The following is a 56,792-nucleotide window of genomic DNA, read 5'->3' as shown; positions in this document are numbered from 1 at the left end:
TATCTTTTCTTTTGTAATGTATAACAAAATATTGATCAATAAAGAGATATAAATGAAAGAGATTTGGCCCTTCTGAGCCCCTGATTTGAGGGGTCAGCCCCTTCTTCTTGATTTCATATGAAAGGTCTTGTAAATCTGTACAACTTTTCTTCTTTATGTTTTAACAAATTATGAATAGATACGGAGATATAAAACAAAAAATGTCAAATTTTCTGAGATGTTTCCGAGACATTTTTTGGGCTCTACCGTGCTTCGGCACCTTTTGCACTATGAAGATTTGGACGCCTGCCTGCAACTCACAAAACCTTCCCTTACTTTCACTGAAAATCTTGAGACAATATTTTAAGTCGTTCCGGAGGAGTTTCCAGGACAAGCCGACCCTCTAAAAATCAGAAAATCGTCCATATCTCATGACCGGAAGTGATGTCATCGACGACTAAAATTTCCGACAAGGTTCAGATAAATATCTATCAGATCTGAAAGTTTATTTTGAAGAGTCAGCCCCTTTTTCTTGATATCAAATGAAAGGGCTTTTAAATTCAAAGACTTATTTTTCAACGCTTATTCAGAGATTTCTTTCCGTTGTGGAGATATGCTGAATGGAAATATTTAGGGGCTACCCCTACACGTCCTTAATGGGGACGTTTTACAAAAATTCAAGGTATGCATATTGTTAAGAACATTATTCTGATCATCTTTTGTTCAATATTGCTTATCAAAATATTCCCTTTTTTTGAGATATAAAGCGTCAAAGATGACATTCTGGCCCCGTTAGACCCCTAATTACGTAACATATGATCAAAATTTTATTGTTGCAAATCGTTAAGATGAATATCTTTGCTTATGTAATGTATAACAAAATCTTGATCAATAAAGAGATATAAATGAAAGAGTTTTGGTCCTTCTGAGCCCCTGATTTGAGGGGTCGGCCCCTTTTTCTTGATTTCATATGAAAGGTCCCGTGAATCTGTACAATTTTTCTTCTTTATGTTTTAACAAGTTATGAAGAGATACGAAGATATAAAACAAAAGATGTCAAATTTTCTGAGATGTTTCCGAGACATTTTTTGGGCTCTACCGTGCTTCGGCACCTTTTGCACTATGAAGATTTGGACGCCTGCCTGCAACTCACAAAACCTTCCCTTACTTTCACTGAAAATCTTGAGACAATATTTTAAGTCGTTCCGGAGGAGTTTCCAGGACAAGCCGACCCTCTAAAAATCAGAAAATCGTCCATATCTCATGACCGGAAGTGATGTCATCGACGACTAAAATTTCCGACAAGGTTCAGATAAATATCTATCAGATCTGAAAGTTTGGTGAAAATCGGTCGAGCCATTCCCGAGAACTCGCGTGCACAAAATCGGTAAGAAAAAAAATGAATAATAATAGGGAAAAAGAAACCGAACGAAAACAATAAGGTCTTCCGTTGGAAACGGAAGACCTTAATAATAATAATAGGGAAAAAGAAACCGAAGAATAACAAGAGGGTCTTCCGTTGGAGACGGAAGACCCTAATAAAGGTAAAAAAGAAACCGAAGAATAATAGAAGGGTCTTCCGCTGAAGACGGAAGACCCTAATAATAACTAGATACGATCTCGTTGCGAGCAACGAGTGGGTCTTCCGTCCGATTCTTGATAAGATGAGATAAGATTTTGATTGAGATTTTCATTCTAAAATAATGATTTTCCATAATTTGTAAAAAGACATTGAAAATTAAAGACTTAAAGAATCAGCTGTTGGCCCCTCACAGCCCCTAGTTCTAGGAATCATACCTTTTTATTCATATCATCTTAAAGCTCTCATGATTTTGATGACTTTTTGTTCAACAATTATTTAGAGATTCTTTTTCGTTTTCGAGTTATTTGCAAAAGAAACATTTAGGGGCCAACCCCTTCACTCCTTAATGGGGACGTTTAGCGAAAAATAAAAGGTTTCATATTGTTCAGAACATTATTTTGAAAATCATTTGTTAAATGTTACTTATCAAAATAATTCCCACTTTTGAGATATAAAGCGTCAAAGATTTAGCATTTTGGCCCCTTTTGGCCCATAACTGTGTACCATACGACATGAAAATCATAATATATAGTTGTAAATGGTTGAGATAAACATATTTGCTTCAGTAATGTATTACAAAATTAACAACTAAAGAGTTATCGATTGAAGACTTTTGGCCCCTCTTGGCCCCTAATGTGAGCGCCAAGCCCCTTTTTCTTGATTTCATCTTAAAGCTCATAGGATTTTGAACACTTTTTGTTCAACAATTATTCAGAGCTTCTTTTTTGTTTTCGAGTTATTTGCAAAAGAAACATTTAGGGGTCAACCCCTCAATTCCTTAATGGGGACGTTTAGCGAAAAATGAAAGGTTGCATATTGTTCAGAACATGATTTTGAACATCTTTTGTTCAATGTTACTTATCAAAATATTTCTCATTTTCGAGATATAAAGCGTCAAAGATTGAGCATTCTGGTCCCTTGTGGCCCTTAATTATGTTTCATACGACATAAAAATTAAAATATGTAGTTGTAGATTGTTAGGATAAACATTTTTGCTTCACTAATGTATAACAAAATATTGATTGTTAAAGAGTTATCGAAAAAAAACTTTTGGCCCCTTTTGGCCCTTAATGTGATAAGTCAACACGTTTTTCTTGATATCATATTAAAGATCTTGTCATTCTGCACAAATTATGTTCAGTATGTTTTAACAAAATAATTATACTTTAAAAGATATGATGCAAAATGTCTCCAAAAATCAGTCATGTTTCGTGTCCTAAATTTCGACCCCTACCGTGCTCCCATACTAAGCACTTCCGGAAGATTCGAATGTATATGTGCAAAACTACAATATGTTGTCTATTAGCCCTGAAAATGACAGCATTCTAGCTTTTGTCGTTTTTGAGTTTTTGTGTCGACAAAATGGTCACTAAAAATCGATTAAAGGGCGATAACTTCCGACCGGAAGTGAATTTTCAGGATTTGAACAAAAAAGGATCATTTTCAGATCAAAACACATTATCAATGAAAATTTCATTAAAATAGATCAAATCGTTTTTGAGAAATCGTCTGTACAAAAATTGTAAAGAAAAAGTGGAATAATAATAATAATAAAAGTGAAAAAGAAACAATACAATAATAGAAGGGTCTTCTGTTGGAGACAGAAAAACCCTAACTAGATGCGTTCTTGTTGCTGGTTCAACAAGCAGGTCTTCCGACCGACTTTTCGTTAGAGTTCTATGCAGCGTCATCCATGGAATTGATTTCAGAATGCATTTCCTTCGTTTACGTTTATTTACAGCAGTCTTTCGACATAAATCATGAGTATTACAGTTATTCCACAAAATATCTTATAATATAGCTTTTAAAAATCGGCAAATTCTTCCATAAATGTTAAAGAAGGGAGAAAAGTCACACGCAACTGAGAAAAGACAGAAAGAAAGAAAAATTTTTGTAACGCCCACAGCGGGATGTGAACCCCCGACAGTGTGACAAAATTAAGATCGGTCATATCTTTTCAACAAATGCACGCATGGAAATATCGAAAACATATTTAGAATTCAAGAAAGATACTCTATCAACCCTATGAATCCTAAAGAAAAATATTGAAAAACAAAAAAGTTGAAAATTTGGACTTTTTGAATTCACTTCCGTTTACGACCAGAAGTCAAAACGACGAAAAATGAAGGTCGATCATCACATCTACAATCGATGTTTCATCACCTCAGCAAGTTTCAGTTTCATATCTTCTGCCGTTCTCGAGAATTTTTTGCGAGAAAATTCCATTTTAAAAATACAGATTTCCCCAAAAATCGCGAACAGAGAAAAATTTCAAAAAAGTGAGGGACACCCCTGGAGATGTTGACAAGATGCATCATCCCTGAAAAAATCGTTCAAATTCGTCCACGCACAGCTGAGATATGACCTGTACTATGAAAAGTGGAATAATAATAACTAGATGAGATCTCGTTGCGAGCAACGATTAGGTCTTCCGTTGAATTTCTCGATAAGATGAGATGTGATTTTGACTGAGATATTCGTTTAAAGAGAATGAAATTGAGTTTTCCCTCATTAAAGTTAAAGTTTTTCATTTTTATCACGTTATTCTGAACATCTTTTGTTTGATAAGGCTTATGAAAATACTCCCCCTTTTCGAGACATAAAGCATAAAAAATATAGCATTTTGGTCCCTTGCAACCCCTAATTACGTAACATATGATAAAAATATTATCATATATTGTTGCAAATCGTCAAGATGAATACTTTTGCCACATACAGTAATGTATAACAAAATATTGATCATTACAGAGTTATAGATAAAAGAATTTTGGCCCCTCTGAGCCCCTAATTTGAGGGGTCATCCCCAATTTCTTGATATCAAATGAAACGTCTTGTGATTTTGAAGATTTTTTGTTCAACAATTATTCAGAGATTTCTATTCGTTGTGGAAATATTTAGGGTCCACTCCTATATGTCCTTAATGGGGCCGTTTTATAAAAATTCAAAGTATGCATATTGTTTAGAACATTATTCTGACCATCTTTTGTTCAATATTGCTTATCAAAATATTCCCCCTTTTCGAGATATAAAGCGTCAAAAATGTGACATTCTGGCCCCTTGTGATCCCTAATTACGTAACATATTATCAAAATATTATCATATATTGTTGCAAATCGTTAAGATAAATACTTTTGCTTTTAGTAATGTATAACAAAATATTGATCATTAGAAGTTAAAGAAGAAAGGCTTTTGGCCCCTCTGAGCCCCTAATGTGAGGGGTCATCCCCAATTTCTTGATATCAAATGAAACGTCTTGTGATTTTGAAGATTTTTTAGTTCAACACTTATTCAGAGATTTCTATTCGTTGTGGAAATATTTAGGGTCCACTCCTATATGTCCTTAATGGGGCCGTTTTACAAAAATTCAAAGTATGCATATTGTTTAGAACATTATTCTGAGCATCCTTTGTTCAATATTACTTATCAAAATATTTCCCCTTTTCGAGATATAAAGCGTCAAAAATGTGACATTCTGGCCCCTTGTGACCCCTAATTACGTAACATATTATCAATATAGTATAATATATTGTTGCAAATCGTTAAGATAAATACTTTTGCTTTTAGTAATGTATAACAAAATATTGATCATTAGAAGTTAAAGAAGAAAGGCTTTTGGCCCCTCTGAGCCCCTAATTTGAGGGGTCAGTCTCATTTTCTTGATATTAAATGAAAGGACTTGTGATTTTGAAGATTTTTTGATCAACACTTATTCAGAGATTTCTATTCGTTGTTGAGATATGCTGAGTGGAAATGTTTAGGGGCCACTCCTACAAGTCCTTAATAGGGCCGTTTTACAAAAATTAAAAGTATTCATATTGTTTAGAACATTATTCTGACCATCTTTTGTTCAATATTGCTTATCAAAATATTCCCCTTTTTCGAGATATAAAGCAGTTGCAAAATCGGTTAGAAAACCAGTTATATATATTTTTAAGACAAATGATACAAACAAACTTTTGTCAAAAATTTTAAAAACAATAACCTGGGTCATGTTTTAATGAATGAAATGAATAAGTTTCAGCGCGTAGTTTTTATTTTTTAACTTCAAAAAATTGCTCAAAATAGAATTTGAAGTGAAAAAAATATTTGTATAGAATAATAAAGATGATTTCAGAAGGGTAGCATTTTGAATGTCGCAGAAGGTTTATATAATTTCTTTATATGTCAGATATCTATTATCGGCATCAATTTAAATGAAATTAGGTCAAAAAATATATACCAATCCAGGCATTCAGTTTCTGTTTGTATTATCTGTCCGTAAACATTTGTAATTAATAAATTTTGTTTAATTTTCTTAATTAGGTGAAAAAAGTTTCCTAAAAACAGTAACCACGCTTCCTTGTACTATGATTCTGGAAATATTGCGCAATGAAAACCCCATGCGACCCCTAACGCATGATTTTGACATCACTTGACGAAATGTTTTGACATCAATTTATATTGCTTATAATATTACGTCACAGACTTGAAATTCCTTGCTTTCTCGACAACTGAATAGTTTGATTGGTTATAATTACTACATGTAATAAATATGGATGTCAACTTGGTCAATATTTGATACTCGGTTACTCGGACGTTTTTCCGATCGAATACCTGGTTACTCGGTAAGAATATAAATGTATGTGTATTCTTGAGCCCCATTAAACCCTGCAAAACCCCTAAGCTGTTTTTGTCATGGTTATTGAGTATATAAACATTGAGTACAGCGGAAATGATTTTTGGTACTAAAATTATTTATCAAATGAACACAAAAGACACAATTAACGCAACAGAAATTCAAATTGTTTACAAATCGTGTTTATGATCTATTTTATGCTATGTTTTTAAAAATATTAATCTACGGGATACATGCTTATTTGTGTCTGAAAAAGGATAAATAAAATAACAAAGTACATATAAGTTTATAATCATTGTTGTTGTGAAACCTTCCAGATGAATTTCCCTTGGTATCAGTTGAGTGTGTCATACATATATTCAGTGCTAAGGAATTTGAAAGGTGTGATAAACATACGGCGCCCCTGGCCCACCGGCAAAGACCCAGTATACTTTTTAAATAGGTGTGAACAGGTTCTACTCGCACTTCCTGTTACAGAAAAAAATATGAATCAGCAAGAGCTGCTTTCTATGGTTTGTTACATACTTTCCTTTTTGCTGATTATGATCTAATTCCTTGAAACAATGGTAAATATGTATGCTTTGTTACATGTTTGTCATATTTTGTGTTTATAATGCACATTTTTATTGATAATTCAACTTGCAACGAAATCTTTTCATAGTAAATTCGGATTTCATTCTCATTTCAGGTTCTACGTAACGCAGCCAGGTGAATCGAATGTTTTTTTTTCTTTGCTTAGTGACATCTATTTGAAGGTTTACTAAATTTTGAGTAAGTAATTTAAATTTATTTTTATTTTAACTAACTTTGATTACAAGTCTCCACATATGTGTCAGAACAGAACACAAAGACTTTGTGTTTTGTTCTGACACATAATTATGAAGAGACTGGTAAACACAACTTTTAGAGTATCCCACAAAAAATTTAGACATAGGTCCAACAGAAGGTTCAATCTTCTAGGGTATTTATTTGAGGTCCATGCAAAAAAAATGTAACTATTGCATTTTATTTATTTACAATTGATGTATTCTAATTATTCTATGAAGATTAAAAAAAATCTTTTTCAGTATTGTACTGTTGTATGTAATTTATTAATTCATCAATGACATGTTTATTGTTAACCAGTTGGAATATCACAATTATAATGAAACATTTTATCTCATTTGGTTCAAAAGCAGCCCGATATAAACATATATACTATTATAGAGTAGGTCAATAACTCACTGTATGGCTCTGGCACATCACTATAAAATACATAATAAAATGCATATTAGAAAATGGAAGACACAATGATCCATATTCTCTTTACCCCTACAAAGATTTGACAAATGAAAAATAACGAGATGTATGAAGCAATAGTTATTAACATGTTAAATCCTAATGTTCTTGTACGGACACTGAGATTTCCCTCTACCCCTACTGCCAATGTCTTTTTCAATGACTCCATTGGCCCAGGCCGTTGAAGCTGCGCCTATGCGGAAGGAGTGTGTTTTATAAGTTTGCTTGCTGAACCCCAATTTTTTTTTAGGCCATATTGAAAACATATGATACCTGATACCTTGTCCCTGGACTACCTGAGATGTGGCAAACAAAATGCTGAATGGATGCTAGGTCTTAAGTGCATAAATAATAAAACTAGACGCACTGGGAATACTGCCTGAAAAGTGACCGTTTTTGGCATTGTCGTTGGCGTTATGATAATGATGCTCGTTATGAAATACATACAAAAACAAAACATTAAACTCTGACAAAAAAAAAATCGGATTATGGAAACAATTAGTGGAATTTATGCCTATGTATCTAAGACCACGTGTAGCTAGGCGAACGGAAGCAAGAGAAGAAATTGAATGTAGGCCTTGGCGCTAATTGAAATCTGATAATAATACGATCAATGCAATAATCGTGTTCAAAATTTTTAACAGGTAGCGAACAGGATATACAATGCTTCGCAAGACAATAAAGAAATTTCGCCAAAAGCAGTTGAGCTCTAGGAAAAAGAATCCAATGCTGGAAACACGTCTTACCTCGTTGAAATTTTGCAGAAACTTGATTTTTTGCGCTCGACGTCACAGGTTTTGGTGCTTGGGCTCGACTAATAACCCCAAAACCCTGAGAACAAGATGGCACTATATACAAGTCCAGAACAGGAATGATACCTCCGACAACCGCAGTACTAAATAGCTTAATGGCACTTTGATAAATGGATTTTACCTTAAGTGGTTAAATCACATTAGTTTCGTTCAAGCAAACGCTGTACTGTCTCATTAAACCCCTTTCTTGCTAAGTAACGGAGTTTACAGAGACATCCGCCATTTTGGACCTACTTCAGATTTCTACGCAGGATTAATAAGGAAGCATACAAAATTTTCTACCTTGACTTAATCAGGGCTACATTATGACGTCACATTAGTCGAGATGACGTCAATTTTAGAATGCTAGTTTTAGTAAGATTCGTATTTAGAGATGTAATTTAACTCCAGAACATGAATAGAAAAGTGTAAACATTAACAAAAATTAAAAATATATATATATATATTTTTTATGCTGTATCTGTCATGTTGATTACAATCTACCATCGATGACATCAAATGTGTACATCAAGTTACTTGGGAACAGATTATGTCATGTAAAGAGAATTTGGCTTTGACGACATCTACAAAGATACGTAAAATGGAGTTTAAAAGCAAATATCGTAGAGTTCAGTTACTAAAAATACATAGGCTAATTCATTTTCATCGATTATATTATCTTTTGATGACAGTCAGCTATATATATATTCCAGTTGGCCTTTCCTCTGTCATTTGTGACAAAAATAATGCAACAGAACAACAATAAGCTGTATATTTCAAACCATAAGATTTATACATATGAAAAGTTTGCCTCCTAAAATACTTGGAAAGTGCTGCTAGAATCCCAAGTTAAGCATGGTTTTACGATAAATGGTAAAACTAGACACACTGGGAATTCTGCCTGGAAAGTGGCTGTTAGTGAAATTGCCCCCCCCCTCCTCCCCTTTTGATCAGTTTTGGAGTATTTAAGGACAATGAGGACTTGATTGTTCTGTTTGTGATAAATTACATCCCCGGCTTGAAAAGTGTGACCAGGGTCATGTGCTGAATTTTGAACCAGGTCCCTCATTCTAAAATAACCAAAAAATGCTGTTGTGAATATGGCTGAGAACAGCACAGATTCATAATGAGATTTGCCTATTGTAGGCAGCAACTTAAGGATACTGGACAAAAAGTGTGAAAGTGACTGGTTTACGTTCGTCAATGTGGACATTTTTTTCTGCCCAAGCCTACCAGGGTTGTTCTGAGTAAGAATGATTGTGTTGAATCAGGAAGGTTTTGACGTTACCGGAAATAAGATATCCCAGAAATGTACGACTCAACCGTGTTTGGGTAGTACTGCTTATACGATTGGTAGGAGACAGGATCGACTAATTGATTGTAATGGGGAGGCTACTCTTCTGTGTCAAAATTCTTTTTGAATAATATATATGTTAACTGGTCCCTAAGCTGCCCCAGTTTGTCCCAAACAAACAAAAAACTAACAAACAAACAAACAAATTGATCGAAACACCTGCATTTCAAACATTCGAATTCTGTGCAACATTAAAACACCGTTTCAAAGTATACATTAACATTTAAAAGCTGAATAATTAAACGGGCGATATTTCTGCATCAGTATTAACACACAACATTATTAGGGCTTGAAAAAGGGAGCGGGGCCTAATTAATACGGAAAATGTTTACTGTGACGTCACAAAAATTCTGCAGAGCTTGATACGTATTTAATGAGCACAAAGTATTAAACAATGTGTTAATAAACCAGTTGTTATATTCAATTCAATAATAAACTTTTATGTATTAAAATATTTGATAAAAAAGAATTTAGTTTGTACATTTCTATTTTCTCTCTTCCTGTCAAGGAACCAGTAACTGTAGCCTAGTTGTAGAGCCTTCCCTTCGTGGTGGGGAGGCCCAGGTTTGATTATCGTTAGCGGCACCGCGTTAAACCTAAGCGGTTAAAATAGGTAGTAACTGTTCCTTCGACAAGTGCTAGGCATTAGAAGTGAAAGGTACATATCTTTCGGACATGACTGTAAAAACGTAGGTCCAGTGTCACAGTAGGCTCTGACACAATATAAATCCTCACTGCTTAATGGCCCTGAGTACCAAGTATAGATCTAAATGTTAAGCCCTTTACTGACATACGGTGACTTCTCCATTTTAGTGAAAAATTCCCAAGAGGAACGTTAAAAAATATACAATCAATCAATCAATCCAGTTAAGGTTTTAGTGTTAAATAAGTACATAGGCAGAATGAAACATTTTAAATGTATGTTTGAATTAAAATGGAAATGCTTGTAAAAAGAAGACAAATAAATAATAGCTATTTACGTCATCATGGATCAATATGTAGCAAGCTTTCTGGGAGTGTTAAAAAAGCAGTACTTGTTTCCTACAGAAAGGTCTTGAATTAAAATGAATTAAAATGGAAATGCGTGTAAAAAGAAGACAAATAAATAATAGCTATTTACGTCATCATGGATCAATATGTAGCAAGCTTTCTGGGAGTGTTAAAAAAGCAGTACTTGTTTCCTACAGAGAGCTAGACAGACATGTCTTATTCTTGAAAAAAAAACAATTATTGTGCTGAACTGTACAGGGATAAGTGTAAATAAACTTCTTTACAGAGTGAATGGACAGTAAAATGTCTACGGGTGAAAAGGATGATTCTTCTTTTCCTGAATGCTTCAAACTGACCCGATTTTATGTATTTGTATTCGTCCAAAGGACTTTATTTTTCAATACTTTTTTGTAAGATATTTTCGACAGAAACTAAGAAACAGATGGTTCACAATAGAAACTCAAAACAGATTATTGACAAAAAGTGCAATCCATAACGTAAAGCAGGCAAATTATAGATACTCTGATTCAAATGTTGCAAACATCGTGATATTGTATAGCAGTTACATTTTAGATTATTTGATATATGATTAGGGATTCTGTTCATCAACTATTCTCAAGCTGAAGGACATGACGCGATTTCTCTGCATTTACTTGATTGTGAGTAACTTATTTGATTCACTTTCTCTTCAATTCTTTTCTATTTCTCTACGAGTATCTTATGAATGTATAGCAGTTCTGGAATCAGATTTAAAAAAAAACTGCATAAATTAAAATATCTGTAAAACATACTTATTGTAAACTTGTGACTCTGTAAGTGCTGTATAAAGATAGCAGCCTTTAAATGTGTTCACTGATATTTTGAAGAATTTTTTTTTTTTTTTTTTTTTTTTTGGGTGTGTGTGTGTTACACACTTACGATTTCGCTTATAAATAACAACATATTTATGAAGTCGTAACAGCGCTACTTTGAAAAATAAAGTCTTTAAACACAACTGTTGATATTTTCCTTTTATCATCAAATCGTTTGTTGAAAGGTTGCCTCATTTTAGAAATTGTTTAGATGATAAGCATACTGTTATGTATCCAATGAACTTTTAAACAAATCTATTTAAAAAAAATGCTTGTGTTGGCTTAACTTATTGATATTACGTCACAGATTTATTTGAAATTTAGTTTTTCCTATATTTTAGATGAGGATCAAGATATTTTCGAATCTTGTCATCACAAAAATGTGAAACAAATGTGATTAAAACAAAATTGAGACACTGTCATAAAAATAGTTATCAATATTCTTTGGTCGAATTTAATTTCCATCACGTAGACTCTAAATAAGGCAGCAGTTAGGTACTACAGAAACGTACTGGAATGAATCTGGCACAATCCCTCAAAATATCAAAAGGTCACCAATATCCCTATAGATTATGAGCTTTTAAAGGGGCATGGACACAGTTTCAGCTTCAGTTTAATTTTTTTTTTTTCATTTTCCATTTTCCCATTATACAAATATTTAACTAGGGTCTTTATTAAGATCATCAACAAGTTGAACGACAGTTGTATATTATTGTTGTCTAAAGTAGCCTGGTTGGATTTTTGCTGCTTTCGATAGATAGGTCTAGTTTTAAATCTCTTTAACTTTGACAAACGCTCGATACTAACTCAATAAGATTTCCTCACGCGACATGCGCCTGTATGCCTCATTATTTAACTGTCTTAATTTTAAGTCTATTATTATTCGGTACTGTGCTGTCTCAAATGAAAGTGAAATTAACAAAAAAAACGCAAACCGCACCAAGAACAAAATATTCAATATTTTTTGTACATGTATGTAAGAAGTATATATTTCAGTTATGGTTTAATGTACATGAGATGATTTTAACAATTTAACTCCTAAGTACATGTTTATATCTTTAGATCTATATAATTATGCATGTCTATATCTTTAGATCTATATGCTACTGCATCTGTCCCTGTCAATGGCAAAGATTGCAATTTCAAGAATTTATTTTAAGTTCGAACGCGGGCCTCCCCTGGGTAGGCAGGGTAAATATCATTTAAACACATCTCTCTCTTGCTTTTTATCTGTCTTTTTATTTGAGAATGAGTGAAATTTAATTTTCCAATTTCAAATTTGACAATTTTTTTCAACACAGTGCCTTGTGTCAGTAGAGTTATGTAAACTTTATTAATTAGATAAAATTCCAGGAGATCCAAGTTTTACTTTTATTTTTGAAGAATAACTGTTTTTATATTTTCAGAATAAGACAGTCTTTAGATATTAAACAATCTCTAGCCTCCCCCTTTATTAAATCTTCATTTCAGTCTTAGAATCAAATACAAAGAAATAACAACGCGTTTAGCCATGGAAACAAAATGGTTTAAAATATTCCTGTATTTCAATTCTAAAGATATTTTGCAGTGAATGAAGACCATCATAAACTACCAGATGTAGTGAGACGTTCAAATGCAGTGGAGTAAGAATACCTTATATAGACATGATATGTTTTCAGTCAATAGAATACTATTTAATTAACAAAATATCAAACGTTACTTTATTCTTTTATTTCAATTTATTTTAATATTTATCACATGTTGCCCATCAGAATACACTTATCAACTTATATAAATTTATAGAAAATTGAAAGAAATCTGTCGCACCTCATTTACTGGAAGAGACTAACTTTAACATGCTGATATATTAAAGGAACAGATACCATGGGATTCGAAAACCAAGCTCTGATGTATTTTTAAAATTGAGTTGTGTTTTTTCAACTGATAAGCTATGACCCAAAATTTCACACATAAATAACAGTAATTAAATTTGACATATTTCGATTGTACGCATGTTTTTGTTCTTTTTTTCTACGGGCTGTTTCTCGGAGATGGCTTGGACAATCTTCCTTAAACTTTCATCAAAGGACGAACACTGATTGCAGTTATGTTGTCTGGTCATTCAGTTTCAAAATGGCTACCGTTACCATGGAAACCTGCAAAAAGCAACGAAATTTATCTGCGATTGTTCTTCCGGTTCCTTTGACATTCGCCATGAAACTTTATTGATTTAATGATTAGTATTTTTAATTGCGTGTTGCATTTAAAAATTGCAAATTGTCAATAGTTGCCATGGAAACAGGGGAAAGCGAAAATTCTTTAACTTTGTTTTTTTCAATTAAAGTTTCAAAAGAACTGATACCAGTTGATGGTTGTCCAAGCTTAGCTAATGAGCATTGTTTTAGTGATGAACAAATGAAAGACTTGTCTAGTTTGGGGCGAAATACGCTATTGCTTGCAATAGCAGACTTTCTAGAAAAATATAGTTTTTACTAGAATAGTGTAAAACAAGTTCCTAACAATATTTTTACAGTTACTAAAATATCCATTATGTACATGAATGGTGTTCAATTCACGTGTATTAAATCAAATGAAAGTTGTTGAGTGAGGACTTAAAGTAACTCACAGCATCAACGGTACATGCATCATGTATTTAATACAGATGACTACAATTAAAAATAGTTTGCTTATTATTTTTTATTATAACTCTACTCTACTACCCCGTGGGGATCCGGGTTAGAATAGTCCTCAGTACCCCTTGCTTGTCGTAAAAGGCGACTATATGGGGCTGTCCTTCGGATGAGACCGTATAAACCGATGCCCCGTGTCACAGCAGGTGTGGCACGATAGAGATCCCTCCCTGCTCAAAGGCCGTAAGTGCCGATCATAAATTTGCAGTCGTTCACCGGCAATGGTGACGTCTCCATATCAGTGAAATATTCTGGAGAGGAACGATAAAAAGTATACAATCAATCAATCAATCATTATACCTCTACTAATATTATTCTATAAATGAAAAAAAAAACTAATACCATAAACAGTATGATTATCCGAGAAGAGACTATTTCTCTCATCTGCAGATTACTCCCTGTAATATAAAAGCTATTATTTTGGCCTACTCCCTCATGGATATTTGTAAGTATTTTAAACAAATGAGAGTGTTTAGTTGGGGGACCTTTAAAGGAATGTTGAGTCTATGACGTGATGCTATTAGCTCTGCAATTATGACGTCAAAACATTTTGACAAGCAATGTCAAAATTTTGGTTCAATTGTAGTAAAATGAAGACAACTATAATTCTTCGAAAATGTCTGTGAAAATGCTTTATTAAAAATACGAGAATTTCATTGTTCTCGGACAGGATGTATTCGTTATCATACAATATCTTAAACCGCACGCATTTGTTCTTATGCATATACATGTATAATGTTTTGTTGAAAAAGTCGGAATATCTGTTTAAAAAAAAATCGTCTCTGATTGTTTCGGTAAAAAAAAGCTTTCGAAATCCATTGTATGCTATGAGCCTAACTTTGTACAAACTTGTGCGAATGACAAAAGACGTATGATACATTTATAAAACGTGTGTAAAGGCATAGGATTTGCACAGGATTAGGCTGTTACTTAAAATATCAAAAATGTATAAAAATGTAAAATGTTTTTCATATAGCTATTTACATGTAGCTATTTACCAGACATGAGTATGATCCATGTTGAACCCACGTGTGGAATGGATTTCTTAGAATACTGATAGTCACGTGAGTTCTACCCAGGTAAAGATTCCTCAATGGTACTCAATTTTAATAAATGATGCAAAATCCACATATTATAAGAAAGTATTTGAAAATAGTTCTACTCTAAAGGAAATGTAGGGTCACTTAAATCAGCTGGCCTCAAAATCAGACAAAAATTCGTCTCATTCCAATATAATATATATCGGTTTAGATCTTGATAGTTTACAGGATTTGCAAATGCCTTTAATGAGCATTTTGCCCATATTCCGAAAAAAAATTGTTATTTAATCTTTCGTCTACTATATTTGAGTCAGACAAATTGAAAAGATACACGGAGACGGAACTTGGAGATCAAGTCTTTTTTTTTTAATTCATTTGATTAATGAAGAAAAAGTATTTGAAATGTAAAAAAGTCTAGATGTAAACAAATATGCTAGCATAGACTTCCTTGGACCTAGATTGCTTTAATTTTCAGCCAGTATAATATACAAACCACTGAAACACCTAATAAGTTCTAGCATAATCAAAGGATCTTTTCCTTCACAGTTAATAGTCGCAAAAGTAACTCCCCTGTTCAAACAGGGCAATAAATCAGACCCAGGAAACTATCACCCAATCTAAATTTTACCAAATATGTCGAAAATTTTAGAGAAGCATGTATCAGAAAATATACGTATCTTTACTTCTCACTTTGATGTACTAAGAAAAGCACAATCTGGATTTAGAGAATTTCACTCATGCCAGACAGCTCTCACAAAACTAACCGATAATTGGCTGTATGCAATAGATCAAGAAAAATTTGTTGGCATTACTTATTTGGATTTTAGCAAAGCATTTGATCTTCTAAATCACGATATACATTTGTACTAATAAAAAAACTTAAATGGTATCACTTCGATCAAATATCAATTAAATGGTTTCAATCACACTTATATGATCAAACACAAAGTGTTAAAATTGGTGTGAACACATCGGAATCACTGCCAGTCACAGCAGGTATGCCACAGGGCTCTATTTTAGGTCCTTGTTGTTTCTGTTGTATATTAATGATTTACCATTGTGTGTTGAACATTGTAATATTGATATGTTTGCTGATGACACTACACTGCATTTTCATGGTAATAATATTTCACATATTGAAACAACTCTAAATTATTTACTCAATCAAATACAAAAATGGTGCCAAATGATTATTGATACGAATAAAATAAAGTGTATGCGAATGAGAACACAACGAAAGATATCTAAATTAGAAAATTTTAAATTTCATGAACAACTTTCTGGACATCCCCTTAAAAATGTACAAATGCACAAATTATTAGGCATTCACATTGATCATAATCTACAGTATAATTGTCATGTAGTTGCAGTTTGCAAATCTCTTACATATAAGATATTACTTTACGAAAAATTAAAAAAAAAATCTTCCAATCCATAGTAGAAAACTAATTTATAATGCTTTTATTCTACCATCAATTTTATATTGTCTATCCAATTTGGGCAACTGTCCGCAAACGCATATGAATAGAGTCTACATTATAGAAAAACGAGCAGCTAGGATTATTTTAAATGAAAAATATGATACACATTTAATGCCTTTATTTAAACCTTTGGTCTGGTTAACGGTTTATGAACTTTTATATTTACAGAAAAGCATTCTAATGTTCAAAATATTTAATGGTATGTTTCCAGATTATATGCATAATCTTCTTGAATTTTGAGGGTCTGGATCATATACTTTACGCTCAGAAATAAACTCCAAACTTCGATTACCAAAATATGAAATTTATTTAAGCATTCTTTACAATATTCGGAAGTTATTATCTGAAATGAGCTACCAGTAAGTTTCAGGAATTCCCAATACCTTGCAATGTTTAAAAAAAATGTTGAAAATTTTCTGCTTATGAAACGCAATGGTTCTATTTGATTTATTTTCTCTATCTCTCTATGCTGAAATTTTGATGTTTTATTTATTTGTATATATTTTATTTGGTAACGTACTGTTCAGTTTTTTTTTGTCTACTTATTGTGGTTTGTATTTATTGTGCTTAAGTTCACCTGTTCTTCATTGTTTCCCTCAGCACGGAAACTATTTCAGTCGGCGGCTTCGCTGCCTCGGGATGTTTATAAGACAAACCGGATCAATATGTTAAAAAAGATGATTAATAATTTAATTCCAGCAATTGAAATTCCAGATCGATGGGTTAAAAAGTATTAATTTAATTCCAGCCATTGAATTCAAGATTGGTTTTAAATTGTAATTATACTTTCACAATACAATTTGTTTTGTCTTAAGGGAGGTTCCATAACAGTTTGGGAATATTGCATCCTGTTTCGTTCTTTAGTCTTCTCTAGAGTTACAAATGTCACAGTCTGAAATTAAAAGTGGATCCAAGAAATTTTAAGGGGTTTATAGGTCTGGTTGGCCCACGCCCAGTTCAAATGAGATCCAAAGTCAGAAGCTATTTGACAAGCAATATGATATATTCAAATTTGAATAACTTACTAGTATGTTAAAGCGGAGGTGACGATGGTTGAGTATGGGAGGGGACTTCTGCATTTCAAAAGCATGCCTTTTCTCATCAACATACCAAATAGCCTTACCTGGGTACTCATTTTCTTAATATCTCTCTCAGAAAGAAAATAAAAGTAATGTTTTTGTTTGTTTGTGGTACTTCTCAAGGTTCCTTAGTGGAGATATTTCAGATGATATCAATTAACACATTTTTCACATATCATACAATGAGAGGGAAGCATACACACAAGCATATACTCAATGACTATAAAATACGATTTTGGGCAAATGAACCAGGACATAGAAGTTCTTACTTAAGATGACATGAAATGCAAAATATTTTGTCCACCAATGACGTGTTACTTTTTACACACCACAGGATAGCTATTCCAATAACTGGTCGATTGATTGCATGATGTTTTACGTCCCTCTCAATATATTTCGCTCATATGGAGGCACCATCGTTTGCAGTTGGAAACTTCAAACTTTGTCCTATTCTAGGCACTTAGGGCTATTTAGTAGTGAGGGATCTTTATTTATGACAGCACCTACTCCGACACGGGACCTCGTTTTATTCTGTCTCATCCGAAGAACTGGTCATAAAACGGTTGAATTTGAATCCTCGACGTTAGGATTGACTCTCTTCTTTGTGACTCCAGAGCAGACGTTCTAACCACTGCACAAAGCAGTTGCCCCTGATTCTATAAAGAAAAATTTAGAGACTGAAAGAAGTTAACATTACGAACACAATCAATTTTTTTAATTTATACAATTATCAAAAAAAAAAAAAAATATCTAAACATTAGCAAAATATTACAAAACACATTACTTATCTAACCGAATTATGTCACTTTTCGGTTTACAATTTATCTATTACTATAGTATGTAGTTTAATGATTCAATTAAGACGTAATATATCTCTAAATTATAGATTTTATATCGGGAAAAAATATCCATTTCCAGATTCCTGAATTTTTAATATTGATAGGCTATATGCATATTAATTAACAAAGAAGTCTCAACAAAACAACTACCTACACATATAGACAAAGGCAAACTCAGCGGTGCATTTTTTTTAACCCAATTATTTAGCTCTCATAAGAATATACTAAATGTATTTTTTTTTTCTTAAATTCTGTGAGAAAAAAATTAAAAATTATATTAAATTTTATCTTTTTTATATCTGCATGCTTCTCGATTTTTTTCTTCAGATTTTATCTCGTTTATCACGAAGAAATGTCATTCCGTATTGCATCTTTTGTTCTCAATTACTCTTCCAAATACCCTTTGAAAAGTCATGAAATTATAATACCTGTATTGCAAGGACTTTCCATTTATGGCTTCGAACTGATATGATATATGTTTTTAATTCATGTAAAGTTTTTTTATTCACTTCTGAAAGTAAAATATACCTTGTGTATTATCTTATTGAATATTCCTGTTCTAAGCGCCTGAAGGAAAAAAACTCAAATATTCAGTTGTCAGCAGTATTGCTTCATGTGTAGCTGGATGGAACCTTGTGTCGATAATTATATCATAATTTCTTTTTTTGTTCTGTAATGATAATATTTTTTTTCCTTTAATACAAATAAATCTAAATAAAAAAGGAAATTATCATTTTCGAAAACTATTATCTATTTTGGATTTACCTATACTTATTTAAAAAAAAATGCAGAAACAAAGATATAAACTGATATATGCGGAAGGTTATGGAGATAAGGTACAGTATTCAATATCAACGTCCATTCAACAATGCAGAATAGGAGCATAGCAACTACGGACCTCCGAATCATCAGAGGTTGAATCAAATCCCATGGAGGAGTGAGCATCTCTTGCTGACCGGTCACATCCGCCTAATGAATAAGTTACTGTTTAACAAATGAGACAATCTCTTTAAGGATACACCAAAGGTTTCTAAAGTGCAGAATTTAATTTGCTTGTAATTCTTTCATTAACAAAGATAACATATTAAAATATATATCATTTTAAAGCTTAATGTAAATATTAGTGCATTTATATTTTATAAATCAACTTTTTTGTATTCCACCTCTCAAATTCAAAATTTTGCCTCAATGTAGATTAAAGATTGAACTTTAAAACCGTATCTCAGATTTTTGATAAATCTTCTTATTCAATAGTTACATCCATTTGTCTTTCCAATGCCCAATGTTTTCAATGTTACCAATTTATTAGCATAATTCTACATTTCCCCCAATAATTCGAAAACTGAGCAAGATATCAAAAATCTGAGATACGGTTTTGTGAACACATTTAAGACACATTCTGACCAGTTTTCAGAGAAATTGGTAAATAAATAAAGGGAGCTGAATCCTTTCAAATAATACCACCAACTGTCTGATCTTACTTTACAGTAGAGGGCAAAAAACCATTACACAACAAAGTCTGCCAAAGCTGGAAATATACTGACACGCAAAAGAAACGCAACACCCTACTTTAGGGCGACAAAATTATGTAAAGTAAAGAATTTTGTATATAAAAATTATGAATATCTTCAATTTGGTAAACATCGGTAATTTATCGGTTGAATGATTTTCATACCATAACCGGAAGTCAAGTTTTAGTCTGCTTAACAGAAATCAAAAATTGCATGTTAAACAAAACATTTGGCAATATAATGGAGTTTTAAGGGTTTTTTTTTTTTACTTTTCATCATAAGTAATGCAGCAATTATTCAAAAAAAAACCTCTCCTTTCGTTCCCCGTAACGATGCTTAGGCTACTTGAAAATAGCTTATGTACGCATTTCCATAGCTCTAGCTGGAAAATTTCAATGTAAAGGGGATGGAGAGTTGCTGATGCGAAATTTCACTACATTACGCCTCAACAGGGTCTTACGCATCATATGCATTAAGGACAGTCCTTCTACCGGAAGTCCAAGGGTGGGTACACTGCTCTAAGTTAGAGAAAATTCGACCTAATCATCTGAAAAGCGGGCATTTAAAAATGCCAAAAAATAATTCCTTCGCTCAAATCTCGATATAATTGAACCTATTGTATCATAAAAATTAAGCTGCGATTGTTGTTTAGAGCAGTCTTGCACGTTTTACTTGAATGGCTGGGAGGGGGGTGTTTAAATAGTCTTATTTTACTTAGTAAAGTAAACAGATACACATTTAACATTTTTATCAAATCTCTGATGTTCTGAAAAGTGAGTTTAGCCTTACTTTTTTTGCTTTTGAAAATCATAAGATAAAAAAATCAAAAGTTTGTAGATTACTGCTTGTTGCGTTTCTTTTGCGTGACAGTATATATGACACCTTGGAGATTCAGCTTTGGATACCTGTCACTTATCCATATTTCCAATGCATATTCACAAGAGTGGGAGGTTCTATTCTTTATTTAGGTGCTTTTTATGAAGTAAAATAGGTTCAATTCTGAATCGGAAAGATTTCCCGGCAAAATGACAAGAGCTAAGCTCCACCTCCTATTTCATGGTCATTATTGACCTCTTAGATCTCCTTCCCTAAATTAGTCCCCGTAGTTTAATTACTGATAACCTCTGTGTGGCTAGTGAAGAATTCCCCAAGTGGTCTCAGTGATGTATTGCTCCTTTCAGAAACAGGCAGTTACAGACCAAATCAGAAGCTTCAATAATGGTACATTCGCATGTGTTAATGTTTATGTTTGATTATTGTTAAATAATTAGAAAACCATTTAATAATCAGCAAGAATTTTTCATGCTTTATAAAGCAATGATTAGCATTGTTTTCTTAGCCAAAAATCTCAAAATTGACAAAAATCTTGAAAAAAGCCTTTGGTGTATCCTTAAGATAGAAGGTATTTTTGCTTATGCAATAATCTAATTTGTGAATTCTTTCGGAGTATGTCTGTAAAATATTCTGCGTATATAGAAGATTTCTTATACGTACTACTCGAAACGTTTTAAGTTGAATCAGTGTAAAAACTCCTTACTTGATGTAAGCTTCATTTGAGATAATGCACAATATTTTTGCTGCAATTTTATTAATTTTGGATAATTTTACCTTATATTATACATTGTTTACTTAAAACTGAATAGGATATGCCTTTGTGCCACACATGCATTGTTTTGTTTTATAACCTTGAATGGAAAAGAACAATGTGCTGTCATGAGTGTACAAGCTTTAATAAGATGTAGGTATTAAGTTTGAATAAGAAATCTGTAGAACTTTCTCTACATGTATGATATACATGCATTTTTATAAGCTCATTTGCATAGAAAACGCCTATATCTAGCCTTAACTCACTTGCAAAAACACATGTGGAGAACAAATAACAAAATGTGCTAGTAATTTCCTTACAATTGAAAAGTTATTATATATATAATGCATAAATTCTTGTTTAAGAGATGATAGCATGATTTTTTTCACCTTTAGAAGCATTTTTCGTTGTACTATGAAAAAAAGCTTTCTTGAATGAAACGAGTTTGGTACTTCAATCGGTTTGCTATTCGACTTTGATGATTATTTTTCTACAATATAAATAAATTAACAATGCTGTACATGTATTACATGAAATAGAGACATGTGCAATTATATATCATACTAGTATTCAAAATGTAAATTAACTATGATATAAATGACTCAAAACCATTCATTCTGATAAGATTTTATTTTTTTTTTTCTTCCTTGTTAAATATAAATTTAAAGAAAAAAAAATAAACTTCACTTCGGGTTACAGAATATCCGCATTATCCGTCTGTTGATATCACAGTTATGCTATTTTGTCATATTGGAAGTTCTGTTTCGAATTTCTTGAAAAAAATGTTATTTGCATCTATTATCTTTGTATCTAAATGAAGAAATTTTTGTCTTTCAGTATCAGAAAGGCTTCCAAAGTAAGTTTTGGGAATGAACAAGGCATATATCGGTTACCTTGGAGAAAATACGTCCTAAATACTATGTTGTAGTCAATTTATTTATTTTATCTATTTAAATGTTGACTTGACGACCATGGCAGAGAAAAAAGATAAATAATAAATTAATTATGCAATTGAATTCACTCTGTTGAAATGTATGTTCTTATTTTATTAAGAGTAACTGTTCTTATCTTATGAGCTCTCCTGTAAAAGAAGGTAATAAATCAGTTCTTAACTCACAATGGTGTTGTGAATACACAGTACATTACATGGTGTCAGAAGCGGTTTGATATCTCCCTTTTCCATCACCATCTGCAGAAATAAGTGCTGCAGTTATACAGAAGAGGATTCAAGGATTGTGATGGATACGATGAATTCAGCTGTCACGCCGAAATTTAACTGGGAGGCCCAGGATCTCGTTGAGGAATGGCGCACGTTTATACAACACGTGGAATTCTGGAGAAAGGGTCCATTGAGCAAAAACAAGGAAGAAGAACATTGTAATTACCTGATGATATGGATTGGCGACAAGGGAAGAGATATCTATTCAACTTGGAACCTATCAGAGGAAGATAGTATGAAATTCTCAGTGATAAAGGAGAAGTTTGAAAACCACGTGAAACCGAAGTCAAATCGTGTTTATTTGAGATACAAGATCCTCAGTAGAACACAGAAAGAGAGAGAAACGTTTGAAAAACTTTTATTGAAAGAATGTGGATATAAGGACCAGGACGGTATGATTCGGAACGCTATCGTGTTCGGTACTCGGGATCACAAGGTACGTGAAAAATGCATTGGTGAGGGTTGAGACTTAACCCTGGAGAAGGCTATGAACTTTGCGCGTACATGTGAAATTTCTAAGCAGCAAATACAGTCTATGGAAGATAAATCGGTACATGGATTATGGGAAGTATCCCCAAACCGGATGTCAGCACCGACTAAAAGCGAAAGTGAAAGTAAGAAACCGATAGTGAAAGACTGTAAATATTGTGGCCAAACTCATGAGTTTAAACGATGTCCTGCATATGGTGAAACATGTAGAAAGTGTGGAAATCCAAACCACTTTGCAGTTAAGTGTCACTCAGGAAAAAAGGGGTGCTGTCGCTAATTCAAAGGAAAGCAATAGATCAAAGACTATGCATGTAGTAGACACATCAGATGAGGAATTCTTTATTGGTTCAGTGAATGTCCATACTGAAAATCCTGATTTAGAATGGTATGAAACAGTGATGGTGAAGGACACTAAAATCCCTTCCAATTTGACACTGGAGCAAAGTGTAACGTTTTGTCATCAGCTGATCTCAAGATAATAAACAAAATCTTGAAAGTTACATCAACGTTTTCACCACTGAAGTCGTTCTCTGGACACTACATTCGTTGTGCTGTTACTGTTATACTACCCTGTGTATGGAAGGATGCAGTGCTGCTATATGTGAAATTCTACATTATTGACCAAACTGTGAACCCTGTTCTGGGAGCTGACACATGTTCTAAGCTTGGACTCGTTCAGCGAATACACAGCATTGAGAGGAAAAACCGTACTGTACCACATGGCATTCCTCAGGATTATCAGGACTTATTCAGTGGACATGGATGCTGACCAGGCATTTACTCAAACAAGGTGGATGAAACATTCAGCCAGTGATACATCCTCCACGCAAGATTCCCATAGCCTTGAGGGACAAGGTCAAGGAAGAGCTCGACAGAATGGAGCGTGAAGGAGTGATTGTGAAGCAACGCAAGCTGACGAAATGGGTCAGGATTTGCATTGATTCTCGTGACCTTAACCGTGCCATACTTCGGGAACATTTTTCCTTAAAAACTGTTGAAGAAGTTGCAGCTAGGATGCCTGGAGCCAAGATTTTTAGCAAATTAGATGCTACTTCTGGATTTTGGCAGACCAAACTAGATGACGAGAGTTCGAAACACTGCACGTTTAATTCTCCGTTTGGACGTTATCGATTTACTCGAATGCCCTTCGGAATCAAGTCCGCACCTGAAGTGTTTCAACGTGCCATATCCGAAATGGTTGAGGATCTCGATGGAACACAGGCTATTATTGATGATATCATTGTATGGGGAACCACAGAAGCTGAACATGACAGACGTTTGAAAGCCTTACTGGATCGAGCAAGACAACATAACTTGAAGATCAGCGTGGACAAGTGTGAGATCAGACGATCAGAGCTGATGTACGTGGGACACAGATTTACTGACTCGGGTCTAAAACCCGATCCCGAAAAAGTCCGGGCTGTACAGGAAATGGACTGTCTCAATAATGTGAAGGACTTACAAATGTTTATGGGCTTTGTTCAATACTTAGGGAGGTTTACGCCCAATCTATCAGAAGTTGGCAGTCCATTATGACAGCTACTGGAGAAAAACACTCTATCGAAATGGGAAAATGAACAGAAAGAAAGCCACGAGAAAATGAAACGAATGACTACTAGTGCATCGATCCTTCAGTACTTTGATCCAAAATAAGCCAGTGATGTTGTCCGTATATGCCAGTTCTAAAGGACTAGGTGCAGTATTGATTCAGGAAGATAAGCCAGTTGAGTCTGGATCACGCGCACTGACAGAAACACAACAACGATATTCACAGATTGAGAAAGAAGGCTATTCTCTATGGATGTACAAAATTCCATTATTATGTATATGGTCTCAGTGTACTTGTTGAATCGGACCATAAGCTTTGGAAAGCATCTTCAAGAAACCTGTTCTATCTTCACCTCCAAAACTACAAAGATTTGTCTTAGTGCTTTAAAAGTATGACATTCAAGCAGTTTTCAAACCTGGAAAGAAAATGTTCTTGGCTGATCATTTGAGTCGTTCCTATCTGAAAGAGACTAAGGAAGCTCTCGTACCAGATCTACAGGTTAATGAGATACATCTTACCTCATACTTACCTGTGTCACAAGAAGTACAGGACAGCAGGTCAAGATGATGAGTTAGACACTATCTTGGATGAATGGCTAAACAACAAAGCAGACCTCGCATCGGAAATTAGAGCTTACTGGAATTTCCGTGATGAAATTTCATGCATTGATGGTATTCTCTACAAGTAACACAAACTGGTTGTCCCAAAGTCGATGCAGAATGAAATGCTGGAGAAGCTACATATCGGACACCAAGGAATTGTGAAGACCAAAATGAGCGAGAGACATTCTCTTTTGGAATGGTATGGTATGGGAAGAGACATAGAGAACCTCGTGAGCGCATGTGCAACTTGTACCAATTATCAAACTGTTAATCCTAAGGAACCAATAATCTCTAGTGAATTTCCATCAAAAGCGTGGTCAAAGATTGGAATGGATCTGTTTGAACTTTGTGGAAACCATCACATTGTGTTTAAATTACAAAAATGGTGTAAGCATTTCATTGCCATTTGGAGAATGTGTTTATTTTCAAGCTTCAAAAAGTTCCTGCAAGTTTTTGAGGATCCACTTCTGATTTACACTGCCGACTGAGTTTTCTCCTTTACGACAGCTCATACTTGTTAAGTATGTATAAGGTCTCGGTAGAGCATTGTATCTTAGTTTGTCAGGCTTTTTATAAAGTTTAGGGATCCAGTACAGATTGGGTAAATCAAACACACCTTGATTAATTAGTATTTTACAAGTATTAAACATTAAATATGATTTTGAAGATTTGCTGTGATGAAAAATGAAATGTGCGTATATGTGGGACTTCAAGACGTAGAAATAAAACCAAGATCTTCAAAATGAAATGATAATTATTAAAAGAGCCTTGCAAAAAGATGTTATTGTGACAATCCTTGTCTACTAGAGCCATAACATATTTTGCATGGAGTTCTCTAATTCTTTTATCACTTCCGTGTTAGTGAAGGGTAGGTGGTTTGCATTTTTTCTGATTTTACAATAGGAATTTTTAATATATTTCTAAAACATATGGTCCATTTAGACGAAGAGTATTAAGCCCAATGATTATAACAAATTATTCTAGATTTTAAAATGGAAATAGAGTTATGTCACTTATTGATTGATTGTATATTTTTTAACGTCCCTCTCGAGAATTTTTCAATCATATGAAAACGTCACCGTATGCCGGTGAAGGGCTTCAAATTTTGACCTTTACACGACACTCAGGACAATTGAGCAGTGAGGGATCTTTATCTTGCCAACACCTGCGGTTGACACAGGGCCTCGGTTTATAAGGTCTCATTCGAAGGACCCACTACTTTCACTTTAAAGTGCCGAGCGCATGGCGAAGGAACAGTTGCTACCCATTTTATCGACTAGGTCATTCGCGGTCGAGATAAGAACTCACGACCTCCCGATCACGAAGCGAGCACTCTACCGACTGAGCTACCATTAACGGTTCTTATATGAAGAAATAACAAAAAATTGATTATTTTTAGGATTGTTTAATTCCTAATGCATTGAAGAAAAAAGTGAATTTCAATAAATAATTCATAAATTACGGTACGTTTACATAGTTTGGCGTATTTGAAATTTAACACAATCGAAGGATGTGAAGTTTTTGGCGTAATCATGAAATAGCGCTACATATCTTTTTGTTGTATATTATATATATAAATGATTTCTCAGCTGTTTTCATGAATACGCGCATCCTCGTCTACGCAAAAGCCGCTAAAATATAAATCTAAGTACACATACCATGTATGGAATCTTAGCAAAAGCAATTATGGTGATTTATTTATCAGATTTATGAGAATTAAATGCATGTAGAGCAATATGAGCATGATCGTTAAATGTATCGATGTTTTACAGAATTTTCTTTCCCTTTCTTTTACATACATGTATACAAATACTTGAAAAAAGGTTTTGTTCTTGTGTTATACATATGTGTACAAAATTTGCTATGTGTTTCTTTTTATTTGCATTGAAAACCCAAATAACAAAATGCATTGAAATATTAATTATCTACGATACCATATGCATAATTTTATTCATTCATAAGTTAACTATTCTTTGTTTTATTTTACAAAGGACTTAACATGTCCTCATAGTTAGATGGTTGACTCAGATCTTCAACATCTTCATATCGATTGTTGGTACCGTTCCCGGTGCTTTCATATACATGTATATCATTGGTTTTGCTAGAATCGTCATTTTCCTCATAAGTCTTCTGTATTTGTACTCTTTTTATTTTCTTGCTTTTTAAAAGTATAAAAACTATAAATAGATAATGTTCTACTAAAATTATAAACAGTTTAAGTTATTCTACAGGTGTAAAATGAAAAGAAAACATGAGAAAAGTAAAAGAATTTTTTACAAGAAGAATAAATGAATATTGTCTAAACAATATTTTGTTATTTAAGTTAATGAAAGAAACGAGAATAACAAAATTATTTTCAGAAAAGCATTAAATATATTTACACAACTTACCAGTATAAAATAAGAATACTTCCTAAAACAATATTAACTAGTACGCATACACAAAGTGCAGCCAAAACTCCATGAAAACTGGATTGATAATCCGAGAGAAACTGAACTGTAAAAGTAAAAAAGAAAAAAAAAACGGCAAAAGAGTGTTGTTTGAAGACAAATGTCGTGCCTGCTGAAAAACAAAGTAACAGTAAAGATATCTTATTTTACTATTTAAAAACTTAATTCTTAAAAACAAAACAATCAGTTAGAAAAAACCCAGTAAATAACATATTGTGTTTTTTTTTTACATAACTTTAAATTTTTAAACATTTGAAATGTATTTTCAATTATTGTAGAAATGTCAAACTCAGCAAATATAAAAAGAAATTACCAATGCTATTCCTTCAAATACAACAGGTGCTAGTATGTTTACCACGGAATAGTATTTATCACTAAATATGTTTGTAAAAATAACCTCGACCCAATTAGATAGCAATGATTGATTGATTGATTGTTAAACGTCCCTCTCGAACATTTTTCAATCATTTGGAGACGCCACCACTTACCGATGAAGAGCGTCACATTTTGTCTTATACTCGGCAGTGAGGACCTTTGAGAAGTGAGGGATCTTTTACATGCCATTACCTCATGCGACATGGGACCTCTGTTTATACGGTCTTACCCAAAGGATATGTCTCCACGTCCCACAGTGGGATAGATAAAAATGAGTTCATAGTATTTTAATTAGCAAACAGTATCAGTGCTTTGTAAAATTAAGTTTGGTGTTGTTTTTTTTTACATGGAGGTTTTGATTGAATGTCAAGAAGAAAAAATAATCATTCATGGACAGTATGGAATAAAGACGTTTAATTTGATACTATTGAATCATTAATACCTTGTGAACAACTGTCTCCCATGTAACCAGGTTTACAACCATGTGAGCAGGATCCATTTATATGATTACACTGTGTTTCATTTCTGCAATTTTTACATTTCTCCTCACAATCTTTACCATATTGGCCGTTGTCACATTCTGTTTACAGAAAACATTACAAAGCTACAGGTGCAATTGAGATGTAATATATCAATTCATTCGTGTCTTATTCATTATTTCTTAGTTAGTTTCTTTTGTTCGTTTTTTTTTTAAAATATTTTTATTGAAATTAATATTTATTAATGGTTTAGCATCCCCCCCCCAAAAAAAACACATTAAAAAATGTTCAATTATCGAAACCTTCTATGGGCTAATGAATGTTGCTTTAAATAATATTTTTGTATGAATTGTTGTCCTGTTCATTAGCTGTATCACTGATCAGTTGTAAATTAACAACATGTCTATGAAAACTGGTAACTAGCTATTTAGCAGGAAATATGACAAACCGCCGTACAATAATTTACAGGAGGCGGAACGAGAACCTACATTTAACTCCCCCCTGTCTTTCATTAATAGCCCCGTTATTTCCATGATATATAATATGCCTTTAAACTCTTTACAGCAACAAATATAAAAAGACACGCTCCTAGCAAAGCAGGATTAATTTACATTCTAATTATACCGCTGGTTCTACGGTACCGGGGTATATTTTTTCATCTCTCGTGTGCAAAAAACCACCAGATGGCCTGCTATTTTTAGAAATAAAAATGATATTTTGCTGTCAAACTATCAAATTTAACACTCCAGGCAAGCCTAGTGATAGAGCGGTCGCCTCGTGATTGAGAGGCCCGGGTTCGATTCTCTTTCGCGGCCCTGCGTCATACCTAAGACGTAAACATAGGTAGTGGTTGTTCCTTCGCCAAGCGCTCTGTACTAGAAGTAAAAGTAACGGGTCTTTCGGATATGACCTTAAAACCGTAGGTCCCGTGTCACGGTAGGTGTTAGGCGTTGGCACGACAAAGAATCTTCAGTTCTAAATGGCCCTGAGTGACGGGTATTGGTCTAAATCTGAAGCCCTTCACCGGTGCACGGTGACATCTCTGTATGAGAGAAAAATTTTCGAATGGAACGTTAAACAATATACAAACAATCCATCAATCAAATTTAACACCGCTTAGCACCAATGGGGATGCAGAGCGATAATATAAGAAGCAGTTAAATGAATTCTATAATATAAACTTTTAGAAAGAAAGTAAGTTTATTTTGAAAAAGAAAAATTTTAATGTACCTTCATTACAGGTGACTCCTTTCCAACCAGCATAGCAATGAGTAGTGCATTTCCCAGTAAATCTGTCACATAAATCGCAGTGGCCACAAACCTCAGTACAATTCCTTCCATGATATCCCACAGGACAGGCTACAATTATTTGGAAACTTTAATACAAAACTAGGTATATGTACATGTATAGCGGGAGTAGACTTATTTATATTTCAAACAGTAAGTCTTACCTGTTTTGCATGTGCTGCCATAAACTCCTACGTCACATCCGTTTGTACAGATTCCAGTCACTGGATGACACCTTTCCCCGTAAGTACAGTTCCCACAATGCTTTGAACAGAATTGACCATAGTTTCGGACACCACAGGCTTAAATCAATTATCAATTTTATTTATTTTTTTATTATTTTATTCATGTAAATAATAATAAAAAAAAGTAATGTTCACCAATCCTCCAAAATAGTAATATCTTAAATTACACAGAAATAAAAAAGTATATCAATTTCAAATTTTTAAAGAAGATATAGGATGTAAACCTATATCAGCACGATCTTTTTGTAAAGATTGTGTTTTGATCCTTTTAAAAGAATTATATTAAAGCAAAAGAATTTGTTCTATAATAAAACAGAGCAAGAAAGCTATAATTTTACAATAATTTTCCTTTTTAGCTTTGAATACAAACGTTATGCGCCACATTTGCTTTATTATAAATGATTCTTCTAACTTTAGCTAGTATATGTTCCTGTCACTAAAAATTTAAGAATAACACTGTTTAAAATATCTGACCCATATTAGGACTTCTTTTTCAGTGTACATGTAGGTACATTAAGTATCGATAATTTATAAAATACTCATACTGACTCGAAGCATTTTACAATACAATTAAACGGACTAATCATTGGACATTTTCTTTTTTTTGAAGATTGCATTGAAAACGTTGGAAAAAAATAAATTTTTGAAAATAAAATATAGCCCTCTTAGAATATTAATAAATGCTGTAGTGATAATATGTAATTCAATATTAGGAATTGAAAAAAAAATATTTTTCAACTGATAGATTTTTTGAAAATGTTTTGATTTGAATAAATCAAAGAGGGTATATTTTTAGGACAGGACAAGGTCATAAATTTTTGTTTAGGCTTTACAAACTGATACTAAATTAGGGAAATCATGTCTAGATATGATAGGTATCCAACCATACAAACAATATATCTTTTATGCATTTAAGCCTATTATATTCGGGGCTAATATTTTTCAGATATAATAATGATATTTACAAATTTTCCAGACAGTAATCTTAGAATTGAATTTTAAAATGAAAATACATAAATACATCATATAAAAAATAACAAAATAATATTTTAATAACTGTATGCTTTACTCCTTTTTCTGAACATTATGAATTGATGGCTTAAAATTTAGAATTACTTTGATTCTTTAAGAGTCTTTATAATCAACCTAAACCTGTTTAAAAATGGAGGTTTGTTTCTATGTTTTGATTAAACCCACCAAAACTTTGAAGTTTCAATTACTTTTAGATAAAATGAAAATTTGAAAATATTTTTGTTTTAAATGCTATTAAAAGATATAAGTCGTGATACTATACAGAAAATATTAACTTCAAATCTGTGTCCATGCCCTTTAAAAAAAATATTTTAAAATATTTTACAAGTTTTGACTGTATATGTGTATCTAAACATCAGTTGTTTAATGGATTTTTGACCTATTAAAAGATATTCCAACTACGTTTCTATCACATCAATGTTCAATTTGCCTGATAAAAAGGAATCGGTTTTTACGTAAACCAATGAAATTCTACTTCTTAAGGATCAAATTTTACCTGCAACTAGTATCACTCAACATCTGTGTTGAAAAACTATACAACCTGATGATAAGAAGTACAAAAACCCTTATTATTTCTTTATGTACTTACGAAGTTCACATTGATATCCCTGAAAACCTGGTTTACATGATTGACATATTCCTGTGTCTATATGACAAAATCGACAGTTGCTAGGACAGGGTTGGTCACAATTTTTTCCATAGAAGCCTGGCAAGGGACAGCCTGAGAACAGAAAGTTATTTCCTTTCATTTCACCTTTCTAATAATACGCGTACCTAATACATGTACCTAACGAATCCTTTATATGTGGCTTCACGTTTAACATCGGTACATTAAAATGTAAAAAGAAAGTTTATTGATGAATAAACAAAACTCATCATCAAAAAAAAAAAAAAAAATTATGGTATCGAAGAAATAACAAAGTCATTGAAAAGATTACAGTTTTATCTTGACGTCGATTTATTTCCTTAACATTAATAGAGTTTTTCTACTTACCGTAAACTTCGACTTCACATAATTCATTGAAAGCATATTCGGAATAGTCAACTGGGTATGATATTCCGTCTAGTCTTTCATTATAATATATAACGTACTGTCCGTTTACAGGGCAGATTATGGTCACAACGGGTGGAATCGTTTTTACTGTATAGTTTGTGTCATTAAAACACAAATGGCCATCGTTCCGTTGAGTTGAATTGGAAATGTAGAGGGAGAATCCCAAAAATCTACCGGGGTATTGGTTACTGGAGTCTGGAATACAGTAAAGCACCCTTATAAGAAAGTGCAAGTGCCGGAAATCTTTTTTTTTCTATAAGTCGTACATCCGTTAAATGCTAAATATATATCTGAAGTCGAAGGGAATTAAAATAACTTTGATACATACGCGTCAATTCAATATAACCATGTTCGTTATGAATTTATGCTACTAGAATTGTAATAATTTCATTTTTGTTTTTGTTTTCAAGTTCCAAAAAAATGATTATGTTCATGTATAGTGATTATTCATTGATCTCCCTGCCTATTGGCCCGTCCTCACACTACTAAGTCAAAAACGTACTGACATTCCCATTTTTTACTGACAAACTTAGAAAATTACTGACAATGTGCTGTCGTTACTGTAAAACTTAGACAATTACTGACCTTTTTACTGCCGGTACTGATAAACTTAGAAAAGTGCTGACAATCTTAGTCGGTGCTGATAAACTTAGACAATTACTGACCCGTTTACTGTCCCCGCTGAAAAACTTAGACAAGTGCTGACATTTACTGATAATTACTGTCCCTATTGTTCTCGCTCTCGGGGAGGCTGCAGTGGTGTGAAATTGAATTTTTTTATTTTAACATTCATTTATTTTTTTTTCATATAATTTTTAACTTTGTCCAGATGATATCTTTGAAAAAAAAAACAGCTTCTTTGATCTATCTATATAAAAAAAGATTTGTAAAAAAAAAAAAAATATTTTCAAGAGAAGGGATAAAATTTCAAATCCTTCAAAAAGTTAAGCAATTTAAAAAAAATTTTCCTTTAGTAGTGAGATATGAAATTTTACAGAGGTTTTTTTTCCTTTTTATAATAAAACAATGTTATAACATGACATGCATTTTATAATATTTTCTTAATTAACATTGACTCCCTGACTTTCTTTAATATTAATTAAAAGAATTAAACTGTTAGGTTAGATGTGTTTTATTCAATTTTGATTTAATTTATTCAAATTAGTTTGAATAATTTTAATAAACTCATAGCGCGCGGTGAGGCCGTGGGTGCCCCCTTTTGTGGAAAGGCGTTTGTTATAGTTTCCATATTATGTAAAATTTTTAATTATGTGGAGGCCGCCCATATTTGTTTTTGTGCAGTCAAACATACCCGAATCCAAGCATTTGCAAGAAGAAACCAAAATTAAAAGACAGACTGGGGATTTAAATTAAAAAAAAAGACTTTTATTTTATTGGGCAAAGGGGGGGGGGGGGGGCTACGGGCCTGCATTGATCATTGATCCTTTGACATTCATCGATTTAGTTACTGTCCGCATTATCCTTTTGAAATAATGTACATCTTTTAGCTGATTTTCGAATCTGGATTTTCTGGATCCCCACCTGAAAGTATTATTTTAATTCAAATACATAAAAACTATGACATTTTATATTATCATCTTTTGTCTATACATACTCCTGAAACAAAACTTTGATAGAAATTAATATCAATGTTCTTTTCAATTAGAGTGTCGGTAGACGTTCGCATGGATCTATTTTCTTTTTGTCTTTTCAAATTAAAATGGAGGGGGGGGGGGGGGGGACGTGCGATCTAAATGAAGAACGATGCACATGTACTTATTTATTTTATTAAAGTAGAACACACAATTAATACTGTCGTGTTTAAGTTTGTACTCCTTTTTATCTGTTTAGGTACAAAAAATTAATACATGTAAATTTAATTAACTTAAATCGACGTTTCATAGCTTTGTTCGGTATTGAAACCAGTATCATTACAGTAACACTGTGCTTTTTATTCGTCCAAAATTATTCAAGTCGTTTAGCTGGTATCCAGCCGAATTACATAATCATTCAACATACAATCGGAAACTCTGTGAAGCACCTGTGTGTAGAAGAAATCGTCTGAGGCGATCCGAGTGTGTACGGTAGCGGGTAAAGAAGACAATAGGTGTCACTGCTGTATTATACAGAAGAACACTCGCCGGATTTCACTGGAAGTTAGTTACGCAACATTACGGCGACAGGTAGACTCTTCTTCAAGACAGTTTTAATTTGAGAAATTCAACACCAACACATACGTAATATAAATATGCAATCTACAATCCTTCAACCTCTTCTTAGATTAAATAAATATTTTTTTTTAATATACCGACGTAAGATAAAATTAACGATTAATGAAAAAGAAGATTGATGTAAAGACCAACCGGGGAAAGGCACAAATTGTTTAAAGATTTAAGCAAAAATAAATATATGAGAAGGGGTACATTACATCCAAAGTTTTGTAAAAATTACTGGTTCCTAATATTTTTTGTTAAGTCGTGTTAGTGTGCGTGTGGGACAGTGGAGTGAGGAATTTGTTTGATTACCAATCAAATAAAAATAGTTCATAGTATATTTCCTTAACTTTTTATCAGTAATTAAAAATAATTAAAAATCAAACACAATTTACATGCAGCAGTTTTATGACAGTAAAAAAAAAACAGCCGAACTTTAACTATACATGTATTTTAAACTTTGCCCGGGTCGATATTGATTTTTGGAGAGAGAGAGAGAGGAGGGAGAGAGAGATGAATGGTAACTCGTCACGGAAATAGTGGGAACCTACAGTTAGCGAATAATCTTAATCTTATAAAAAGGAAAGATGTTAATGAAACCTGAATCAAATAAATAATGATTACGGGACGGGTATAAATTGATCAAATGGACAAAGAAATTTGCATCATTCAACATGTTCAAAAAACTTGTAAACACGTTTTTATAAATCATATTCAAGTACCGGTATTCTAGATTTTTTTTTTCATGTATCGTGTGTGCATGGGGGGGGGGGGGGGACTTATACATGTATGCTAGAGGGTTCGAAATAAATATTTGTGAGCACTGGTTCGACGGACTAATGACTTCCAATTTTCACTACTTCGTAAAATATTTTACTAGACAAGTCCGCATTCTGCCTTATTATTATGTTAACATCATAACACCCTACGCCTACCTACTTTAATGATATGAAATATAATTTCAGCACATAACACTGCATGAAAAGTCGCGTTTAATATAATTTAATAAATTCGTTTACTCCAGTAAATTTCTTGTATTGAAGTTAGTTTATGTATAACGGTACATTTTACATGAGATATATTGTGATATAATTAAGTACAGTTTTCAAATAAGTATAATCACATTTAATGCAAAATACGTCGAGAATAATATAGTTTAATTGAGAAAATTATACGTTTCGTTTAAGAATATCGACAAGTTAAAGTAAATATTCTTATACTTAAAGTTTAAGTACATTTTTGGTATTTTCAATATGTCATAAATAATTCTTTATACCTAATGTAAACTTATGTTGAAACATTTTTGTAAAAAAAACATTTAGGCACCCTATTCATTTAATTTATTCATTTCTCATTTTTATTTATTTAACCCTTATGTAGATTTTTTTCAAAACTGTGGAATATAACTTAGTTTTTTTCTCTATGATCGACTACTACTGTAGTACAATTACATCGGGATCGAAGTCGGGCTCGAAAAGCAATTAATTTGAAAACAACACACCGCGCCGAAATTCAATTTCTTGGAGAGTTCCACGCAGCCATGTTGAACTTGATCATGATGTTGTACGGGGCGAAAGAGAGTGACACGAAAAGGAGAAGCATGATTAGCTTTGGATGTAATTTCTGTTTCAACAGAAGATGAAGACATTTACGACCCTGTTTAGCGGTAGGAACAATGTACAAAATTTTATCATGTGTCCTTGAATGAATAATTGCACCTGCTACTGATAATGTTACTGTTCCTTAGTCTGGGCACTACACATAAAATGCCTGGCAGTAAAAACGTTTGGGCAAGCGCTATTTAAATTTCGTAATAATTTTTTAACACTTTTAATTATCTCTCTTAAAGATGGATTTTAACCAGAATTTTCTCGTTTGGTATTGGTTTCAGAATTTTAGTCACTAAAGTGTTCCTCTGTTCAGAATTTACAGAGTATGTTGTACAATGTAATAAAATATTTATTTATTTCTTATGCATACTCAAGAATATATTCAGCACTTATTTTGATTATTTAAATAGTTGCAGTGGACTGTGCCTGAGAGGATTCCCCACATCGCCGGCTATGTAGACAGCTTGTGAAAATGGTGAGAACCATGCAGCTCGAATTTTCAATTAACACAAATAAACTAACAATGTTTCTATCAACCTGTATCTTTAAGCATAAGACTATAAAAATATTGCAACAAATTGAAATGCTATATACCAAGTAAACAAGACGAGGTTAATATTCTTATTTTCCTTATCCTAAAAATTCAATAGCAATGGATTCTGAGCTATGCATAATTTTTTTTAAGTTAAATACTTAAGCATGAATTATTAAAAATAGCTATCATATTCTATGATGCACAATTATGCATACATTATTTACAGGAATCCAAATGATCACAAGAAATGACAAAAGCAGTATGAAGAAAGATTTCTTAAATTTTCTGATAAGATCAATAAAGTCACATGAATTGATTTTTTTAGCTCACCTGAGCCATTTTAAGACCCGAGCGAGTTTTCTTATCTGTGTCTGGTATTTGTCTGTCATCTATAAACTTTTCAAATTTTTACATTCATGAGAATTAATCCTAGTTTGTACAAAAAACCCTGCAAGATACATATTTTCTTTCAGAAATTGTGCCAGAAAAGTTTGAAGTAGCTATGGGAATGACCAACATTGAACTTGCTGAGCCTTCCTTCTGAAAGTGACTTGACCAGATATTTGGCTACCCAGTATGAGGTACGAACTAATCATTTGTTGTACGACTTATTGTGTATGAGATTGCCACCATTTACTAGAACTTTGCATTTGCTGTCCACTTTAAAGACCTGCTATCTACAGTGTAAATTGTTAAATTAAATATATTTTACTTTATATTAAATCACTTGCTCATTATTCCAATAACTTGCATGTTAAATGTTGTAGATGCTAACCTTTGCATTTTTGTTTACTCTTAAATTCAATGTGTTCCGAGTATGTACATCCATTTTATCATGTTTTGTCGTCTCTAAATTTAATCTAATACATATCATGATATGTTTTTGAAATAATTCGCTGAACTAGATCACAAAGATTAAGGATTTTATTATTGAATGAATGTTATCTACTTCCTCTAATCATAAAAACATCTGTATATTTTTTCTAGGAGATGCCATACCTGCTTTTAATTTTTCATATTTTTTATCCATAGTATCTTTCTGCTACATTAAAATAAATATTGTGGAGGAAAACAAAGAAAAGGGCTGTGCATCTCAACATATTCAAGGTCAAGCAGGTAAATACATTGGTAAATTGCTCCAAAAAAAATGGCAAAAAGTCACCAGTCTCCAATTTACATGTACTTCCACAAAATCTGTAGCTTGCTGCTGTGAAACTATAGATACGTATGTCTTAATATATTAAATGCTGTAAATGCTATTATTTTCATTTTTGTAAACTTTGTAAATCTTCAAATTCCATGTGTTCGGACTACGGTACCATTATGTATGTTTCATATCATATTTTGTCGTCTATAAATTTGATCTATACATATAATTATATGTTTTTTTTATGTAATTCACTTACCTAGATGACACAGAGAATTTTTTTCATTGTGTAAAATGTTATCGTCTTGCTTTAGTCATAAGTATACCCTATTTGTATATTTTTTCTCCTTTTTTGTATATTCTTTATACGGAGAGCCATACCTGTTATTAATTTTTCATATATTGTTTGTGACAGCTTTTTACCATGTCCATAGTATCTTGCTGCTAAATAAAAGAATTATAGTGGAGGAGCAGAGAAAAGGGCACTTCAACATGTTCAAGGTCAAGCAGGTAAACATAGTAATAAAATGCTCCAAAAACAAAAAAGATGGCGAAAAAATCATTAGTCCCCACTTTACATGTATAACAACATTAGCTTCATAATCTGTAGCTTGCTGGCCTGAAATTATAGATAATTATCTGTCTTTATTACCCAGACTAGAAAAAAATGGCATATCTTTTGTGGTCTTCTGTAATTTTTTTAATTAATCAAAATTGAGCTGTGTTTCCTCTAGGTCAATTGATAATTTTACAATCAACTCAGATTTTGTGTACTATTTAATATATGCAATTGCATAAATCCGAAAGCACACATATAATATGTATATATAGGCAAATGGGTATTTATTTTTATGTTTGTTGTAGAAATTAGGAGCTAGATGTGCTTCTCCAGAGCTGAAAACTTCTTGGCATGAAGAGAAGAAAAAGCAAGAAGAAGCAGTTTTAAATATTGATTACGTCTTCATAGTACAAAAAATGATTCTAAAGATAATACTATCTATGAAATTAGAAAACTGAAGTTGCGTTCTGATGAATGTGAGAAAGTATTCAAAGAACAGGACACCAAAAGTGCAACTCTCAAATCAAAGCACTCTAAAAGGCAGAGCATAAGGAGAACTAGGACAAATAAAGAATCTAAAAGAGTCAACCCTATGGATGTAGTAATTGAACAGAGATGGGCTATTTGAGATGAAATATCTGAGTTGCTACTTTTTTTCACAAATGTGATGCTTGTTTTACTTATCTTTAATTTACACATTCAATGTTAGATAAGAAAAAAATATACCTAGTGTTGTATTTTTGACAGCGAAATTTAATTTTTTTTTCTGATGCTTGATTACAGATTGAAACCGTTATGTTTTTTATTGTTTAAACATTTATTGGTTTGTTGTGTAGTATGCAATCACATACATTTTAATCTTGATTTATATATTACATATATGTACAAGTCTGACTTAAATAATAAGTGCATGGACATTATTGTGGGAAAAAAAAGACAATCAAGGGTAGTCTGAAAGAGCTTTGCTGGCAGTAAGTTGCAGATCTTGATACCCAAGTAAGAGAAGGGTGGCGTCTCTGACCGATCCTTTTGCTGTTGCTTGTGGGCGAGTGAGGCTTCTCTGTCAGTGGCTTAGTGGGTCAAAGATGTAAAAAATAGAATAGGCAAATGAGGTACAGACATTTCTGAGTAAAAAAAGGGGTGAATTGTGATTTTAATAAATATTACAATTGATATTGAAAGAGTAATGAGAATTGCAAGAGTAAAATATTAATTTGTTTCCTTCCAGTTGAAGTAAGAGAGTTTTTGACGAGAATATTTTCCATTAAAATGGAATTGTAATTAAGGCTTACAAAAATTGTTAAATATACTTGCACATATGTTAATACAGGACTTTTATATGTGCATGTTTCAGAGCTCATTCTTGATATTTTAAGGCAAAGTTAAAAATATCAATATTGTAATGTCTTGCATTCCAATGCAAAGTTGATTTAATAAGGATATGTTAAATTACAATCATCAAGCAATAAACCTAGCAGTTGGAACAGAAATGAGCTACATGTATTGGAAACAATTTGAAGCTGCTATTGTTTTGTGTAATTGTGATACTTTTTCCTTAATTTGAATTGACATAACCAAATGATATAAGGGATTTTTTTGGGTGTTGTATTTTTCAGTCAACATTAAGTATTTTACAAGTCGAACTTGAATAATTAGTGCATGGACATCTATTTTGGAAATACTTGGGAAACAATATAAGGGTGGTCTGAAAGAGCTTTGCTGGCAATAAGTTGCAGATCTTGATACCCAAGTAAGAGAAAGGTGGTGTCTCTGACCGATCCTTTTGCTGTTGCTTGTGGGCGAGTGAGGCTTCTCTGCCAGTGGCTTAGTGTGCCTTATTTAATGTACATGTACAACGAATGGGCAACTTTTATTGGCAACTTTTATTCTTTTTATGCAAAGTATGATATAATTTATTGTGGGAAATTGAAAAGCCATTTACAACCCATGCAGCAGTTTTAATAGGGACAGTTTCAGTCAGATTTTGCAGTCTTTTGGAGTCCAGAATGATTACATTTTTGACCTGTTGTGTTCTGATTTATTGCGGATTTGAATTTTACATACAATTCTATTCTTATGTTAAATTATTTATAATTACTTCAGTATATTACTTACTACTAGTATGTAGAAATTTACTCCATTATAATTGAGCTACAATCATGATTGTAATTTTTTAAATGCTGGCTTTTAGGCATAAATTTGAAATATCTTGTACTTTGTTAGAACTCATTGTTTTTACACTATTGAGATAACATCTAATAAAATTGAATGAGAAATGGATTTGTGTATGCTTGTAAAATTCTTGCCAAAAAACCCACAATTGTAAACCATACAAATTATTGATGGAATAAATATAAAATAAAGATATTATGCAATGATATAATAATATTAAATTTCATCAAATACAACCTTAAATCTTAATGATATGGGAAGGTTTAATCCGTACATTTTCATCACTTATATACGAGATTTAATATTAGTTTATGAAAGATTAAAATTTGAACGTATTAGTAAGTTTACAATTTTCCGTATGTAACGTAATTTTTGGAAGTATTATAAAGTAAAGTGTGAATTTAACAACAAATAATGAGGTAAAGATCAACGTTAAATTTTATTAAACGAACAAATTTAATATGACCATAAAACTTTATTTTATGGCCATGTTTAATAATAATTATACGTTTTGTATATTAGAGGTATAATACTTGTTTACGACAGACTTAAATCCGAACGTATTAGTAAGTTTACAATTTTCCAAACTTTATTAAATTTGTTCTTTTAATTTTTCATTAAACTCGTATTAAATACTAATTATTTTCTAACATTTACGATCCCACAATATGTTATATTATGCATTTAAACATTAAATAATCGCAGCATTTAAATCGCATTTAAGGTAAAATTAAACCCGACTTTTCATGCAGTGTAAAATTAAATTAATTCCAATTCACCGATAGCTAGAGGGGAAAAAATAGAAGGTACGAAACATGTAATATTTTTGTTAAAATTGAATCATGATTAAAAAATACTTAAAGATTAAGTTTAAAAACTAAATAGTGATCTAACCCCCTCGGCAATGTGAATAAACGGCCCACTTGTCAAGTGTGTGTATCTTTATGAGAGAGAGGGAGGGAGAGAGAGAAGAAAAATATTTGAGAATGGTGCTACTGCTAATATTAGTCTAACCGCTGACCTAGTAAATATAAATATTTTTCGTAAGATTACTATAATTGCTAGTAAATGAATTTTTATTAATAATTATTTATAAGTCTCGGACTTACAGACATTGGGTACTTATGAACCCTGCGTAATCGATCAACCAACCATTCATTTAGAAATAATGTTTTAAATGACAAAATTAACAAGGCATAGTACAAGTTTATATATGGAACACTGTACTGTTCAATAGGGGAACTCCCGTATGAGCAAATGAAACCGGAAATCTTTAACAGGGGTATATAATTATATGACTTGTACAGAGGATTTGAAATTTTATCCCTTCTCTTGAAAATATTTTTTTTTTTACAAATCTTTTTTATATAGATAGATCAAAGAAGCTGTTTTTTTTTTTCAAAGATATCATCTGGACAAAGTTAAAAATTATATGAAAAAAAAAAATAAATGAATGTTAAAATAAAAAAATTTAATTTCACACCACTGCAGCCTCCCCGAGAGCGAGAACAATAGGGACAGTAATTATCAGTAAATGTCAGCACTTGTCTAAGTTTTTCAGCAGGGACAGTAAACGGGTCAGTAATTGTCTAAGTTTATCAGCACCGACTAAGATTGTCAGCACTTTTCTAAGTTTATCAGTACCGGCAGTAAAAAGTTCAGTAATTGTCTAAGTTTTACAGTAACGACAGCACATTGTCAGTAATTTTCTAAGTTTGTCAGTAAAAAATGGGAATGTCAGTACGTTTTTGACTTAGTAGTGTCATAACACCAGTGCCTCTCTCAACTAGGTTAAAGGCCGATATGGAAAAATTACTTTGTGAAGAACTTATAAAGATACTGCTGCTGAATTTGTTGGGATTTGTTAAGGAGGAGTTTTAAAGAAAGGTGCTAGTAAGACAGATGTTAAAGTTTTGTCATTGTTAAAAAATATATAGACATCATGATACCCGGGTAAAGTGGGAAAAATTTTAAAAAGTAGAAACGTACAAGAAATATATGAAACAAGGACATTCTCAAATTACATTAAAAGCTGTACGTCATGTTTCTAAAACTTTAAGTATGTTATATACAAACCCCAAATGCTATTTTCTGTTCTGTAGTATATCACAACAGATCGAATACTGAGTATATTATCCAGATTTACCCCCCACTCAGCTTTTGTTTGTCTATTATTTGATATACTACATTGGTTTCCAGGACCAGAGAGGTTAGTCTTTAATCCATCTACTGCCTTGTCAGATGTATGATTTCCGAATGAAGTGGATTGCCACGTGTTTTTCCCAAGCGCAATATTTTCTAGGAAAAAATAAGGGGTGTTAAGAAAGTTTGTTCCATGATGAAAGATTTTCAAAAATGTCAAAGTAGTGCTTCACTAAAGAGATGAATTTTCAAGTCTGGCAAAATCACAAGAGTTTGCTGTAGATTTATAGCAATTCATTTCTAGCAGGAAATTATAGGATTTTTTGTCCAAATGAACAAAATATGTAACATTTTTAAATCATCCGAATGATAGAAATGCAAGTCATTTTGAATGAAAATAAAGAATATGCTTGTTTCTTGTTATTTGTTTCTTCATACCTTATCTTGCATCATGATGACATGCTGACGAGCTTAGCAATAAGAACAATAGATCATTTTTCAAAAGATTGATTGATTGTATATTGTTTAACGCCGATTCGGCAATTTTTCAGCCATACTTTTCAAATAAATAGGTTTGTCATATTGAAATTTTTTACAGATTTGATAATCTTTGCATAGTGTTTGAAAAGGATGTATTGACCTGTGTGCTTGATATATTTCACAAAAAAGGCGTCATCTCTAATTGTTCTGAACAGACATAATCTGTTTTAATACCTTCCCTCCCCTTATTGATTCAACAAAAGACGGTTACAACCTTATCAGTTGCAAGAATGGCTTGTTTAAACATGAAATATTACAAATTTTAAATATCTTCTCATCGTATTTTTGTCGAAAATAAAAGAAAAAAATGTGGAACTAACCTTTTTAACACCCTTTAGTATAAGCTAGACTTAGTAATTTTACCTAAACTTATATAGACAATAGTGTTACATGATTCGATGAGCTGCAAAAGTGGCATTGTTCTTATTTAACTAAAAGAAAAGATAGCATATACTTACTGAAGCATGGTAATTAAACCTTTTAGGGCATATTTTTCGAATATAAAAATTATACTCGATGCAATTAAACTAAATTTCATAATTTGTAATTCAAAACCAGACTTTGTTTCACAAAAGTGTTGCTTGTATGTAAAAGTTTGTTGTGGTTGTGCAAAGTTTAAATAATTATGTATGCATACAACAAAACCATAGTATTATGACATGGTGTACACACTGAGATTAGCGGTTGAATTTGTTTATAACATGATCATGACACTATTTAAACAAAATTGCGTTTTAAAAATTGCTTCCCTTAAAAAGTGTAATTTTAATTGATTTAGTTCTATTCTGTTGCCCGCGTTTCACAGTTGTTGGTGCGTTTTTTTTTTTTTTTAGAGTGAGGACTTTATTTTATAGTCGCGGTCTCGTACCACTTTGGACGTAGATTTTTCGGATAAGACCACATAAACTAAGATCCCAAGCCACAGTAGATTTGCACTCCTCAAACGCCGTTTGTGCCGAGTAATGGTATTAATTTGCTGTCCTTCACAATCAGATGGTGACTTCTGAACATCAATAACACAATTCTCATAGAGACGTGAAACAATTAAACAAACGAAATGTTTGCAACATATTTAAAAATAAATGAATGAACAGTAACAACTTAGAAATACTAAAATAAGTTCAAGATTCTTATCATTCCTCGGGCATTTGCATCTGCACTAGCATTTTCAGAAAAATACCTTCCAGTTCAAGACAATCAAATCAGCTAAACTAAATATAAATCAAAAAGTATATTATTGATAATTTTTGTGTCAAATGTGGGAGATCGAGATTTGTTTAAATATTCATTTTATGTACACTTGCATTTCGATTTCTAAAGTTCATTTTAATTTTAAAATTATAGACTATCAAGGTTCTAGAGTGTATTACTAATCGTCAGGTATTCTGTATTTAGCGTAGATTTTCCTGTCTTTTCAAGCTTCATAGATTTTCTACTTCTGATATTAATTTACTTCTATATGATACAAAAATGCTCCACTAAATATAATGCTTTGTAACCCAAAAAGATATCACTGAATAAATATTAGATATCAATGTACAAATAAAATAACGGAACATTTGTGTTTGTGACTTATGCAATCAACAAGTAAATATATGGTCAACCAAATTGTGTGACATCTAAGGAGGTGTATATATAGCTGAAAGAACTCTCAATGCTAATTGACTGTATTCAGATATATTCCATAACTTTAAAAAAATACAGATGCATTTTAATATTTCAAGTACTTTAACACGCACCCCTGCAAATCCCAGCATAACGTTAACCTTCAATAACATTGCAGTTTTTTTTTTCAAAATAAAACAAAAACTATTATATCGAATTTATTCTTTATATAGAAATACACATGTATTACGGGTATTCAAATTTTATCCTCATTGAAAGGATTCATTATAATTGTTTCCTTACTATCATAAAACCTTTTGATTGTCAACTTGTGTTATAGTTACTAATCTAACCATTGAGATACGGGTGAATAGCAGGAAGTCAATGTAACATTTCTTTTTTTTTATTTTGAATATCAAAACTAGATGCAACTAACACTGGGTAACGATATTTTATGGACCAATAACTATACAAATGATTACTTCCTTTTCTTTTTCTCCCTTTTATTATATAAACAGGATTTTAAACGAAATTTTAATGCTTTAGTGTTAACTAAAAAAAAGGAGATAAATCTTGTCGAAATATAATTTTACCCGTTGTAGGTATGATATTCCTTCGCGTAAATTCTTAGATTTTTTTTTTTCGTGTAAATTCACATGATCTATCTCTTCATCTTGTGCAAGAATATTAGAAAGTGTCGATACATATTACCCATGGCCCCTGAACAGTTCTTTTTTGGGGGGAGGGGGTTCCTTCTACTACAACACGGGACCTCGGTTAAAGCAATCTCATCAGAAAAACCGGTTTCCACTTCCCGAATTCAAGAATTGGGAATTTTCGGCTAACACCCAGTCTTTAGAGCAAACGCTTAAAACACTAAGCCACAATTTCGTCCGTCTTTACGTAGGGTGCAATGAATTAAACATAATAAATTATGCTCTTCGGTATGGAGAAAGAACAACATTTAGGAAATTTTTGACATTCTTCAAGAATGTTCTTCGAACTATGGGCAATTCTAAGTCAAACATAATACATTTTTTGATACCTGTTTTGTTTGCTAAACGAAAGATCTGTTGATCCAGAATTTCCAGACTGACCTTCTTTCATGCCCTATTCTTTAATGATTATTCATTTGCTCTACTTTTGTTAAAGTCAATTACATAATTTTTAAGAACATTTAATTTCTCGGGCACAATAAAGCCAAAACTGCAGTTTCTTCTTCACATCCTTTAATTGCCAATAATTTTAAAAAGTTGAAGCATATGCATTAAGCATTAATAACTTACCAGTATGTGTTATTTTAACATATGAAAAATCAGTAGTTTGGTCCTTAAATCTTTGACTGCTTTTCTGGCCAAAGCTGACTAGATTAATTAACAGCATATATATCTAGTACTTACCATACCCTTTAGTATGTTTTATGATACTAAACATAGGCGACAGCAAAAATATGCAAGTGAAACCTGTCCATATCATGGTTGCAAAGTTAATGATTTGGTTTATTCTTTATTAAAAATAAAATTAAAATCCCTACAAGGAAATTCTAACTTAAAATTTTTCATGTGCTTATAGCCTAAAGCCTATAGCATTAGAAAAGACGAACTTCATAATACTTCCCAATTTAATTGGTGTGAACAGGATCAGTGCCTTAATTATTCAATTGAAAGTTAATCGACACAGCAAACGATATCAGTGTATATTATCTATGGAGAATACAATGCAATGAAATATATGAAGATAACACACGGTATTCAAGCTTGAAAGTCCATAAACAATACAAAATAGGAGCACGACACACACGGACCTCCAAAACATCAGTGGTGGGATCAGATGCAAAGGAGAAGGGAGTACCCCTGCCGACAGGTCACACCTTGTGCTTCTTGCCATCATCGTGACATGATGACAATAACAATTAGTATGATGAACGTAAGTCAATATTTGATTCAATGACAAATTGTTTTTTTCTGACAAGATAAATGTATCGATCAAAAAATTACGAAATAAACACAAAATAATAATAAAACAGGAAATCTGCTTAAATCTCGTAGAGCATTTTTTCCGTGTTTTTTTTTTTCTTTATAAAGAATTATTATACGTAGCTGTCCCGTTAACAACTGAAAAGAAAAAAAAACCTCGGATAATTGCAGGTTGTTCAAACGGCACCCACATCCAAATTCGGCAGATCTAACTTTTTTTGCATTTTGTAACATTGATGAATCGGTTAACTGCTTGGATAAAATATTTTATATCATTATTTACAAACAGATTCGACAAATTATAGTCATTTGCCTTCAGAACCTTATTGATTTGAGTGTAAACATCTATGTAATATTTAAAATGTCTTGTCTGTCATATCTGTTTATCTTACATAAATATACTGAAGGTCAAACTCCAATGTCATGAGGTCAAAAGTCATGTCCCATTTAGAATGGGTTTATCAAAAGTAGTGTATATATGAAATCTGGAAAAAAAAACTGTATTTACTCATTATAAATTATGAGGTCAAAAGGTTTAATATTTGAATAAGTAGGACAAACCTTAAGGAGAAATCACGAGGTCACGACGGAAAGGTCTTGCCAAAGGTTATCCAGATGTGACAACAGGAGTTTTATATGTACTCATTCAAAAGAATAAACTTATTGTGACGGATTCACTGACAGACAGAACGATAGGCATAAAAGATCAACTGGTTTTTGAAAAAGCGGAAAGAAATAATATAAGGGATTTCATACCTTGCCAATGCCTATCGTGACACGGAGGAGACTTTTTGTAAGGTCTTCTTTAAAAGAGCCCATTCTTTCAATTCATATGCCGACCGCTTAGCCACTGACAGTTCTTACTTATTTTCTTTATATCGACATCTGTCAGTCGCAATCAGGGTTTTGAATTCATGACTTGGCCACGGACTGAGGTTTTTATTAACTTTATTAACATTTTCTTACAGTACAGGTAATGTTGGGGAAAAAAAGTGCCCCCCCCCCGGTTGCTACGTGCCTGTAATTTACAAGTATTCATCAAATTAAATTGAGTATGAAATTCTCCCTGTGACCTATAACTCAGAATCTCTTATATTTATTTTACATGCTTAATTCATTATATACCAGTTTGAATTCTATTAATGATGTAAATTAGATTTTGATAAATGTTTTGCTCAAAATAGGACCTTTTTAACTTTACTAATCCCCCCTCCTCGACACCACAATCACACAGTACATACATTTTGGAATAGGCTAGATGGAACAGTTTTGTTAAAACATTGTTTGTTATGAATTAATTTAGAATTTGTTCTTGACATGTAAATTCTACATCACATCACGTTGCATCACCCATTATCATATTTTTAGATTAAACTCCATTCGGTACACCTCGGCCGATTCCCACTTCATCTGATAAGGTGACGGAATTGACGGCACGAAGGTTTTCCGAATGGAATAGCATTAGAACATGCTGCAGTCTGGTGTGCATTGGATTAATTCATTTTGTGTTATAATTGGATTTATATTTCATGAAGTTGACAAGACCTTTGGAGGTCGGTAAGTACAAGTTTAAGTATTTTTGGGGGTAAAATAAACCCAAACGATTAGGTTAAAGTTCAAAAAGGGTCAAAGATCATCGCATGCCACAATAGACGAATTTCATATTGTGAAGCTATCTCCAGTTGTCGATGTGACATTCAGTTACTGCCAATACTGGTGCGGATCCAGAATCCTTTTTCGCGATTAGGGAGGGGAGTTCACATCTAAGTCAAAAAATTCCAGCCCAGAATTTCCTGACAAGCAGGAGAAAAAAAAACTCATAAACTGAAAACAAATAAACAAAATAAAAACAATGATAGTGGGGTCAATGTTTTCTAAGTTAGGGGGAGGATGTCCAAAGTCATTTTTATTTGCTTCAGTATATAGTCTTGTTTGAATAACAAAGCAAATTCCAGGGGGGGGGGGGTGTCCAATCTCCCTACCCACTCTGAAATAACAATCTATTTTTTGATTCCAATTGAATAGTATATTTTTTTTCCATTTGACTAATTATACATATTTTGTTTCTTGTGTTTATATTATGTCTGTCTATTTGTCTGCAGAAATTATAATCTTTCCAAAAAGTTTTAAGTGGGATGGGCTATACAAATGGCTTCCACATTTTATAGGTTTATTTCTTGTGACAATTAAGACCTTTTATTTGGTTACTATTAATTTTTACCTCTGATCGCTTGACCTAGGATACACATTTTTAAAAGAAAAAAACCCAACTTTAAACTTGGCCTAAATTTTGATCAGTAGGTGCTAGGGCTTTCATGCTTAACATGTGTATTCATTGTGAACTGCCAACAGGTATAAAGAAGGGAGGGGTGTCTCCTCGGAATACATGTTGATCAATGAAAGAAAAGTTGGGTTCAGGATCTTATTTATAGTTAACACAGAAATAGACGTTTTGACTGTTGAATCTCGCCTCGACAGATGGGGCAAAACTGAAAGGAAGGAGCACACAAGGCACAGCAGCATACGTGTCCACAAGGTAGAAAAACGATTTGTAATTCCTCGTCTAAACAAATGTGACATTTTCCTCGAGCCTGGACGTCTGGTTGTGGGTTCAGTAGAGGTTTAATCTCAGGTAAAGGTTTATATCCCTGTTGTTCTAAACACGTAATAAACACATTCATCACCCACCCTCGTCCCTTATACAGATTGATGTAAGAACAATTGGGGTTCCAATAAGCATGTTCTACACAAGGATCGTCCTCGGGATCCCAATTACTAAAAATCATTCCACAATGAAAACAGGTAGCGCTATCTTTCACTCCCCTGTAGTAAAACCCGGCTCGACTAGGTCTGGTATTTTTCCTAAAGAGGTTCTGGCCATCCCTGCTCAAAGTAGCTTCTCTCTTTTGAGAGCCGAGCATACTGGGGATAACGCATGGGTTGATCTACCAACTTCTCAGTCATGACTGAACTTTTGATTTGTATTGCTCCCCTTTTTATAGGGAAGAAGAAAAACAACAACACAGAAAACAACAATTCAATTTTTTTTTAATTCAATGTCAATATTGAACATATCAATAACCATAAGGTAAAGTGTTATAAGAGGGTAACAATTGTCTCTTATCATATACAATTCTATACTTTTTCTCTAATGGTTTGTTCACGACCTCATGATCACGGGTCCTCTGGATTTTGTCAGGATAAAGTACTGTCACTTCCTCTATTTCTCCCTTAAGCATTTTTTCTAAAGTCTCTGGGGACACGATCTGGGAGGTACGATAGTTGAGAGTGATTCCTTTGACTTTATGAACCTCGGTTCCTTTGGCCGTCCGGTAAGCATAATTTTTAGGGCCTGCCGACATAAATTTGATGATGTGATCCCCATCTAATTCGTCGGTCCATTCTCCTAAACTATTACCCAAGGTAGGATTAAAGGCTCCTTCCCGATGTTGGTAAATGATACTGTCCGTATCGAAATAAAGGACCCGATCTCCTAAAGGTTGTAAAGTCTCGTAGAGGTGTAAGCGGGCATGTGCGGTGGTAAAACAAGCCAGGACCACGTTTCCAAAGGGACATTCTTCGACGAATTCCTGTTTGTCTTGATAATTCACTAGCATCTTGTCCTTATTGGAGTCCTCTTTATTGTCTAAGAGTTGCATGCCCTTGATGTCGAGAGTCGAATCTTGTAAGAGTTGCTGTAATTCCTCTTCTTCATCCAAGTATCTGGTTTTGGGTAATAACAAGCGTTGAGCAAATTTTCCCCACAGACAATTTAAAAAGAGTTTAGCAATGGTTCTTCTCACTGGATTCTTCTCGATACTGAGAATGTCCATCATGAATCCTTCTTTGTATAACACTTGTCGAATGTAATCTTGTTCTTGTTCTGAGGTCTTACAGTCGGGGGGAAATCCGGACGCTTCTTGTTTGATCTTGAGGAAGGTATCGATGTAAGATCTGAATAACTCTTGACTGCTTTCTTTAAAATGCCACACTTCGTAGATTCGATCTAAGGTATATCCCATGTCTAGGGCTTTATGTAATTCGGTCGTCACCCAAGTACCCGTGAGACTACGTTCCTGGTCGGTGTGTTGACATCGATCTTGAGACGTAGAGTCCTGTCGTTCGGCACACGTGCGACATAAGGGAAATAATAACTTGCCTCCCGTCCGATAAGGTAATACGGGGTGATAGAGGTCTCGGGGAGGTAAGACCCGACAGTGAATGAGACCGAAATAATTTCTCACGTCCTGGAACTCGTCTGTGATGATCTCGGGATGCCCTACGGGAAATGGTCTGTGTTTCAACACGTAAGGGTATAGGGAACAAACGTCCACGTATCTCATGTCCCCTTCCTCACAATATAATCGGGTGGCATTGGTCCGACCTCCGTACAGGGCTTCTCGAGGTTTCAAAGGATCCGGAATGTCCAGGTTTCCTACAAATTGCTGTAAACTCTCATCTTTTTGCACTTGCTGATCGAAATCGTGCTCCCAGATACCACGGACGGTATACCCCATGTTTTCTAAATCGCCAGTCCTTCTGAGGGTTTCTTCGTGTAATTGCTGGTAAGTATATTGGGTCCGATGAGGATGAGTTTCCGTCTGTAAACTGGGATAGCAGGTGGGGCATCCGTGCCAATAGCACCCGTAAAATTCGTAGACGGTGCGAGTCGCTTCCTGGTATCCGTCGACGGTATAATTTCCGATCTGGACTTCACCCCCGTTTCTGGCATGTTGTATGTGACATCCAGTCTGTTGACTCATCCAGGTGAGCCACCGACAGGCTTTAGCCGAATATTGTCGTGCCGGTTGATACCCGAGGTTAGGAATGATGGCAATGGTGTCTTCAGACATGAATTGTCGACGGTAGGCTAAATTAGCAGCACTGGCAAAAGTGATGGATTCCTGGAAAGGGTCCACATTGACCAAACTCTTGAGGGTGGCTCTAAACTTTGCACAGCATCGGCGTAAAATGTCGACGTCCGAGATACAATACCCTACAAACTCTTTCTGGAAATTAAATACTTTTCCCCTCTGTTGTTCGTACCATTCAAAAAATGCCCGTCGTCCACTGATAGACATTTCGTCTGGATTGTAGAAAGCTGCCGGTGGATAAGGTCCTACGTAATTCTGGTTCTGTTCCGTATTAAAAAAGTGAGGGAAATAACCTTTCTTCAATTCGTCGAATCCGAAAGCGGAGGGCATCTTGGCTAATGCAAATGGTAAGAAACTATAGGAGTCGATGAATTTCAGTCCGCATATTTCCATGTACAAGATCTTACTGCCGTTCATGATGACGTTAGGTTTCAGGCAAGAGGAATGCACCAGGTGATTCAAAATGAATTGTCCGTCGTAGCCTTTGAAGTTATGGGCGATGACGATGGCCTCGTCGTGTACCAAAGTGGAATTCTTAGTACCTGTAGTGGGTTGTAATAACCAGTCCATGAACTTCTTTAAGGTGTCTGGTCCTTGAAATAGGTGCTGACGGGGTCCCATGTGTTGACAATGAGGACAGGGTTGGTCTATGGGTAAGTGACCGCAATGTTGACAGACGCGGTGTGCCACACACAGATTAGGGATGTGAATGCCGGTTTCCTGAGTGCATTCGAAATCGAAATAGATGTAAAACTGTAAAGTGTCTTTCCCCTTCTTCTTCTTCTTCTGGGGCTTCTGTTGTACGTAGCACTGATGATCGGTATCGACGATTTTCTTACAGATCTTACATTGTTTCTGTCCTCCGCATTTGTGATGAGGGAATAATTTCTTAGGTATCCAAGACTGACACTTCTCGCATTGTTCCATTAAATTGCAGACAGTAGTGGTGGTCTTCTTACTATGGGGTCTTAAATGATTTTCGTAGCAGGTCCTGTTCTTAAACATTCCATGGCATTCCCGGCATTTAATCTCGATCCCTTCATCGGGACATTTAGGGTGTTGTCCTAAACAATAGGGACAGCGATGAGGGCACTTGGAGCGATGGTCTGTGACATGACTGTACCCCACGTCGCAATGATCACAGTAATAGGGGTTCCCCGTTACTCCAGGCATGGATATGATGGCATCGTAATGATGGTCGTCTAACAATATGTTCAAACAAGTTCCATCTCCCCAGCCTTTGAAGATGCGCTCTAAGGTGAGTTTAGTCGAAGTAGACTTGAACTGAAATATTTTCAGTCGATACTGAGGAGCTAACACCTGTTGTAATTTCATCCACTCTGCATATCCACAAGCTTGAGTGATATCACACTCGGCCTGTTCCATGAGGGCTATGGCCTCTCGTTTCTGGTCCAAGGATCTCCCTTCCGCATAGCAAGCCATTGTTTTTCCCATTCGGGGTCTGGATGTTCGGGTTTTTGACTGTGTAATCGAGTGACGACGATGGCTCTAGCTAAACAAAATTTATCCCAGGGATTGACGATCCGAACGATGGATTGTTTATTGTTCTTGAAAGTCTCCTTATTCACTTGTAGATGTTTGGTTTTCTGGCCACCACTTCCCTCGGGATACTTGACCCGAAACAGATCGAATTCCATGCCCCCGTCGCCCAGTTTGAACTCCTTTCTGGATTGTTGCACGGCTTCAATCTTGTCTAAAATGACGTCCTCGTTAAAATGTTTACATTGAGTAAACTCGTACCAAATCTCTGATTCCAGAGATTTGTGGCGTATGTTCAGGCGGAGGTAATCGTTAGGATTACACTGCATTTTCGATTTGAAAGTTTGTAACATGTGTCTGAATAATCGCCGAACGAATCCTCTGTTTTCTTCCTCTGGAAACTCCTTAAAAATCACAGTGTAAAAATCCTCTTGAGCTTTAAATTTTCTAGAGTGCACCCTTTCATTCACTGTGACTCAATAATACTGGGATATGGCCTTGGGTTTGGGTGGTGAATGAATAGGTAACTTTGACCCCTCATGCGCCCTAGTCCTTTGCTGTTGCTGTCGTTGTTTTTCTAGTTGAGCTCTTCTCTGTAATAGTCTGGCATTTCTTTTCCTAAGCTTTAATTCTCGCTCTTTATTTTCATCAAGAATTTGATCTAATTCTCTTTCCCGTAATTGTCGTTGTCGTACTAGTTGTTGTTGTCGTTGTTGTTCTAATTGAGCTCTTCTCTGTAATATTTTAGCATTTTTTTCCCGGAGCTTTAACTCTTGCTCTCTTTTCTCATAAAGAATTCGTTCTAATTCTCTTTCCCTTTTTTTCCATTCTAATAATCGCTGAGCATGTAACTGTTTTTCTCTTGTAGAATCCATGACCCCCCACAGGCAGGGAGCTGGATCTGACTGTAGAATGAGCTGAAAGTAGGAGAAAAGCAGTATTTATACAGTGGATGACGTCACAATGCAAAGGTAAGCATATTTTTGGCACACGACCCTAAACAAACTTGAACCGCTGCCAAGTATTACCTGTGTAGTCAGCATATTTTTTTGCACACATCTGCACTCTCTTGACCCACCTATCCCCCCACAGGGGCTGCACTCCCTTGAACCACCTATCCCCTCCAGGGGCTGCACTCAGTTGACCCACCTATCCCCCACAGCCCCAAAAGTGCACTCAGTTGACCCACCCAACCAGACGCCTTATACTACTTAGATGGATAAAGATGGTAATGAAACTTTCTGGTGTTAATACAGATGTATTTGGATCGCATAGTGTAAGATCTGCTTCAGTGTCAAAAGCGAAATCAGTAGATGAAATTTTAAGGAAGGCTGGGTGGACTAATGCTACAACATTTTCCAAATTTTACGAAAAAGACATCATTGTTGAAAATGAAAGTTTTGCAACAGGTGTACTTTCAAAGAGAAATTAGAGTGGGAGACTTCTCAGTAAGTAAAATAGTATTATGATCAAGTAATTTTTCTTGTGTTTTGAAACATTTGATCATAATGGGCTTTGAAGTCTCACATAATTCCGGAAGTAATTATGACGAAATAGAATTTAAAAATTTAACGAGACTTACCTTGGTTAAGTCGAAGTCTGATTGTAATTCTATGAGTCATTATAATTACTGTAGGGATTATGTGCCTCCCACCACTCCCTACAGAATTATTCAGATACTCATAGATATCAAACCAATAATGTTTAAAGTAATATTAGTAAAGTAATTATTGTCATCTCTCACGAGAGATGACACATTAAGTTTGATTTCCGGATGTGAGGTCCCATTGTAAGCAGCCATTAAAAATCGGTAAGCCTCGGATGATTACGCTCGTGCGAGGCAAGAACTATCCGAGGAGCACCGAGTGGTCACTTTGATGATGATGCGATTTTCTAAATATAGAGCGGTAAACGATGAGCGAGCCAATAATTGAAATAGAAAAAGGGGTGCACAGGAATCACAGAGGGCCAGACACACAATATCGCCTGCTGGTTGTTTGCATGGTGTTCAAAATATATGTTCTTATTTAATCATCTACATGTTTACATGTAGGCTACTGCGTAAATGATCAATGGTCTGCACCAGATGGAATATTCTAACTAGGTCAGCGCGTTGAATCACAAATGATCTGCTGAGGCATTGATTCAAGAATTAACAGAAAAACAACATCAAAGTTAAAACATTTACATTTAGTGCTATAAACTGCTATGAATTGATGTCGAAAACTTTTTTATGGTTGTCATTCTATAATTTATTGCCATTTTTCCACACAAAAAATACATGTATGGGGATAAGAAAAGACAAGAATATATTGAAAAACTACGAGCATTGGCAGAAAACTCACAAAGATAATGATCAAGTATTTTCTTGAATGTTTACAGTTTTCTTTTTAATCATATACCCCAGTATAATTAAAGAACTTGCAATCATTTTTTATACAATTTTCAATTTTATTGATAGCAAAAAAGTAATCAAATCACCATTTCTATTTTATTGAAATGAAGCCAAAATTAAAATATATTCCTAAAACAGTCGTAAATTCAGGGTTGGCAAATTGGGATTTATAACTTTTTAATTTTACTATCGTATTGCGCTAAGTGGAACTTGGTCAGCCGCTGTTGTTACTATCTTGAGTGTGTTTTTAAATAAATTAACAAAAACAAATGCATCTAAAATTCTTTTAGTTAGAAAATATGAATTGCTCATTGATTCTATCTGAATAGTACGAAGGTATGAAATGAATGGCCAATTCATTCTTTCTTTTATGATTAACGTATTTTAAATTGACATCCAAATTTTCTTTTAAAAATGTAATTATTCCAAAGTTTGATACATGCCTATATGAAGATTATAATCCTTTCACAAACTAAAGTATGAGAATACGTTTCAATCAAACGTGTCCCAAAATTAGTAGTTTTGGGATTTCCATATAAAAGAGTTTTCTTAACACGATTTATATATATAGTTCAGTATGAAATGCTTAAGCATGAATCGTGATATTATTTAGAAAAATTTTAGAAAAATATATTTTCTTCAAATCCGAGTCTCAATGTTGTAAATGCATGTTCACTGCAAGTCATCTCCCTTATCCATACTTTTTCTTTTAGTATATTCATGTCTTCTCCAAATAAATGGTTTTTCAGAAAAAATAAAAAACTTTAAACCTTTCCTTCCCATCTACAACATACGATTTTGGAGTTTGAAAGCAACCCCTTTTCCTGTTCAACATCTAATTACCATTCCCCTAAAATATTCAGTCTTTAATAGAAAAATGTTACATTCCACTGTTTATTCTTTGACACAAGTAGTATAAGCATCCTGGATGGGGTGGTCAACTGAGTGCACTTTTGGGGCTGAGGGGGATAGCTGGGTCAAGCTAGTGCAGCCCCTGGGGGGATAGCTGGGTCAAGGGAGTGCAGCCCCTGTGGCGGGATAGCTGGGTCAGCCCCTGTGGGGGATAGGCGGGTGCAGCCCCTGTGGGGGATAGGCGGGT

The 56,792-nt window shown here is 33.6% G+C and overlaps 2 protein-coding genes and 1 long non-coding RNA gene across 4 annotated transcripts; 1 reads left to right on the top strand and 2 right to left on the bottom strand.

Annotated features, from left to right (window-relative positions):
• Positions 1 to 27,486: 27,486 nt before the first annotated feature.
• Positions 27,487 to 46,428, bottom strand: LOC134237832 (proprotein convertase subtilisin/kexin type 5-like). The gene is made up of 8 exons (XM_062719976.1): positions 46,349 to 46,428; positions 42,738 to 42,959; positions 32,366 to 32,620; positions 31,961 to 32,092; positions 30,259 to 30,396; positions 30,038 to 30,166; positions 28,771 to 28,908; positions 27,487 to 27,680 (listed from the first exon to the last, which is right to left on the bottom strand). Exons 1-8 carry the CDS (start codon positions 46,422 to 46,424, stop codon positions 27,487 to 27,489), a joined length of 1,284 nt encoding a protein of 427 aa, XP_062575960.1. The 5' UTR covers positions 46,425 to 46,428.
• Positions 35,982 to 38,126, top strand: LOC134237833 (uncharacterized). Of its 2 annotated transcripts, XR_009985885.1 has the most exons (4): positions 35,982 to 36,304; positions 36,659 to 36,723; positions 37,257 to 37,364; positions 37,816 to 38,126. It is a non-coding gene; the product is annotated as an uncharacterized LOC134237833 (long non-coding RNA). The 2 variants fall into 2 exon arrangements; XR_009985884.1 differs by having other exon boundaries at positions 35,982 to 36,723.
• A 3,570-nt stretch (positions 46,429 to 49,998) lies between the features above and the next one.
• Positions 49,999 to 53,241, bottom strand: LOC134237834 (uncharacterized). Its single transcript, XM_062719977.1, has 2 exons — positions 52,493 to 53,241; positions 49,999 to 52,153 (listed from the first exon to the last, which is right to left on the bottom strand). Exons 1-2 carry the CDS (start codon positions 53,239 to 53,241, stop codon positions 49,999 to 50,001), a joined length of 2,904 nt encoding a protein of 967 aa, XP_062575961.1.
• Positions 53,242 to 56,792: the final 3,551 nt, after the last annotated feature.

Source organism: Saccostrea cucullata, unplaced genomic scaffold, assembly GCF_032062105.1.
Source record: "Saccostrea cucullata isolate Sc308-1 unplaced genomic scaffold, CSIRO_AGI_Scuc_v1 ctg4202, whole genome shotgun sequence".
NCBI lineage: Eukaryota > Metazoa > Mollusca > Bivalvia > Ostreida > Ostreidae > Saccostrea > Saccostrea cuccullata.
Note: the sequence above shows the minus strand (reverse complement) of the source record. Positions and strands in the feature narration are given on the sequence as shown.

What these genes read in the sequence shown, in the direction of transcription:
- LOC134237832 (XM_062719976.1), bottom strand. Translation starts at nt 46,424, where the DNA reads ATGATATGGACAGGTTTCACTTGCATATTTTTGCTGTCGCCTATGTTT. An exon ending in AACAGAAAATAGCATTTGGG is followed by an intron (nt 32,621 to 42,737) that starts GTTTGTATATAA and finishes ACTGTATTCCAG; the next exon opens with ACTCCAGTAACCAATACCCC. An exon ending in GGGAGACAGTTGTTCACAAG is followed by an intron (nt 27,681 to 28,770) that starts GTATTAATGATT and finishes ATCTATTTATAG; the next exon opens with TTTTTATACTTTTAAAAAGC.
- LOC134237834 (XM_062719977.1), bottom strand. Translation starts at nt 53,241, where the DNA reads ATGGCTTGCTATGCGGAAGGGAGATCCTTGGACCAGAAACGAGAGGCC. An exon ending in GGCATTCACATCCCTAATCT is followed by an intron (nt 52,154 to 52,492) that starts GTGTGTGGCACA and finishes CGACTCCTATAG; the next exon opens with TTTCTTACCATTTGCATTAG.